The following is a 56436-nucleotide window of genomic DNA, read 5'->3' on the forward strand; positions in this document are numbered from 1 at the left end:
TTTATAGCTGACGTCAAGACGTAGGTGGGTGAATTGCTATCAACTTCTACAGTGACCGAGTTGCTAAATAAGTAGTTCTGGAACATTTTTATAACCGCCTTCTGTAACGCCAAGAACTACAATTTGTGGATATAAATTCGTCTCGTCTCGGATTTTCCCAAACCTGGGCTGGTATAGGCGATGACAACCCTATTCTGTTCCAACTTTTTTTTCTTCGCTGGATCGGGTTATATACCATCTTGAGACACTATATGACCAATGTACTTCACCTTTTCCTGAAAAAAATCTTTGATCATAAACTGAGTCAACTATCTCGAAGTTTCTTCATAGGTATCGAAAGAAGTTAACCCAGTCATCAAGTTCGATGAACACATGTTCAGGTGCAAGTCTCAAGGATTTCATCAATAGAACTTCAATAAGTGGCTGGACTGTTGACAAGTTCAAATGGCAGTCTGTTGAATACATAGGGGTCCTACGGTGACCATTGTTCGTTGTTTATGGGTTTCTTCTAGCTCTACCTGATGATATCACTCTTCGTGTCTACAGTCCAGGACTGTGTAAAATTTATTTCCTCCGCTTCACGGCAATGTGTATGCATCTTTATAGGTGTTTTTGTTTAATTGTTGATAATCTATGCACATTCTCAGTTTTCCGTCCTTCTTGTGGCATAAAACAACATTGAAAGATAATGGTGAGTAAGAGCGCCGAAAAATCACAACAGCCAACAACTTTTGAAGATGGCACGTACTTCATTGATCATGGTTGGATATATACTGCGATGTCAATGATTGAAAGGTCTTTCGTCGATGAGATCAATGCTGTGATGAATTGCTGTACTATAGCCAATATCTATATCGCTCTTGCTGAAAACATCTCTGAACTGTCAGTCGATCTTATCTTTTTCTTGCTGTAATTTGCATCTGGTAAGTCCGTTGGCAGGGTAACTTAATGTGTAGGATAATCATCTAATCCAGTATCTATCTATATATCGACTTCTGAAACTGGCTGTATCTCGCATAAGATGGCATTCGGTGAAATAGTTACTGTTCTGATGGTGACGTTGCTTTTTTGAACTGGAATATTGCTGTTGCTTCTGTTACTGTAGGTCAACAATGTAGGAGTCAGTTGGAATAGGTGCTTTCTCGGTTGGTTGTAGCATGGCCCATGCTGTATCGTATGATAACTCGTGATCTGTGTAACCATGGACAATGACATCTCTGTTTGGAAGAATCTTGATGGTTTTGCCATCAGCTGATTTCACAAGGCCCAATCTGTTTGACCTTTTCTGTGATTCATTCTCTCTCAATAAAAAACGTTGAAAGGTTAGGTACAAGTTTGTGGGTAGGTTGGCATCTTAAAGATACATTAAACCAAAAACGTAACTTGACATCTTCCATAAATTCTTTTAAGATGTTAGGTCCAAGCAGTAATGGGTCATATACTGTTAACTCAATACTTTAGCTGTGATGTATCGTAAGAAGGGAATGTTTTGTCCATCAGCACATTCTATCTTAAGAATCTGGTCGATTCGCTGAATAATCTGATCAAGATATCTGTAAAAAAAGTTCCAGTGGACCTAATTTCACAGGTAATTTGTTCTGGGAGAACTTTTTACACAGACAATTTCTATATAATTTGTTCCATCTATATGAAATAAGTTCCACACTTTACCTGGTGAAATAAGTTCTAGGTTGGTGAAATTTGTTCCTTACCTAGTGAAATAAGTTCCATGTTTGTGAGATTTGTTCCTTACCTGGTGAAATAAGTTCTGGATTTGTGAGATTTGTTCCTCACCTGGTGAAATAAGTTCCTTGTCTATGAAATATGTTCCACTGGTTTAACAAGTTATCTTGTATACTGTCTAGATCAGGAAATTTTTCAAGAGCTAAGAAAAAGCTAGAAAAAAGCAATGTGAAAAAGCAACACATGCTATGTACGATATTATTCGAAAAGGTAGAATACATAATCTGTCAATTGAATGCCAACTTGATCTATTTGATAAAATTGTTAAACCAATACTTCTGTATGGGTGCGAAGTTTGGGGTTTTGGAAATAATTCAATAATCGAGAGGGTTCATATTAAATTTTGTAAAATATTACTTCGAGTAAAAAAGTCTACTCCTGATTTTATGATTTATGGTGAATTGGGAAGATATCCATTTGATATTTCAATTAAGTTACGAATGATAAATTATTGGTTCAAGTTGGTATCCGGAAAACCTGACAAATTGCCTTTTATTTTGTATAACTTAGCAAATGCCAAATATGGTACAAATATTTTATGGTTAAAACAAGTCAAGTCAATTTTAGACACGTGTGGCTTGTCATATGTATGGGACAATATCTTTTTTGTAAATAAAACATGGCTACATGTAACCATCAAACAGAATTTAATAGATCAATTCAAACAAAAATGGCTAGCAAAGCCTACAGGAATCACCAAAAGCATTAAATTATCGTTTATTTAAAGATACTTTGGAGTTTGAAAAATATTTTAATATTTTGGATGATAGGCAAATATCCTTATTTTTTAAATTTCGAACTTTGAACATGAAATTTCCAATAGAAACTGGAAGATGGCCAAAAATAGAAAGAGAAAACAGAAAATGTGTATTATGTAATTCAGATGCCATTGGTGATGAATACCATTACATTTTTAATTGTTCAGCTTTTGATAACTGTAGAAAACAATGTATAGCATTTTACTATAGAAATAGTCCAAATACATTGAAGTTTTATGACTTAATGAATTCAAAAAAATGTTCAGAACTGAACGAACTATGTAAACTTATTAAGGAGATCAATAACAAATTGAATTTTCCTGGGTGAACAATTGTGAATGCCTCTATCTACTTTCGTACATTATTTATTTATGTAATTTTGAAATATGTATAATTATCTCTATACCTTTGTAATTTGGTTTGTGAGAATAAAGATATATATACATGTATACTGAGCACTTGTCATCAGTCAGTTTAAAGTCATTATAAAAAAACATGTATTTAGTCTGTATTATATTGATAATGTAATAAATAAAAAGTGTAAACATCCAATTTGGATCATGTGGAGTTCAGTAAAAGTTAAATAACATACTCAATTAATAATACTAAAAATTTGTAAGGGTTCCGCGGAACCCAGTGTCTCGCCTACTTTTGCTGTAAATCGCAGACTCAACAAAAATGAGGAAAAAACTCAATAAAAATATTCCTTTTGATACAATCTTCTGATTGTAAGAAGCTTCTGTCCAAGTTTGGTTAAAATTCAGGATAGTTTATGAATCTAATAAATGTTTTAATAACAACTGCAGACTGTACATGTATGTATGGTTCACCCTGCCACATTTTTGCGCCTTTCCCAAGTCAGGAGCCTCTGGTCTTTGTTAGTCTTGTATTATTTTAATTTTAGTTTCTTGTGTACTATTTGGAAATTAGTATGGCGTTCATTATCACTGGACTATATATTTGTTTAGGGGCCAGCTAAAGGACACCTCTGGGTGCGGGAATTTCTCAATACATTGAAGACCTGTTGATGACCTTCCACTGTTGTTTTTTTTCTATGGTCGGGTTGTTGTCTCTTTGATACATTCCCCATTTCCATTCTCAATTTTATTAACTGGAAGAAAATCTATTTATTATTTAACAAAATTTACTTCTGGATACTATTTTATGATCATTATTAAGCTTCTGTCCAAGTTTGGTACAAACCCAGGATAGTTTAAGAAAGTTATTAAAATTTTAAAAACTTTAACCACAGAGTGAATGAAATGTTTCCCCGCAGAAAAACTATGTCCATTTAAAAGTAAAATATGGAAAAAATGGATTTATTTTTTTACAAAATTTACTTCTGGATACTATCTTATGATCATAAACAATCTTCTGTCCAAGTTTGGTAAAAACCCAGGATAGTTTAAGTAAGTTATTAAAATTTTAAAAACTTTAACCACAGAGTGAATGTAATGTTTCCCCGCAGAAAAACTAAGTCCATTTAAAAGTAAAATATGGAAAAAAAATGGATTTATTTTTTTACAAAATTTACTTCTGGATACTATCTTATGATCATAAACAAGCTTCTGTCCAAGTTTGGTACAAACCCAGGATAGTTTAAGAAAGTTATTAAAATTCTAAAAACTTTAACCACAGAGTGAATGTGTTGTTTCCCCGCAGAAAAACTAAGTCCATTTATAAGTTAAATTTGGAAAAAATGGAATTGTATTTTTACAAAATTTACTTCTGGATACTATCTTATGATCATAAAGAAGCTTCTGTCCAAGTTTGGTAGAAATCCAGTATGGTTTAAGAAAGTTATTAAAATTTCAAAAAACTTTAACCACAGAGTGAATATTTGTTGACGCCGCCGACGACGCCGACGACGACGGAATGTAGGATCGCTTAGTCTCGCTTTTTCGACTAAAGTCGAAGGCTCGACAAAAATGACAATTATGAACCAGGAAAGAGTAGAATAAAAAATAATAATAAAAGTCATTCCCCAAAAAAGGTATCATAGTTAAAGATGAACATTTGTACTTTTTAAAAAAGGATAAAGTGACTGATCAATTATTTTTAAAGACAAAGAAACAAAAGACACACTCTTTAAAAACTGCAATGACCATAGCTAAGTACATGTATGATAAGAACACCCATAACGGATCAACAGGAAACAAGGAGGTCGAAAGGATAAAACATAGATACAAATTATGATACATTATCATCGCTTTTATTTCTTATCTCCATCCTATAGTCATGCATTCAATTTCAAATGTACCCCATGCAAGCACAGTACTTATTTTCTGTGAAATAGGTCCGAGCAGAACATTCTCATTGATTTCTATAAAATACCTTTGTTCAAAACTAATATCACAGGAACTTATTTCACCTTTTCTTTTGAATTTTAATATTGGAACAAAACTCATGGTGCTGTAATTTTTGTTCTGGAACTTATTTCACACTTGTTTAAAAAATTAGTTCCGGAACAAATTTTATAGTGCTGGAACATATTTTCTTTGAAATAAGTTCTGGTGGAACATATTTCATATGAAATTTGTTCCGGCGGAACAAATGTCACGCCGGAACAAATATTTTGTTACACGTACACTTAGAATCATACTCAAAACAGTGTGGTCCTGGCCATTGATTGACGACCTAAATTATCCCATTGACTGGGACAGATTAGGTGAACGTTTGTTGGTAACAATCACTGCTCACTATGTACTTGTTAAAGACACTGAATCTGTGGGGTCACCAAAGGTTCTCAACACCTAAAAAAAAGCAATTCGAAAAACGAATCCGGAATAATACGATGTGTTGATTTATATCAATAATATAAATCAAAACATAAAGGTTATTCCTGAATAATTTTTCGAATTATTTTATACTAAAGGCGTTAAGAACCATTGGTGACCCCACAGTTTAAATTCTATAATAAGTTAGAAGTGAGCAATGGTCGTTACAGACAAACGTTCACCTAAGTCTGTCCCAGTCAATGGGATAATTTAGGTCGTCAATCAATGGCCATGACCACACTGTTTTGAATATGATTCTATTTCAACTAAGTGTGTTATGTACGATTATTGGCGTCACAAATAATTTGTTCTTGCAGAACATCTGATTTATCAAGATAATGTTTAAAAATTGTTATATGATGATGACTGATGTACCCATATTTTGACTATTTTATTAATTGTGACTGTTTATTTAACGCATCATGTAAATATAACGGAATTTGATGAGACTGTTATTAAAGTGAGAGGGTTAGCGCTATAGAACCAGGTTTATTTCACCATTTTCTACATTTGAAAATGCCTGTACCGAGTCAGGAATATGACAGTTCTTGTCTATTCGTTTTTGATGCGTTTTGTTATTTGATTTTGCCATGTGATTATGGACTTTCCGAATTGATTTTCCTCTGAGTTCAGTATTTTTGTGATTTTACTTTTTAGGATGCGCTCTCTATTTAATAGATTTCAACATATGGTCATGGTGACAGTAAAGAGATGAATACCAATGAGACAACTGTCCATAAAGACCACCTTTATCTGATTTGATTTCAAAGTTGAAATGTCATTTGTAACCCCCCACGATCATACACCTGGAAGAAAATCTTAAAGAGTCAACTAACATGACGACATGAAGGACTACTCTTGATGATCATGCATCACAGGAATTTCTTTTGGATTGACTGAGTTATCCCTCGTTGAACATATTCTCTCCCTTGCACTACAACACAAGAAAAGTTTTATTCGACAATCCTCGGTAGAATTCGCTACTCTCCTTCTAGATGAGGGTACGGAACCGGCCGAGTTAAGACGAATTGAAAAGTTTATATTATCACATGTTACCTTTTACAATTCAAAACAATTTAAATTTCATTTCAGTTATACGCTGTGAACAAATATAAGATTAAGGTAGTTCGAATAATTTTATGTACTACCAATAGAGTATTAATGTTATAATTTACACTTTGAATAAAGGAGATGACTCACAGTGTTCACTAGGAAAAATGAAATAATGTGACGTGAAAATGGCTGGTCATTTTTTTTAAGTAAATGTGATAAACAATTTGATCCAATATCGAGAGATTGAAGAAAGCTATCCAAAGTTAAAAATAAAGAGTCAAATGTAAAAAATATTTAAAATTTCTCAAACTTTCAAAATTTAAAAATGATTGCTCAATTTCCACAGGTATATATTTCATACATAAACAAACAAATCAATATTTACCAAAAAATAGCAAGTACTTGAAAGTAATGCGATTAAGGTATAAAGGGGATAATTTGGAAAAGACAACTTTTGGGTTTCTGTTTAGTTATCGATATCTACCGATAGTGCTATACATTGCCTTCGACGATGGGTTATATTGGGCAATGGCTATAGTTATATTGAAGTTCGAGTTCAATATTTTTTCACGGAAAAAATAAACCATTTTCCCAGAGAGTTCTTAAAATAATAATAACATATTTATAAAGTGCATATGCTATTATAATGATAAACAAGTCTAAATTGAAAACTACGTTCAAATCTATGATTGCGTTGAATATAGAAACAGCAATTTTTATACGTGTGCATGTAAAACAAATTTCGTTGTAGAAGGATCTAAATAGAATACAGCACAAACAACATTTTCCAAAAGACCAAAAAAAAAGTGAAAAATTATATTTAAACAAAACGCATTTTTAAACAGTTTTATATAGATTTAATATATGTTCAGTTTTTCTGCTATAGCAATCTAAGGAAATACTACTTTACAAAAGATATGCCTACTTGAGATACTGATATGGATAGTATTCATTGAAATATGCAAGTTAAAACAATGATATTAATTAAAGTAACATGCACTCAATAGATTCATAATAATAAGGCTATAACTAAGCTAAGGTAAGAAGTATTTAATCCTGATAATTTATTTTGAAAACTAAAAGTTGGTTTGAAGGTTTGTCTTTGAGTGATAATTTCTATATTAGAAAACCTCGAAAACCCCTATTAATGAACCACAGCAAATAATTCTGAATCGTTAATTACTATCGACATCTTGGTAATTTTTTGTTAACATCATTTGTGAGGTTGAATCAAGAGATATTCAACCTTAGAAGACACCGGTAGTTTTTGCAGCTGAAAGTTATGGAACGCCACGACTGCCTTATGTTAATAATCAGCATTATACGCAGTGTTCACAGCATTATATGAAGTGATCACAGCATTATATGTAGTGCTCACAACATTATATGAAGTGATCACAGCATTATAAGCAGTGCTCACAGCATTATATGCAGTGTTCACAACATTATATGAAGTGCTCACAACATTATATTAAGTGCTCACAACATTATATTAAGTGCTCACAACATTATATTAAGTGCTCACAACATTATATTAAGTGTTCACAACATTATACGTTTTTTGTTGTATGATGAGATTGATGTATGATGAGATTTATGAATGATGAGATCATTCGGTAAACTTCGTTTTTTAGCGGAAATTACCGAATCCATAATTGGTAAATTACGGTAATGCCCAGCAAACAAATTTAAAAAGTTATTAAAATGATGTTATCATAAGGTAGCATGCAATATTTAAAACTGATTGAAATAAGTAAGGAAAAGATGAAACTGAGAGGTGAATGATTGAAGTAATTCTGTTCGTCGTAAGAAATACGAATGGCAAAATGTAAGTTAAATAATAAAAAGTTTATTTAATGAAATATCGTAGGAAAATTTGTATGATATATTCTCGAGTTCATTTCCTACTGAAGAAATTTAGCAAGGTGCCACTTTATAGTCCGTACTCAGTTTTAAAAAGCTTAATTACCTTTTAAATAAAACAGTCAGCTTTCTATAACACATAGGTGCCATATTACGCTAGCTTATATATGTCATGATAGAGTCATTTTTGGCATCGATTTTCAGAATTTTGGCATTTTTACATGAATAAGTATCTAACAGATATGGAAAATGCAGTTTAAAGCATTTCACTGTAGGTGTTAAACATAACTTTACATCAATTATTCCATTTTGTTACAAGCTTTTTAGCACGGCAATACTAAGATTGTCTTCTAAATATGATCAGCAGTCTTATATAGAAATATAAACTTTCATAGAAAAATTTACCCTTTCAAGACCCTGTTTAACATTTTCCGCATTTAAAGTTATCATCTCTTATGAAAATTGAGTTTGTGGGGATGAATAAAACATTTACTACGTTTGTTCGTCAGTTTGCACGGTACATACATGTATATAATATTATATAAAAGTGGGATGCTTGCCAATGAAACAACTTTCCACAAGAGACAAAATGACATCACAGAAATTTTAAACAGCTAAACGGCCACAGTACGACCTTCAACAATGAGGAAAGCCCATACCGGATAGTCAGCTATAGAAGGCCCCGAAATGATAAACGAAAAATATTCCTAATTTATGTACAAACAAACGATCGAAAAACTAACATGTATATACATGATGATGTAACACATTAATTAACAAACGACAACCACTGAAATAAAGGCTCCTCCTGACTTGGGACGGCCACATATATGCAAAATGTGGCGGGTTTTAACATGTTAGCGGGATGTTGGTATCCTCCCTCTAACCTGGGACAGTGGCGTAACAGAACAACATAAGAACGAACTATGAAAATCAGTTGTAAAAGGCTTGTTAGTTTTCTCGTTTGAATTGTTTTACATGGTCGTATCGGGGCCTTTTATAGCTGACTATATGCGGTATGGGCTTTGCTCATTGTTGAAGGCCGTACAGTGACCTATAGTTGTTAATGTTTGTGTCATTTTGGTATTTTGTGGATAGTTGTCTCATTGGCAATCATACCACATCTTCTTTTTTATATTAACTCATTAGATGGGTACAAATATAAATACATATGATCTAACAAGAAAATAGAGTGAACGTGCATGTGGGCGGATACTTGTATATCCCAACAATAACAAGACACTATAAGTACTGATCTGAGAGTATATATAACTAATATAGTACCATGCTGTTGATTAAAAATAACATCACTCCAGACCCTTTTGTTTTCCACATAATTAATATTGCCAATAATTAAGAAGTTCCGGGTCGAATCGATACCAATAATATATGCACCTGTTAACTATTACATTATCTGTACGTTCCGCATCTGACAGGAGTACCACGAAACGCTGTATTTAAGATTTTGCTATATACACGGGTCGTAATCACAGGGTTGAAACTACTACTTAATTCAATCATTGTCACATTGTTCCCGATTTCTAAGATGATAATACGAATAATAAAAATCTGGACTTAAAATAAGGCGTATAGGTACAGCATGTACAGTTTTCAATTTGTTAGACATAAAACAGCGAATCAAAGATTCAATTTTATTCATAACTCATAAAGGACAAAACTGTTGATTAAAAAATACTCCTTTCCAGAGACTTTTGTTTTCCAAACAAAATCAATAATACCAATATTAAATTGACAAGTTCCAGGTCGACGGGTTCAAACAGAAAGATGTTAAAAGCAGAGAAAACTTCATCTTATAATCGGCATGACTTTATCAGATGACAATACCAATACTAAAATAAGGCTTACGCATAGTTATATTCTTTAATTCAGTCACAGACCCGCGATATCACGGATGTGTTCTAGTAAATATATATACATACTAAGTTGTGAATATGGTGAAACTAATCCTCAAAATAAGTTTAAAATACCCTGGTGTAGAATAAACTTGGGTTAAATTGATCATACTTCTTAATTTACTTATTTCAATCCGTTTTAAATATTGTATACTGCCTTAATGATCACATATATAATTTTGTTTGCTGGGCATTAATTTACCGTAATTTACCAATTATGGATTCGGTAATTTCCGCTAAAAAACGAAGTTTACCGAATGATCTCATCATTCATAAATCTCATCATACATCAATCTCATCATACAACAAAAAACGTATAATGTTGTGAACACTTAATATAATGTTGTGAGCACTTAATATAATGTTGTGAGCACTTAATATAATGTTGTGAGCACTTCATATAATGTTGTGAACACTGCATATAATGCTGTGAGCACTGCATATAATGCTGTGATCACTTCATATAATGTTGTGAGCACTACATATAATGCTGTGATCACTTCATATAATGCTGTGAACACTGCGTATAATGCTGATTATTAACATAAGGCAGTCGTGGCGTTCCATAGAAAGTGGTTTGAAAGTCACGCATAGTTTAGCTTTATTTCAATATGTATAAAACTAAAATATATATATAAAAAAAAAATGAAAACGTAAATATGCACCACACGCGTGGTACCACATCACGTAATTCAGAAGCGATTAATTGAGAAACATAGACTAAAATTTAAAGTTCCGTCCACATGGTTAAAATATACACGTGCATGTAAATATATACAGGTGCAAATTTGCTTATGTATATATAAATGCAAATATGCAATGCATTCTTTCGGTGTTTATATATTTGCGTATGATATACATTGGTCTAAAAAGAATTAGTACTTTTTTCTCAAGATTAAACTTGATAGTCGAGTAATGTGATTTCGGATTATTCAATATAAATGGAAACTTCCTACTCAATGGGGGGATAGCCTTTTACATAGGTGCAGGAATATGCTTTAATATCTGGATAATAGACTTTTTGACGATGGAAGCGCTTTTCAATAAGATGGATATTCATAGTTAGGGAATAAATATACATGAATCATTAAAAAATTACCATAATTGAAACTTACATGTTTTCTTGCAAATATACGTTTTGCTAGTTTTTATTAAACTTTCAAACTTTGAGTGAGAGGAGTGTTTGTTTTCAATTAAAGGACATTCAATTCTTAAAAGTATAAATGACTTTTTGAATTTTCCCCGGAGATCAGTATTTTTGTGATTTTACTTTTTACTAGAATGGCTGCATTGTCTGTATACTGGTAGTTAAATAAATGAAATCGAACTGTTTAGTGCACAACCTCTGTCTTTCCCCTAGAATTCAGTTAAGTTTGTCATGAAAAAGGGCCAAATGTGACATTACATTAAACGATTCCAAAGTGAAAATAAGCGAGTGCCCGGTTCAATAACACCCAAACTTCGTAAAATATTTAGGAAGACTAAAATCAACAACCACTGGATTAAAGACCTACACTTCTGTCTTAGGACAGGCTTGAAGTCAGGCGAGGTAAATGTTCCAGGAGCGCGCAACCCTCTCCTAAACCGTGGACAGAAAAAAGGATTAGACTCATAAGACTGGCGTTGTGTAAATATTTCCTTGCACTCGCAATACAGATTGTGGAGTTATTAACTCTAATAACGTTCTCTGCTTTTAAATTCAGCCTATTTATAGTAACTTTGACTTTTACTTCATACACTTGGTACTAAGGGACATTTCCTAAATCCCTTATTATACCCCCGCTTTAAAAAAATGGGGGGTATACTGTTTTACCTCTGTCTGTCCTTCCGTCAGTCAGTCTGTCAGTCCCATGAATATTTTTCGTCGCATTTTTCTCAGGAACTACAATACAAGGATTTCTGAAATTTGGTTTCAGGGTTTATCTAAGTCAGATATACCGTGTGATGCGTTTTCAGATTGATCACTTGACAACTTCCTGTTTACCGAACACTTGTATGATTTTACACATGATAGCCAAGTTGAAAATTTTCGTCACATTTTTCTCAGGAACTACAATACAAGGATTTCTGAAATTTGGTTTCAGGATTTATATAAGTCAGTAATGTGTGATGCGTTTTCAGATTCATCACTCGATAACTTCCTGTTTACCGAACACTTGCATATTTTACACTATTAATATTATCTACGGCGGCGGGGGTATCATCAGTGAGCAGTAGCTCGCAGTTTCACTTGTTTTTGTTGTTTTCTGTCAATTTCAAGTATACATTTTTCGCGTTTTTCTGTACCATATGAACATAAAAATATTAGAATTAACTTGTATTTGTTATTTACTATCAATCACAAGTTTACAAGCTACAGCGAACGCACGGTCACTGAAGTATAAGTGACCGCTGTGGATTGTAAATTATGAATTATACCTTTTTGAATGAATAAGGTTGCACTCAGATTTATTTTAGTAAACCCAAATTTGAAGTACGATCTGACAGTTGTTTATAGACGGACAGATGGACCGAAAAACGAAAGGTTTAACTACATTACACCAACATTATCATTGATTGGAGTTTTAAAAATGTGGTACTTTTATTTATAATGTGTTCAAATGGACTTGTTACATACAACTTATACATTTGTAAGTCCAATTATACTGCTGCAACACGATTTTGGTGATGCAAAATTGCACTATTTGTAAAATTATTTACATACGTTCGCATTTGCGTTCACAAGCACGATTTACATCTAGGATAGGGGTTTTCTTAACACAAGTGTAAAAATGCATAGGCTTACATGCGAACATGTGTGCATGTGAACGGGGCCTAAGAGTTTTAGCATTTTTGACCCCATCTTTCTGTCTCAAGATTATAGTATAATATACATATCAAGAGCGAGAATGATTTTGAATGATTTTGAAGACTATAAGTCAACAGATAGATGTATTTGAAGGAAATTAAATTGGACTTTTAATGCCGTTAATACTCTGCCGTCTGATTTATTGCACACCTTTAATAATGCTAAATTCAACATGATACAAATTACCTTCTTTGGGGGTTGATGTGCCTTATCAGTAAAAGCACGACATTAGAACGACAAAAAAGAAACTTATATATTTACTGCTACAGATTTGCAACAAATTACACATGACTTTGATATTTAAATTCTGATAACCCTGCTTAATATTTACTTATCTACACATGTATTACCATTTAGAATTTCTCTATTCTAAATATATCTAACAATTTGACAGTTCTTACAAATCGTTGATTGGCAAATTGACGTGATTTCCGATATTGATTGATTTATGATCTCAACAAGTCGGTGTTTATTTTCCCTTTTGTTGATTTAAACTTTTCCTAATTCTTAAAACATAAGAATGTCTGATTCGCAAGGCGGATTTAATTGAAATGTTTTATTTTTTTATGCATTAATAATATGTCATAAAATTATATCAAAGTGTACACATTGACTCAAAACAAACGAACAAATGTCACAAAATAAGTTCCTTGTTTCTCTGTGTGAAGTACATTAAGTGTAGGAAGGTAATCACAGACTTTACTTTGAAAACCCCATGTTTATAAAACTTAAAGGATTGAGGATGACGCAATTGTAATGACCCAAGCAGACTGTGAAAGTCAAATCGGAATAATTTCTATATAAAAAAAAGTAATAAAAAAGAATGAGTATCATCTTTTGGATTTTGTTGTACGTCACTACAGATGACACATTTTTGTTGATTTATCATTTTCATATAAATCCTAAGCATAGTTAGATAGATCTCGGTATACCGTTTGAATTTAAACATTTATTTTCGTTGAATTATTCAGCGTCTTATTTACATCTTTTTGTTATATATATATATATATATATATCTTACCCTGATAATGTAACATTAAAATCAATAATTATGTATTCTGGTTATCTTACTTTTTGCCTGGATGCCGGGATGTATAGAATTTTGTCTAACGATTTAATTTGTTTTAAAAAGTTTAAAGCAAGACGGTAAGCGTTGATTTTGTTGGGTCAACCCTTTTACAAGCCTATGAACCTACCTAAAGAAGCCTTCAATACTCATAATTACATTCCTTCGATTTGATCATGAAAAATCGATTTTTATCATTTATTTTGTTAACTAACTTGTGCAATTTTTTTTTGTGATAGCACGTGTTATCGTGAATGTTTAACTTGAATCATTGGAATATGAAGGTGAGTTTTAGTATGACGCACAATCATTGCTATCCAACCAAAATAACGAATTCTTCTGAAACATCCATGCATGTAATCTCATTATTACAAATTGAATCTTATTCCTTTTCTTTTATCATCTTTTACTTGAATAATTCAGTCAAATCTTCATATAGTTTTTTTTATCAATGACCAATTTGTATAATATTTTAAAATACGCATGTGCACTTGGGGTTGAAGTCATAAAACTTTGTTCAGTGGTCAGGGCACAAAAATTATGCTCGAAACATTTTGATTGGTTTGTTTTGGAGTATGAGAACAAAAAAACTGACTCGAAAATTTTATGAAAACAGATATTTATTACTGCATTTAATGTTTTGTTTTCATTGATACTGAGATTACCACAACGTTTTAACTACTTTTGTTTTCAATGCAAACTGATTTTCAGTCAGAAGTATATAAAAAGACATTGAAACTTATTTCGTTTTGTAATATATGTATGCTAAAAAGAAAGGATTCACGATAAAAACTACAGCAAGAGACGTAAAGCTTTCATAGTTTGAATTGTATGTTACCTTCAATATATATGCAAATATTATGTAAACTAATATTTCAAGATTTCAAACGAAAATTAAAGATACGCCACATTGAAAAAATGTGGGGGAAAATGATCGGAAACCGCACGACTTCAAAAAACAATTTCAATTTTTAAAGAATGCAGTTATTGCACAATTTGTTTTAATGGTCACGTATACACTATTGGTTTTTGCCAAGGCAAATAATATAGCAACCGCAAAGTATAAATCGAAGAAAGTCAAACGATACCCCAAAGCGACAGACATTGTGAAAGTTGAGAGTAAGGATAAAAACAGCTTAGAGTCTGAAATATATTCAATGTTATTTGCATTACTACACAAGTTTTTATATTTGCATGCATGGGAGTGGCAAAAAAAACCATAGGGACATTCAAACTGATTAGTCGAAAGATAAATAGACAACGCAACAGTAAAAACAAAACAACAAATAAATAGACAAAATAAATTTAAAAAAAATAATTAACACACAACATAGAAGACTAAAAATTTGTCTCTTTTAGAAATTTCGAGACCCCTGTATAGTTGCTGTTGACATGTCCTACTTTTCCTATACTTTAATTTCTAGATTTGTAATGTACTAAAAACCCCAAATAAAAATGTACTCTCGGAATGACGAAAATAGTTCAGAAAGCCTTATTTATTATTTTGCATTGGAAGCAGAAATGTTTAACAAAAGAATGTTTAACAATCTACCGGAGTACTGAAAATGGACGTATACAAACATCGTCAATAATTTTGTCTATAGTTTGCACTTGCTGGCACTCTTATTAGTTATTGCGTAATTAACTTTGTTAAGTACAAATAGTGAATACCAAACAGCTAAAAAATCTTGATATTAAGCAAATACGATTGTAACTGCTTGATAACGTGTTATTTTCAATGAATATAACAATGTTCAAAACGTAAAATATCACATGACAAAATAACAATTAAAGTATCATATTGAACAGGACTCTGTTTTATGCACCTTTTTTCGTTTTAGGAGTTGTTGTGTGCTCTTCGCCGCCCGATCTGAGAAGTCAGAACTTATTCATTTGATTTTTTACAGTTTGTACTTGTGCGGTACTGTAACATCACTGTCTCAGGAGGAGCGCTCACAGAAACTTTTTATGTAACTGTCCAAAGCAGCATGATATTCATTGGTTGCCGTTGGATGCTTTCTGCAATAGTTATTTCGTTCACCGTTTTATTGAATATCAGGCTGTTGAATTTGTTTTTTGGGATAATATTTTCTGTTGATCTTATTAGGGTCGGTATCGCTTGCTACACGGTAAGGGTTTTGTTAATATTGTCGTACGGTAACATAAATTTACTTTCATCCACGGCATTCGTTTTCTGCCGGATTGTTGTCCCGTTGAATTTCATACCACATCTCTTTACATTTTCACATTAAACCAATATAATGAATAATCAATATTCTATTCACAACATAAAGCATCTCAATATTTCTTGTGACCTTAAAACAATGTGTTGTTGGAAGCGTGACAGTACTTGTTTGTTGGTTGATTAACGTCCAGTGGCATGTATTTCATGCACGTTCAGGACGAGAATAAATAATAAACAGCTGACAAATTGGGACACATACACAGCTGTTTATTATTTGTTCTCGTCCTCACTGTTGTTTGTTTTGCTAAATAAACAAGAACTTATTATTGCACATCTGATATGAAATTAAATTATAAGGAATGCTGTCATATTTTTTCTGTCTATTTGACATAACATAAAAAATGTTGTAAAAGTGTTCACCTCATTTTTTATGTTATGTCGAATAGTCAGAACAAATATGACAGTCTTTCCTTATAATTTAATTCTAAATCCCATTTCAAACCGGAGTAAATCAACGAAAAAAAACACCCGTTGATCACGTTACTGTCACACGTAAAAATTATGTCTACGAGCTGATAGACGAAACACTTTCAGCCAATCACATGACGCGTTACATTTAAAATTAAATAACAAAAGAAAAACAAAAACAAAATTTCTTTGAAAAATATTAGATAAATGCATGCACTTAATGGATTTGATTTAATTTAGAGGCTTCTGTCATAAACTTTGTCTCAAATAAATTTGTTTAAAAAAAGAAAGTGTACACTTGTTAAGATATGCATCCTTCAAAAAATCCGAATGTCATTTAAAGTGTTCAATTACGGTGTTCCAATACAAATTTGAGAAAAAACATGTATTATCTGCTTTATATTAAACAATCGTTTTATTAAATATGTCGTGTCATTCAATATTTAAGTATGACTTTGTCCATCCCTATTATGTTCATGTTGTTGGTTTGTACTTTTACAAACTCGTCTTATACACTCTTATCTCTGTAAATAATCATTATAATATCCTTATACATATTTGCGTCACCAAATCACAAAATAATCATTTATGAAAGTATGCTGGCATCTCAAATATTTGTAATAATTTTTTGAGAATTTTTGTAAAATTGAAGATTTGATCTTTATGTTCGAATGTAGCCAATTATAATATTTTGAATTAGCTGATATCATCATATTAAAAGAAACAATGACATTTAACATTTTATTTACAATTTGTTAGGATTATTGTCATCGATTTCGTTAGGCTCTTTAGTATAGTTTTATCGGTCCAAGTAACAAAATGACGTAGTTTTCAAAATTGTAACGTTTAATCATTTCAGGGTTGTCAGTGCATATTAAATTATGAAAGAATATTGTAGTAAATTTAGATAACAAACTACGTATTTAGTACTGATTTCCGCAATTTGTATTTTCTGTTTAGAGAAAAGTTTGAATGCACTAATATATTATGCGTGCACTAAAATTTGTATAAATCTCACAAAAGTGCCACATATTCTCCTTTTCTGACCTTTAAAAGATGTTATGAATATATATAAAGTATATATAAAGGTCATTACACTTTTTGGTATTGAACTGCTTGGCAATGGTATAATATATTGTAGATGTGTTAGATGAGTTTGACTTCCAAAGCATATTTTGTAATTGTAGTAAACTAGTGTCCATTTCATGTTGTAAAACATTTCATATTTGACAAAGAAAAAAAAAAAAGGATTTCAAATCTCCGATCGTGAACTTTCCATTTCTTTGCAACAACGTCTGCATATAGTTCATATTTCCTTTCGTGTTCGCGTGGTACACACATAAAAATATAGATCTCAGATTTACAGCTTCTTCCTTTTGTATTGTAATTACTATATTTAAAGTTGAAAAATTTGAAATTATGTTTAAGCATGCAAGATGTTTTGAAAGTTAGAAAAAATCCATGGATCTTTATTCTTTGATATTTTCTACAAGGTCAGTTATGATACTATTATAGGACACGTTTTTATCTATTCCAATTAAACACGTCATTAGAGTATATATTATATCGTAATCTACATTCTTAAACACGTGATTAGAGTATATATCGCATCGTAATCTATAACTTTTTTCATCGAGTTCAATCATTATACGGTTGTCGTTAAGCAATGAAGGTTAGACGTAATTTATGTGACTTATGTTTCTATACAGCAAAGGGTTAAAATGTTAGAAAAAGTGCCAATCAGTTGTTAAAAGTGCAACATTTGGCAAACTTAATGCTTACAATTTCCGACGGTAAATGATAAGAAGAATGATGTATGTCGCCACTCAGATCACTATTTGATTCGGGTATCATAGATAACTCTGCACATAAATTACACATTTCAATAGCGGGTATAATCCAGGTAGTCAACTCTACTTAATTAAACATTAATTTAACAAATAAAACAAACATAAACAGTGCCGTGTGGAACCGAATCTGAGGTAAAATATTTGAAAATATAACAGCTCGTGGCCAAAATATAATTAGTTTAAAATGAACGTAAAGATAAATTAAAACATCAGAAAAGAAGTTATACATTGAAGAAGTCAAATATGTGATTCCAAAACTATTTCTCCAGAGAAATATATTCGCATAGATGGTTAATAATATGAAGCAATTAAGCCAATTTGTGTTACGGAAAATTAATCAATTATTATAACATTACACTTTTTCGGTATAATTTAGAGTTGCATTTCTTGTGATTTTGTCTTTTTGACGTTCGTCAGTGTAGCTTCATTAAATCAGGGTAGTTTTACCCCGCCATTCCACGGTGATTTTGATTATTTACCATGCAAAGGATTTGGTATTCAATATAAATCTTTATTAGTCTCTATCAAATTTTCACAACAGCTGAGACTTATACGGGTTGATATAATGACATATGCTTATTGTAAAAAACCTAGCTCATGCTAAAATAAAAAAGAAGCGAAAGTTACCAAAGGAACATCCAAACCCATAAAACGAAAATAATCTGACATAGCCAAAGCTGAAAATGAAAATGAAAAAGACAAACAAACAAACAACAGTACACAAAACACAACATAAGACTAAAGACTGGGCTACACGAACCCCACTAAATACTAGGGGAAATCTCAGGTGCTCCGGAGAGGCAAGCCGATCCAGTTCCACATGAAATGTTTTCACCCTGGTTTCCTTGGTTATTGGGAGCTGTCCTTGACGTTTAATATATGTGTAGTTTTCAAAATTGTATCTCCAAAATGCAATTTAAAGTAAAAATATATATATACATACAAGAAAAAAAAACCACCTTTGTGTCACTTTATACGTATATTTAGTTCTGACTTTGCGAGTTTTGAATTGTTGAGAAAGGGAAAAATTAGCTTGACTTTACATCTTCTTTAAACTCATGGCAACCAGATCACAGGACGGACGTCAACAATGAACAAAAGCCATAATGTTTTTTTTTATTTATTATATAAGGTTCTGAAGATAGTAAAATTACAAACATTTCAACAGATAAAAAATACGGCATACTTTGTTCGTTCTCGCAACACTCAAGTATCATTCAGTACAACTCCAACAGATTCAGTGTACAGACTGCGAAAACATGACATACGTGTACGTAATGTCAAAATGTAATTAAATCGATAGGATGCAGGAACATACGTACTAATAACTGGAGAGCTGAACTTTTAATTATGTATTCAACCGTTAACCCCCCTCCCACACACACACCCAAAAAATAAAATAACAATGGTAGTACTGATAAAGACAATATTATTTTTTTTTTATTATTATTGCTTATATTTTTTTTAGAAAGTATAATTTTCTCTAAAGGAGCAATTAGCTTTAAAATATGATAAGTTTCCCTTGTAATGCAGAAATATCAAAATTAAGGAAAATAAGCCAACCATTCAAAAAATTAACGACTGGTGTAATTTGTTTTTAAAAGTGAAAGACAAAGAATTATTTATGTTATTCTACACCAACACACTACCCCATGTAGGGACTGATATCATAAATTATCTTCCCTAAATTTGTACCAACTGTATAAAAGTCGTCATACCCGTGATATCACAAATCCTTAGCCATGTAATTACAAATTTGTGTATTGTTAAAGATTAAGGCGGAAGGATGAAAAGATTTAACAGTCATTTCATATCAGGCAAATTATTTGTCAAATAAATGTAAGTTAAGAGACACAATGCTTCACTATTTATGGGAGACTTTTAGATAAAAAGGCGTGATTTTCTAAATAGATCTTGGGCTTAGATTTAAAGTAAACTTATAGTAAATAGAACTGACAACTGATAATGTAGGTAAACTGTTTATGTTGTTTATGTACATTTCACATAAATTATGATAAACGATGCATCCGGATTCATTTGTTGAAAAGAAAAACTTACGACCATTGGAAAAATACTTTCATAATATGTCTTAATTTTAGTAACCATTCCACGCGTATTGTAATAAATAAATGTGTGATTCTCGTCCAATCAGAACCATAGACCCCTTGAATGGAATCTGTCCTATCTGAAATTCATTTAATCTCGTATATATAAAAACCTTTGGAATTAGATTTCAAAAGAAAATTCACATAAATCATTTCGAGTGAAAATATTTCAGATGTGCAATACTATGCATAATACATTTAAAGAGATTGTTTTAATTACAGGATTATTTTATTTTTATTATATATTTCCTGTTTCAGGTTTGTTTGAATACTGTTTTTTCTCTCTCGTAATTGCATATTTTTGTTTTGGCAATGCATATTTTAAAGATTTGGGCTGATTAATTACACAAAGTAAATGATCTTTTAAATTGCTATTTTTTATTTATTACATAAGCTGTCAATGAAATGCTCATTTCTTTTCAAATATCATTGTACTTGAAATTTTGAAATGTAAAAAAAAATGCAATGCAATTTCCAACACATGTACGAATTCGTCGTAAGGTATTTTTGTCTATTTCAGTTGTGAAACAAAGTTTTTTAAAGCTTAAACTAATTTAACTAATTTGCCAGAAGTTAATTAACCAAACTATCATTGCATACTTTTAACTTAAATAATACCAAACAAATCAAATCAATGTATTTACATGAAAGTTAGACAATGTATATAGTTATATAAATAGTTCAAACATATATATATATATAAATAGCACTGTAATATTATTACATGCATTTATTCTGTTTTTTATAGGATTTTGCGGCTCAGACCCTTCTGGAATTAAAGTAACTAATAAGAGTGCAAAGAGTATTCACGTAGCATGGGACACAACGAAAATTAACTGTGGCTATACAATAACTGGATACACAGTCTATTTCAACTCATTATCTCCATTCAAGACTTATAAAAAGAAAACCGTGAGCGGAGCTACAACGGACAATGTTGAAATATTTCCTATTATTCCGGGGTTTAGTTACACCATATCTGTAAAAGCTTTAACAGTCAATGGAGCAGTATCCAATCCAACATTTATAAATTACACACATCCACATACAAGTAAGTTTACAATTGTATGTAACTGTTTTGTATAGTTTAATGAAGTTGAGATCACAAAAGTATGTCAATGCATTCAGCAGAACACACCTCATATCATACACGTATTCTTATGAAAGTTTTTGATTATCAAAAGTATTAGATTCACAGTGTTTCGTATGTTTTTTTTTATAATTAGGAGTACACTTTCTTATTTCTATGTCGGCTAATGAGTACGATAGTAGTGTCCAAATAAGCTTAAACATATTTTTTTTATCTGCCATTGTAGATCGCTGCACATTTTGGAATTTTCCCGCCAGTAAATCACATTACATTTTTGATGAACGTTCCTTTAACTACTTAAATGTTCACTGTCAGAATCAACAGCTACGATCAAATATCTGTTAGCGACACCAAAGTCCAAAACACAAAACTTAATTAGAAGTAGCAACATTTACCGGCCAAGAATATTCTTATCCAAATGTGCATTTAACTATATACATTGGTTATTGGACATTTAAGATAACAACGAAACTAAATAATTGTTATATTAAACACTAGTAATGTCATCAATTTCACTTGTTACAGAACCATCAGCTGCTCCAAGTAATATCCATGCATCAACCAAAGGTATAACTTCATTGACAATATCATGGGATGCTGTAGATATATTCCACAAGAATGGAGATGTCAAAGGATACAAGTACGAATAAATTACTTCTGCTAGTATTTTATAAAAATATAAAAAAAGAAGATGTGGTATGATTTCCAATGAGACAACTGTCCACACGAGACCAAATGACATTGACATTAACAACTACAGGTCACAGAAAAACAAATATATCACACATAAACAAACAACAACCACTGAATTACAGGCTCCTGACTTGGGACAGGCACATATATAAATAATGTGGCTGGCTTAGACAATAAAAATGTATACTAATAATAAAATTTGAAGCCTTGTGTAGCGATTTTTTTGTAATCTTTTCGTATTATATTGAACTGGTACATGTTATTTGGTGGCCATTATACATGTAGCTTGTTATTTATTGACCATGGCATTCTCACATATGAAGCACAGAACACCTAGATTACAATTGTGTATATCATCATCATCATCATCAACAGTTAAAGGTGCATTGTCTATAATCCATCCGAGAATGTCAGTGGAAAATATGAAAGCTAGGGATATCCTAATGCATAAGTCGAAGATAAAGACTGAAGTAACAATGGAAACAAATGAACAAAGACAAACAAACAAACAAGAGTTCACACGAAACATAGAAAAGCACAAAGCAATCAAAACAAGAGTGATTTCAGGGGTTCGGAAAGGGTTAGAAGATCATACTCCACATGTGATATCCATCATGTTACTCTGAAAAAAATACGTCGATAACCGTCATCAAGTGATAAAACGTGTATTCTTTTATTTGTCTTTATCAATATTACTTTTACTGTTAAGTCAGTTTTTGAGATATTCATTTGACGTGACTCTGTGCTTATGTAAAACATCTTACTTTGAACGACACAATTATTTCATTCGTTAATATTACTTTTACGACATCCTATGAATGACAAAACTATTTTATTCAATAATACTACTTTTTCTGTTAAATCTGTTTTTTTTATGAAATACATTTGACTTGAAACTGTACTTATGTATCCCGTCATACTTTAAACCACACAATTATTTTATTTATTATTACTTTTACTGTTAAGTCAGTGTTTTGTTAATCTACTTTATGTGACTCTGCATTTATGTATGCCGTCATACTTTGAACGACAAAATTATTTTATATCTACCTGTGCAAATTTCAAACGCGCAATTTTACACCAGTATTGAACACCTTCCATCCTTTACGGGTAGACTTTACATAGATAAATAAAGTCGTATAAGATAAGCAAAATGGGTATGTTAAATTTGATGTATGCCTTTTTGTGCTTCTTCGTTCCATTTGTTGTTTTTATAGTGATATTAAAATGATAACACAATATTGACTGCTGTACCCCTATTTTTGACATTTTTACTCTTTGATTAGTTTGTTTTGTTCATGCATCGTTGACCATGTAATGGAATTTGATGCGACTGTCATACAAATGAGAGGTTTAGCTAGCTATAAAACCAGGTTCAATCCATCATTTTCTACATTAGAAAATGCCTGTACCAAGTCAGGAATATGACAGTCAGTGTTATCCATTCGTTTGATGTGTTTGGACTTTTGATTTTGCCTTTTGATTTTGGACTTTCCTTTTTGAATTTTCCTCGGAGTTCAGTATTTTTGTGTTTTTACTTTTTTGATAATTGACTCTTTTCTTACCTTAAGAAATTACCAAAATCTAAAACATCGGTCAGGTGTATTTCCGACCTTGTAACTTGATCGAATGTGAAATATGATAAAATCATATGTAAAACAAGAAGGTTACTGCTTTAAACAACAATGACATGAAAAAACTAAAAGTGCAATGAAAAACACTTAAAAGCTAATTTAAAAGTAAGAGCAAGGGACCCAACCACCGTTTCAAAATGAAACCAGGGGAAAGTTCGTGCGCGTCGATAAAGTAAGCAGATCCTGCTCTATATGTTGCAACTCGTGTATCCCTTGCTAATGGAAATACGCATTCAGTGATAATTCGACGAAGCTGCCCTTCAATAACATTTTATCTCTTTATCTATTTTAGGGTGTATTACAGGGGACCTGGTCTTGCAGGAACTAAATCAGCTAATGTGATTGGAGAATCTAATAGGCAATTTACTGTTAGTGGACTTCGACCAAATGCAACCTATCAATTTATTCTGCAAGTAGTCAACGATGTTGGACCGGGGAATTACAGCGGCTTTATACCTATTACAACACTCCCACTACGTAAGTGTTTATTAATGCGAAATATATCACTGTAGATCATAAATTGTACTAGTACTACTTATCATGAGAAGTTCCAACGAAAGATAAAAACCTCGAACAAAGTTATGATGTTTCTGGTTGATGATGCTTTTGTTGTGTAGTAGTATTGACAATTTAGAAATAATTATAGGGAATTAACCCGTGTCGGATTCCTTACTTTATATTTGTTTTCTACTGTTATGAATCTCAGCTAATAGATCATTTCGATAAGAAACTTTCCAAACACCACTTTATAGATATTTATCCAATATATTCTTTAAAATTGATCCAAATAAAAATACTACATGGATTGATAGCTCTTTTTAAAGAAGAAGAACAAATAATCTAATTCTAACGGAGAACGGAATAACGTAAATTTAATTTAATTTATAAGGATCATAGAATTGCTTTACATAAATGGTTCTTTTTGCTTCGCAGCATGGGGCACAGCTAATAGGTGATGCGAAGCTATAAGTTTCATACAATATACATGCCATGAAATTTTCACGTTGACTTATTGACTTGCGATGTTGGTAAGATTCGATTGGCTAGACCGAAATATATAATTGGGAACATGGACAGGAATTATAGATAATAGATACGGACAAAAGTACAATATGGTAATTCAATAGCCAATCCGATACCCGATCAATGTATAATTTGGTTTCTTCTGGTTTAGCTTGCTTATATAATGTACAGTTAAGTTCATATCGATAAATAAAAGAAAGGACAGCATTATTATATTCGAAGCACTAAGAAGCTTTTTAGAAAGCCTAAACTTATTTTGTATCACATTACTTGTTTGATTTTTTTGATAGTGATAAAATCATTTTTAGAATAAACGTACATATTAATTTTGGGGCCCTTTATAGCTTGTTGTTCGGTGTCAGCAAAGGCTCCGTGTTATTTGGATGGAGAGTTGTCTCATTGGCACTCACACCACATCTTCCTATATCTATATATGTATATTATATGTATTACAGTAGTTTGAACACATTGAATTTGACTCAATCATGTTTACTGTCACTATATTGCCTGGATCAGTACTTATAGATATAGGAAGATGTGGTGTGAGTGCCAATGAGACAACTCTCCATCCAAATAACAATTTAAAAAGTAAACCATTATAGGTTAAAGTACGGCCTTTAACACGGAGCCTTGGCCCACACCGAACAACAATCGATAAAGGGCACCAAAATTACTAGTGTAAAACCATTCAAACGGGAAAACCAACGGTCTAATCTATATAAACAAAACGAGAAACAAGAAACACGTATATATTACATAAACAAACGACAACTACTGTACATCAGATTCCTGACTTAGGACAGGTGCAAACATTTGCAGTGGGATTAAACGTTTTAATGGATCCAAACCTTCTCCCTTTTTCTGAAACAATAGCATAACATCACAACATAGAAAAAAATACGATGAAATATCAATTGGCAGACTAAACTCCATCAAAAAACGTATGATTAAACGTATGCATGTTAAATGAGAAAAATAATGTTACATAATTATATCGAAAAAAAACCCAATCTTGTTTGCAGTCGCTTCTTGAAAGTACCCAGAGTCTAGATTTTTAAATAATTTGTGCTTGTGTTCATTTGTTTTGTTTTTTTACAGTGCAACTAATACCCAGTATTAAAATAAATTTATTGAAAAATGTGCATTTTGAAAATTGAAAAAAAAACCACTTGAGAAATCAATCATATTGATAACTTTTTATTCAAATCTATTTTACTATGTGTGATACCATAGAATCGTTTCTCCATCCAAATCCAGTCGCTTTCTAATATCTAATATCTCCATAAATCTGCTCAATTCCTATATTTATATCATAGATTTATGAGCCGCCTGAAAGGAAATGATAGTTACGATAGTCAGTGGGACTATGACAAGATACATAATGTCTTTTTGTAAATGGATGATTTAAGGACTTAATGTCTCAGTCAGCACGACACAAATATAAATTCTTAGCAATATATTTTCTGATTTCACTAAAGTAGGTATCATCATTATTACAAATTAAATTACAAAAATCAATTTCTAAACATTTAATGAAATTGGAACTTTGATTTGATTTAATGGAGATTGTAGTTGATACTTTATTTATCCAGGATATATTTTGTACATTGATTTTGTGTGACATTTGAAGGATTCTTTTCAATCTCCTATGATTAATGTTAAGTCAATCAACCCTTTAAAAGCTTTCAGTTAACACATACTGTTTAAATAGTCTCAGTGTTAAAACGCTTGTAAATGTTAGTTCTAGACGAGAATCGTTTGTATAATTTACAAATTTTGACTTTTAAAAAATAAAAAAAAGCACCTGCTTTGTTGAAAAAACCCACTTCCAATATTTTGAGATTTAATCATGCATTTTACCCACGAACACCCATGCAATGTCTTAATAGGGTACTTTATTGCATATTAAAAAATCCCTTTTTTGTAGCAGATAGTTATTGAGTTCTCTTGCTTATAATGTTTCTTTAAACTTTAAATCATGTTATTTGTATTGTTATTGGTATATTTTTCTGCAGTGTAAGGCTTTTTTTTTATAAAGTTATTTTTTTAGTCAATAATTGAATCCTTTTATCTATAATGTTTTCATTGTGTGTCATAAAATGATTAAATTCCTAAAAGTGTGTTCTCCAAAGTACAAACTTATCTTAAAATTAGCTATGATAACAATACAGTGATTTATTTACAATGGCAGTGGGAAAAAGCTTACATTTGTCAGTAAATGACATCGCTGAATATGCGGAATGGGTCTTGCTAATTTTCGAAAGCCGTATGGTGACCTATAGTTGCTAATTTCTGTGTCATTTCAATTTGGTCCCTTGTGGAGATTTGTCTCATTGGTAATGATACCAGATCTTCCTTTTTTCATGATTAACAAAATTATAGATGCATCAGTTTTGTAATAACCACGACAACAACACAGCTATAAACTTCTACTACCGCCATCCCAACAACAATTACAACGATTCCTACAACTTGTGAAGATTTGTCTCATTGGCAATGCTACCGTATCTTCCTATTTTTATAATTAACAAAATTAAAGATGCATGTAATCATCACGACTTTTTCTCAAATTTACTGTCTGTTTTCCCTCGGTATACTCTATTACCCTTTTATGTTATTTCAGCTACAACAACAACTACTACTACAACACCCATGCCCACCACGACCACTGTCACCACAACGACAACTACGACGCAACCAACAACTACTACTACCACACCAACAACCACGACAACACAGCAAACAACCACGACAACACAACTAACAACCACGACAACACAGCCAACAACCACGACAACACAGAAACCAACCAAACCAACTACTCCCACTACAACTACACAAACAACAACAAGAACCACTAAAGTTATAACACCAACGAAACAACAATCAAAGTTATCTACATCAACAACACAAGTCACGGCTTTGGAAGGTAACGTTGTATTCTAACTTCTTTTAGAGTTGTATTTCTGTTCGTTTCCTCTTTTGACGTTTTTTCAGATATTCGGAATCCTCTAGTTTCCTCCATGTTGTGCCAGTAACAGTTTTGACTGCCAACGCCTACTTTTCTTTACATTACAGTATTGTCCCCTAGCAAGCTATAATTAATGATATATGTTAAATGTATGAAAAATCTAATGAAAATCATTCCCCGACAAATAAAGTTAAGGAAAGGATTAAAATTGACATTAAGTTTTTTGTATCTAGGGATTTAATATCATCATTTTCAATTGTTGGTAAAAGAACAACTTGAATCCTAGGTTTTGACCAACTTTGATGTCTAAAAATAGCACAACATCTTCGGATTTTGACAATATATCCAAAATGTACTGATTTTGAAGCTACAAATGTTTTCTTTAGAAGATATTTAAAAAAAAAAAAATCAATTGAAGAGCCAAAGTATTGCCGTTTTGGAATTTTGTGATAACGTTGAAGTTCAAGGCCATATTTGTCCTAAAGTTCTGAACATACCATTCTTGAGATGTTTTTTTCATTCGACTGCCACCTAAGAAACATCTGTTCAATATCTATTTCGGAGTCACAAGTTTAATTGACCAGCATCACATAAACTGGCACATGTTAATTGAACAAACATAGGTTTCGAAATCGCTGGTGTTGTAGAGTGAACACAACTGTTGACCGTCACAAACAATGGTGCATTAAGACACATAAAAGTTTCGAAAGTATTTGTTTTAACCTAGATAAATTGTATAGTCCAAATATTAAAGGTTAATACCCAAATATCTCTTGATATGTTATATAAATAAGTCATGTAGAGTTTAATCAGACTTACTTTTAACTGTTATCTCAACATTTTGGTAATTATATTTGGCCATAGTTTTGTCCGTTTATCCCCTATTGCTCCCTGTTTATTTTTATTTTATTTGCTATAAAAGAGAGACAAGAAATGCCAAAGTTAAATGAAAACTCATAATTCGAAATAATCTGACAACACCATGGCAAAATAGGAATAAGACCAAACGACAAACATTAGTATACAAAACACAACATTGAAAACTAAACTTTAAAGTTGTAAAATAGGAAGGAGAAATTTGAGTTGATTACTACCTAACTATATATAAAAGTACTCTCTGATTTGAAAGCTAAATAAAATACAATTTTGTTCCATTGAACCTGTCGAAGATGCTGTAACTAGACAATTTCGTTAAATATAAATATGTCCTAACTTTTGTGATCTAAGTTGGCAAAAAATCCCAAATTCACAATTTATTTAAGCGCTATATCGAAATATATAGCCTATACGAAACTTGTTATTCGTTGAATACCGGTACTTATTTTCGTGGTTCACCTGTACCCACGAAAGCAACGAAATTGGTATCCAACGAATAATAATGAATCTACAGTACTCAAAGTCTCTTGACGGGCTTTGATTGATAAGATTTATAAGAAGATTTTCGCCCATTTCATGTTCAATTTATTGAATGCTCATGTATAATTTGTCTTCTCTAACAACCATACATTATGTAGCTGTTATCGATGAACATCAAAGATACCGATTGATAATGTAAAAACTCCTATGCTCGACCTTGGTGTAAGGTTTGAACTTTCCAGTTAATCGCTGTCGATATTTTAATAGAATAATCAATAAAAACGCTGTTCATTGGATATTATTGTTATGTTTCACGTCAAACTAGTCACAATTATATCCATCCCGTCCAACATGTCAATCAGAAAGATCACAATTAACGCCTACACAATACAATTATATTATATTTTTATTTATATTTGTTTGAAAATTATGGAAGGTCATGTAATTTCACCGAGAAACTTTCTCTTGGACAGGAATGCTAGGTCACTTTCATAAGCAACATTAATTAACAATACTGATTGCAATTAATCGTATTCTTAATTTTAAGTGTTTTATAGTTAAAGCATATTTATTTTCATGAATATTCATGTTAATATTGCGCCGCCACCGTAGTATAATCTGCATTTGGGTATGCATACTATCCTGTATGCATGCCGTGGTTTTTGTCAAAACGAATATTAGTTCTTTTTGCACTTTGCGAAGACGCTTTTTTATTTGTGCACTTTTGGGCTTAAAGCTTTAATGATATCATTTGCCATATGTAGGAAGGATATTTTCTTAACAAAATTGTCCAAATTGAGTTCAATTTTCTCTCCAATTAACCTTCTGTCGACTAACATTAGTCGCAAATTTATATGCCTTTGAACATGACAAATATTTTAAACACTGGCATGCTATAGCGTTGTTTTCTTTACATTGATATATTATCATCTCATTTTTCTGTGGATTCTGTTAAGACTCGAAATACAGTGCAAGTGATTGACATTATTTACCACTAATAAGACGTTCGTTGACATTTGTCAATGATTAAACAATGTGCTATAAACTAGACTTTTGAGACGAATCAGTTGATAATTGTATTACTGTCCAGTCTTGTCCAATAATGACAAAGTTCTTTAGATACAACTATAGCACAATCAGATATGAGGAATATTGGTAATTTTTCTGTTAATATCAGACTGGATAATAAAGGTATTGTTTCACAATGGAGACACGAATTGTAAATAGTAATGTTCTAATTCTTGGATACCTTTACATCATATGGGCGTATTTAATGTGCTCAAAGCCGTAATTATTTCTTAATGGAATACGATATATGGATGTGGTGATTTTGGTACTATTAAATAGTGTGCGTATTGTAGTATAATACAATTATCTCTAATGCAAACTTCTCTGAATGGGAACGTCATACATGGAATTATCTGATAAAGAATGTATAGAAATGATTGAATATGATAAAAATGAAGAAACAACAGGCAAGTTGTCATAGAAATCTGATAAACTTATTTTTATTTTACTGAAACGGTTATTTTAAGATACGGAATAATTCGCCGAAATCACAAAAACTTTTTAAGATTAAATTTGATCATAAGACAAACTGTTGCTTCAATTTCAACGCACACACTGCTTTTTGGGGTATAACATTTTTTTGATTTTTTGTAGCATTGTTTTTTTATATGTTTATTCATTTGTAAAATGTACTAAATAAAGTTTTTAACAATAGATGAATATGACCAATAGGTTGATTGACGGATGGTTAACGTGCAGATATAAAAATATGACATGAATGTTATGGTTTTATGGGGTTGACTGTCCTTCTGGTAACTTTCGTCCTTCTTTTATAGACGGTAATATAAGGCATGTATATATCTTACACTTAAACAACACACTGAATCATATTTTGTGTGTGCAAGCCAGACGGAAACTGTTTACCGGGAGGTATATCACCCTACCAGAGCGTCTTGTGGTTGGTCGAATAGCCACAAATACCAATTTCGAAAGACGTCGCGTACGGTGTTGGTGATAATACGGGTTTTGCAAATCCAGTTCGCCTTTATTGCATTTGTTAGAAGTTTCGGAATTGATAACTATATAAATGTATATATCAAAATGTGCGTAATTAAAAGTAGAAATGGAATATGCCTTAAAATCAATACTTTTATTCATTTTGTTACTCGAATGATCCCTAATAACACTGATTCTGAGCGTGTAGACAAGTAACACCGCGATGTATGATTGAGCTGCACGAAATAAAAAAAAAGTACGACGTTATTTATTCAATACATGAAAAATAACGTCAAAATAACGTTAACAAAACTAACACCAACACCGTACGCGACGTCAAAGTATTTTGTTTTGACCCAGACAGGGATGGAACCAAGGACCTCTGCACTTAATGAGAACAAAGAAAAACATTGACGATGATTTTTTTATTTATTTTTAAAAATAGTAACTAGCCACTGCCTGGTTGTTCGTTATTTCCACGCAATTGTTTCTTTGTTTACTAACTCGGCCATATGTTAAAGTTTAAAACTAGGATAAATGACGTCGATAACATAAAATTTCATTTTTGTCGACGTCAAACTATGAAATTCTGGGTAGACATGCATTTTCATTAGTTTGAAAACGTCTGCCTTTTGTATTTCAGCTTTTTTTTAAAAATTTGCAATGATCTTGAATGCCCACGTTCGGTGTTTGACCCTCCAACAACCACCACACACATGGAAGACCGATTCTAATATTTATACTAGTGTACTAGTTCGAATTGTTGGATTAAAAAGTGTCCATGTCTTCTTGAAAAAGTAAAATGTCCTAATTTTGTTGGTATAACTGGTCCTATTTGATTCATATTTCTTATTTTAATGTCATTGAATATTTTTTAGAACCTGAGAAGGATACCAATAACATATTGTTGATGGTAGGGATAGCGGCAGGTGCCCTTATATTCTTGGCTGTTCTGATACCCCTCGTCGTATTTATGTGTCGTAACTGCTGCTTGAAAGGAGCTGTATCTCCGGACCAAGAGGAGGAAGAGGTCAAAAATAAGATAAAAAAGAAGGTAAAATACACTTAAGTGATCTCGATATAAGATAAAAAAAAAGAAGGTAATATATTCTTAGTTCTTGTTTGATTTGTTTTACTTTTAGGGGCCTTGTTTTTGCTCCTTATATAAGACCGTACGATGACCTCTATTTGCTAATTTTTACGTCATTTAGTCACCGATGGAGAGTAGTTATACCACGTCTTCTTATTTGAGATAATATATAATAAGGGTCATATAGTATAGACGTTCTCTACAACAGAAACTTAACCTTTATAGTTAATGGGCAATCTATCCCGATTCATTTGTATTTTAAATGTGTTGTTTACTGCTTTCCCATTTACTGGTTTGCAAACCATATTAGTCGAACAAAACAAAACAGATTGACCTCAACAGCCACATTTACCAAATATCAGTTGGAGAAAATCAAAATAAGGTACATCCCATTTCTTGTCAGTTTTTATTTCACAACTGAGGAAGTCAAATTTCAAAGATAATTACACCAAATTGAATAAATATGATATATACATGAAAATACGATTTAGAAGGAAATGACTTGCAGGCAGAAATAGGTAATTGACAGAGCTAATAAAAGTCGAGATATATCGGTTGACGAGAAGATTGAATTTGTCACAAGGGAAATGTTTTATTTCTGATGCAAGAAAGTATTCATTTTGTTCCATGAAAAGGGGTTTCTGGCAAATTAAAGGTTGTTTTCAACATTCAAGCTTTCAATTTTCTTAAATAAGGAAAGCAAATTAAACTTTAGTCCTAACCTTTAGCCTGGTACTGTCGTTATCAGAAAATCATTGATATAATACAAGACTTTAGATTTTTAATCCGTCAAGTATAATGATAGTAATTTAAATTGAATAATAATCCAGGGAAAAAAAACTTTCAAGCTCCTGTCCTCTAGCATTGTTTTGTTTTCCAAGTAATTATTCCATCAGACAAGTCTAATGGGAAGATACATCGTAAAGGAGAAAGACTGATTATAAATCGACTATTTTTGAAATTGTAATTAGATTGTTTTTCTTAAAGAATAAAAACGAGAGACATGTTATGTTACGTTATTTACACTGTATCTTTTGAGTTCTAAATCTGTAGTATATTAATTATAAACACATCGATTTGAATTAAAATATTAACATTTTCTGTTTTAGTACATCTCTGCACGTCAAATGAACTTGCTTAATTCTATAAATCACAGAAAGTAATTGTAATAGGAAATTATAAATTTTATCATGTCACGAACAAATTGTTACATATTCTGTGAACACACGGAAGTCGCCTTACATAGTTCTATTTAAATTCAAATTCAATTTTCTTCCGAATTATAATACTTTTTTCACACTAAAACGGTAAATTACTTATTTAAGTTATTGGGATCTATCACTATATAATGGTTGCTTGATCTATTGCATGTAATATAAAATACTACAAAGTTCTGATAACTTCTAACATGTCACATAAAAGAGGGAAGAAAGATATCAGAGGGACAGCCAAACTTATAAATCAAAAATAAACCGACAACGTCATGGCTAAAAATGAAAAAGACAAACAGATAAACAATAGTACAAATGACACAACATAGAAAACTAAAGAATAAGCAACACGAATCCCACCAAAAACTGGTGGTGATCTCAGGTGCTCCAGAAGGGTAAGCAGATCTTACTCCACATGAAGCAACCGTCGTGTTGCTCATGTTATACCAATAGCGGTAAATAGCCTGATTCGGTAGGTCACAATCATAAAATGTAAGGGATGGTATATACTAGTACGACGTAAGAAACTATTGCATAACGGTCAACCAACTCGTGGTGGCGTCCGTAAAATCTACGAAGGGATGATTTCGACTTCACCATTTGGAACTCTTGGTTAGATAACTTCCTTGTGAGCAGCAAGCCTCTATCAAGAAAATCATGATAAGAAATACAAGCACGGGAATACCGTATCAATTTGGAGATATATACCCCGTATGTAAAGTTCTACAAAGTCTTTAATAATGACTCATCACATGCAATATAAAGTACTTCAGAGTCATGATACTCTTAACATGTTATATAAAGTTCTACAAAGTCGTGATGACTTCTATATGTCATTGTGTATATATTCATAATTCAAATGGCGTTTTGAAAATTATTGCATAAAGCTCGAGATTACGTTACGTAAACGCGCCACTATTTGTGCTGTCTGTCATTGATGGACTATGTTCGTTATTGTTCAGCAGCTGGCTAGCCATTAAAACCAAGCTCAACGCACCATTTTGTTCTAAAATGTCCTATGAGAAGTCAGGAATATGGTAGTCGTTATCACAAAGTTTGTTTCTATGTATTTATGCTAGGGGTTGTTGTTGTTGTTTGTTTCTATGTATTTATGCTAGGGGTTGTTGTTGTTGTTGTTTGTTTTTTATGTATTTATGCTAGGGGTTGTTGTTGTTGTTTGTTTCTATGTATTTATGCTACGAGTTGTTGTTGTTGCACAGTTTATTTCTATGTATTTATGCTAGGGGTTGTTGTTGTTGTTCGTTTCTATGTAATTATTCTAGGAGTTGTTGTTGTTGTACAGTTTTCCGTTTCTATGTATTTATGCTAGGGGTTGTTGTTGTTTGTTTTTTATGTATTTATGCTAGGGGTTGTTGTTGTTGTTGTTTGTTTCTATGTATTTATGCTAGGAGTTGTTGTTGTTGCACAGTTTGTTTCTATGTATTTATGCTAGGAGTTGTTGTTGTTGCACAGTTCGTTTCTATGTATTTATGCTAGGGGTTGTTGTTGTTGTTGTTTGTTTCTATGTATTTATGCTAGGGGTTGTTGTTGTTGTTGTTTGTTTCTATGTATTTATGCTAGGGGTTGTTGTTGTTGTTGTTTGTTTCTATGTATTTATGCTAGGGGTTGTTGTTGTTGCACAGTTTGTTTCTATGTATTTATGCTAAGGATTGTTGTTGTTGTTTGTTTCTATGTATTTATGCTAGGAGTTGTTGTTGTTGTTGCACAGTTTTCCTTCTTAGTTGATGTGTTTCCCTAAGTTTTAGTTTGAAACCCGGATTTTCTCCCAATGGATTAATAACTTTTGAACACCAGTATACTATTGTTGCCTTTATTTATCTACCATATCCTTATTTCATTAATATTGTATATATATAGATATAAAATTTTAAGGATCAGAACATTTATGCTTCAGAGCCTAACATTAACAATGAAGTATTGATATTCTATAGATTGAACAAAATTTATTTGGCTTAATGTATTGTTATGCCGATAACTAATGCATCTCACGTCAACAACTCTTGTTTAACTGATCACAACATACAGAGAATATATTATATCACAAAAGCATCGTATTAAAACCTAATGTTAAAGCTTTTATAATATCATAGTGTAGATGCAATGGCTCGTAAATATTCTAATTTATTTTCTAAAGTAACGACTTTCATTTGATTTTATTTTGTATCACCCCTTTTCGTTATCAAGGAGAAATGTCAGATATTTATGGGATTTATAATTGTATTATTCAAAATTCAAAATACACTTTAAGGGAGTACATTAAAAATCATCTGTCAATGAAAAGATTATAGGTGTACGCTGCGTCAAACATAGAAATATTGATTTGCAAAGAACACTTATTGCCTGAACAATTGCAATTGATTTGCATTAAAAAAAAATGCAGAAAGTATGACTATCTTTTAAAAAAGTCACGAAACCATCATTAATTTTTTCTACAACTGTTTTGAATTTCGAACTAAGTCAAAGCCATAACAGCAGCTGAAAAGATGTTACGATACTGTGTGTTAGGTTTAAGACACATCAGCTAAAGATGTTACGATACTGTCTGTAAGGTTTAAGACACAGCAGCTGAAAAGATGTTACGATACTGTATGTAAGGTTTACGACACAGCAGCTGAAAAGATGTTACGATACTGTCTGTTAGGTTTAAGACACAGCAGCTGAAAAGATGTTACGATACTGTCTGTTAGGTTTAAGACACAGCAGCTGAAAAGATGTTACGATACTGTCTGTTAGGTTTAAGACACAGCAGCTGAAAAGATGTTACGATACTGTCTGTTAGGTTTAAGACACAGCAGCTGTCAAGATGTTACGATACTGTATGTTAGGTTTAAGACACAGCAGCTGAAAAGATGTAACGATACTGTCTGTAAGGTTTAAGACACAGCAGCTGAAAAGATGTTACGATACTGTCTGTTAGGTTTAAGACACAGCAGCTGTCAAGATGTTACGATTCTGTCTGTTAGATTTAAGACACAGCAGCTGAAAAGATGTTACGATACTGTCTGTAAGGTTTAAGACACAGCAGCTGAAAAGATGTTACGATACTGTCTGTAAGGTTTTAGACACAGCAGCTGAAAAGATGTTACGATACTGTCTGTTAGGTTTAAGACACAGCAGCTGAAAAGATGTTACGATACTGTCTGTAAGGTTTAAGACACAGCAGCTGAAAAGATGTTACGATACTGTCTGTAAGGTTTTAGACACAGCAGCTGAAAAGATGTTACGATACTGTATGTTAGGTTTTAGACACAGCAGCTGAAAAGATGTTACGATACTGTCTGTAAGGTTTAAGACACAGCAGCTGAAAAGATGTTACGATACTGTCTGTTAGGTTTTAGACACAGCAGCTGAAAAGATGTTACGATACTGTATGTTAGGTTTAAGACACAGCAGCTGAAAAGATGTTACGATACTGTCTGTTAGGTTTTAGACACAGCAGCTGAAAAGATGTTACGATACTGTATGTTAGGTTTAAGACACAGCATCTGAAAAGATGTTACGATACTGTCTGTTAGGTTTAAAAACAGCAGCTGAAAAGATGTTACGATACTGTCTGTTAGGTTTAAGACACAGCAGCTGAAAAGATGTTACGATACTGTCTGTTAGGTTTAAGAATCCATTTTGTTTTGATGGAACGATTGATAATAAGATAAAATATAAAAAAAATGCAAAAAGAATTTGAAACGGAAAGTTTGTTAGCAATGTGCAAAATTTAAGAGATCAGACACATCAAACAACAACCGTTATATTCATGAATCTTAGTTGTTTTCACATTCGGCAGAATCGTTTTGATCGCCTGACTTACTCACACATATGTTCTTTTGGTATTGTGACATATTCGGCTCGTCATCTTCGCCATTAATTGATCATGATTAGTAGTGCAGCGTTAGCTGATATACATAAATAAGTCAGTGATTTATCTAAATAACACTTTATATTGATTATTTTGTTACAGGAAGCTTTTAGACCGCTGGATGAGAATGAAAATAAAACTGTCACAAAATATGACAGAAGGATGTCGACTGACACGTTGTTATCCATTGATAACTATGATATAGATGAAGTAAATGACACGAGGAAAGTGAAATCTAGACATCGCAGACTATCAAAGAGAGCCTTGTCATATACAGACGATAAGATAGCTGAAGATGCAAAACAAGTACAAAATAATGTACAAGTAGACAAAGTTCCGATAATGAGAGTTGAATCTATTCAAGAAGTCAAAGAACCAGACCACCATGATGACAAGGTCTTTATTGATGACAATGAAATACGACAGGCTAAAAGCGATGGAGAGGCAAATAGCCTGACAGACAAACCACAAGTGACAAGTAACATTTATGTTCTTAATGCAAACATTCAAACAAAAATATTCACGTCAAAGAAAAGTAGAATATCGCCTAATTTTGAAAAAGACTTTTCGTTCATGCACGATGCAATTAAAGATGAAAGCTCATTACATGATCCAAACGTGAGGAGCGCTACAGCTTTCAATGTGATAAAAAAGCCTGCACAAACAACACCAAGAGTGGTATTATTTGAACCATGGTAGTAAAGTGTGTATCAAATAATTGTGCGACAGATTTTCGCTAGTATTCTAGTTCCTTCAAGTAAATACGATATGATCCACGAAATGCATTGTATGAACTAAGTATTCCATGAAAGGCAAAAACGACAATGCGCGTATTTCAACGTATATCTCCAACAGAGAAACATTGTCAGAATCATATACTAGTTTAAGGCTTTTAAGAGGTATGTGGATGCCATGAAAACTATTAAAAAAGACAATATGATGAAGCTCTTTATGAAATTCATGTTGAAAAGATATCATGAATGTGATTTTAAATAATTTAGATTTTCTTATTTTACACATATTCGTATTAGCCATCAAAACGTTATTCGACGTTTACATATATGCCTCATTCGATACAATAGTCTAAGTAAGGGTATCATGCTTTTAATCTGAACTGAACACATTAAACTGATGAAATTTATGAAATATGAGCAGGCAATTTGACAAAAAAAGAAAGGTAACAAAAATATCCAAATCCGATGAAAAATTCTTAACAGGAAGTTTCTTTTGATTTCCAGAAAAAATGGCTATATTCCGATGTTAATGTTAATATGCATATATTGTATCCTAATATCTTGCAGCACACACACACGTGATTGGACAGTTATTAATGATGACAACTCTGAGTTCTACAAATTGAATGTAATCTTTAAGTATATTCATCTTTTGAAATGAACTCAACTATATCGATATTTCTTTGACTTCCTCATCTTCTTAAAACCATCTTTTCCATAAGTTAGAAGCTTAATACAAGATCAAGGACAAGCTGAATATACATTCGAAGTGTTTTGAATAGGTTAACGAATGTGTATATTGAAATTAACCTACCGTCCCATGATCTGCATTTGGTTGGTTAAAATAGTTGCACTTCAAAGTATTATAAAAATAGCTCACATTTTCCGGAATACTTTAGCGGTATTTTCTAAGAGAATGGAGAAAAGTTTAAACACATCAATGCAAGTAGCCTATATAAAATTTGGCTATACGATTAGATAAAGCAATTATCTTCAGCGGCCAATTGGTCTTAGTATTTTATGTACAGTGATCACTTGCCCATCAGCACTGAGGGTGTGCGTTCGATCACCACTCATTACAAGCTGCCCTGGACTCGGATTTAATTTTCAAAGGTTGGACGGTTTTCGTGTCGGAGATAAGTATTCAAACCGAATGAAATAATTTTCTACACTAATAAAAACTGGCAATCATTTCGAAATTATAACTTTTTGGCGTTCATCATCAATCAATCAATCAATATAGTAGGTACGTATCTTCTGTTCATATTTGTGTAATGTGTACATCCGAATTACTTTTAAGTTACCCATTTGTGTTTTGTATTTTGGATTCCTGATAACTAGTCTCTTTAATCATTTTATTAACACCCAGATAGTTTGCAGTGGGTTACCCATCTTATGTATATAATGTTTCCATCATTTATATTCATTCTATAATAATGAACCAACATTTCCTGTTTATTTGTTTATTTACATTGTCATATCCATGAAATGAATTCATAAGTCAACATTGCAATTATTTGTAAATCATCTCATCTAAGTTTATACATATGTTTCGCCATCAGGCCTAACGTCATTTATATTCATTTCATCACCATGAACCATCATTGCTTGTCTATTTATTTATTTATTTGTTGACATTGTCATCACCATATAGCATATTGATAATTCAACATTGTTATTATTTGTCATTTATTTTATCATATCGAGTTAATAATGTTTCTGTTGTTGTTTTACTTATAAAATAAAAATAAATGAATTTAGATGTTTTGCCCTCATAGGATTGATTGGTAGACATATGGTGAAATGTCCTATTTCAGTACATAACTTTTCGATCCTATAGACACAACTCTGAAAAAGGTAGAAGATACCAAGGAAATAATTTTATTAATCTCATAAGTGTAGATAAATGGACAATGCCTTGTCAATTCCAACTACACATATACACAACAATGAACAAACAAACAAACAAAAAAACAAACAAACGAACAAATGCTAGACAAGACAAACCAGTTCATAATTCCTATATAGAAAAAAAAACACTAAAGACTGTGTAACTTGAACCATGTTTTCAACTTCTTAAGATGTTTACCTCTTTTCCCTCGAAAAAATATTCAATCAGTTTTTGCATTCTATTGAAATGACATGTCTTAAAGTAAAAAACACCACAACTAAATTGTTTACTTTTTTTTCAATTTTTAAACTAAATGTATGAAAGAGAAGGCGAAAGATACCAAAGGAATATTCAAACTTCGTCTACGTGCTCTCATGTAAGTACTAACTAGATGATAAAGTTTTCTCCAATTAGTCAAATTTTAGGAAAATTGGAGAGGATTGTGGTTCAAGAACGTTTAAAACAAAACTCTACAAACACTGCTTACTAGGACTTAATGAAATCCTTACACTTCTTATTAAAGTTAAAAGACGAATATATTAGTTCAAATTATTCTTCTGTTTCTTTTATATTTTCATATTTTGATTACCGAGGAAGATTTCTAAAAGGGGTCTCAAATCAAATCGTTGAATGGTCAGTCGACTAATGCAATCATCTCTGAAATGATTTCAGTCATTCCTTACTAGTAAACGTTTATATTTTTGCCATGTAATTAGCAGTTTGTTTTCCACTTATGAGTTTGAATTTCTCTTTTGTATTCTTCGCCTCTCTATTACCTTACTAAAGAACTATCCTGATACTTTTTATCATTTCAATAGAAGACCCTATCAATAATAAATATTATGTATTCAATATTGCATTCGAGCTGAAAAACAGCTACAAATAGCTTTCGACACGAACATATATTGGTATTTTTATTTACATTAAGAGTTATATGGATCGTTTAGTATCACCTCAATTTGTAAATCAAGTTGTGCAAGAATCACATATCCTGAAGGTAGGTTTGCCGACTTCACCATGAGGAAGTAAATAGTTATCAAAGGTACCAGGATTATAATTCAGTACGCCAGATGCGCGTATCGTATACATAAGACTCATCAGTGACGCTCAAATCAAAATATTTATAAAGCCAAACAAGTACAAAGTTGAAGACATTGAAGATCCAAAATTCAGAAAGATTGTGCCAAATACGACTAAGGCTATCTATGCCTGGGATAAGAAAATTATTAGTGTTTCGAAAAATTCAAAGTTTTGTAAACAGGAAAATAATAAAAATAACCACATAATTGATAATCATGTCAACACCGAAGTGTTGACTACTGGGCTAGTGATACCCTCGGCGACGAAACGTCCATCAGTAGTGGTAAGTTATAATATGTTATGGCGTTACTCTCAAGCAGTAAATATAAAAGTTAGAAGATGAGGTAGTAATGCCAAAAGACAATACTCTACAGGAGACAAAAATACAGAGATATTAAAAAAAAAAATGAAAATTCATGCCGCATAGTCAGCTATATAAAAGCATTTAAAAATGATACTGGAGCAGGATCTAATTACCCTTCTATAGTATCTGAGATCGCCCTTAGTTTTTGATAGGGTTTGTGTTGCACAGTCTTTTATCTTCTGTGTAGTGTTTTGTGTAATGCTGTTTGTTTGTCTCTTTATAGCCATATCATTGTAAGTTTATTTTTATCTGGGTTTAAGTGATATCTTTCATCTCGTTTAATCATTAAGAATAACTGACACATGATTAGTTAAGCTGATTAAGTGTCTGCAAACAAGACTAAAAATAAAAAAAAGATAAAGTGAAAGATCTGATTTTTGCTCCTCGAATTAGACTTATAACATTGTTTGTACTTACATATGGAACACGGTGGTTGTCGTTAGTGGTGAAACATCTGCTTACCATGCCATGTCAATACACGAAAACATCCCCATTGTTTTAGCGGAGTTCGTGTTTCGCAGTCTTTATTTGTTTAAATTGTGTTTCTTCTGTTAAATTGTTGTGTGTCTTGTTGTCTATTGTAATTTTAACCAGGACATTATTAGTCCCTTTGGCATCTTTCACCTCTCCCTTTTTTGTTCATTTAAATAAACCTAAGAACAGCAATGATGACGAGGAGCTTATGAAAATTAATAAGTAGACAAACACACATATTTACAACTTGGTCTGCGGGAGTGTGAACACTAGTTTATCAATTTTGCAAACTTATCAAAAGTAAATTTAAGAACGATAGATCATAAATAGTATCAGCACTTCCTTAGTAGAGACTGAGATGATGAAATCCTCGGTCAATAAAATTCTAAATAAAGAACATTCACAGGCAAACATTTGAACGTCGAAAATGTATTAATACACAATTTTAATGGACTGTCGATTTGCATTGAATTGTTTGCAATCTTCATTTGATGAACGACGATACTATATCTCATCAGCAATGCTGTCATTTCACTTTTCTATCAACTTACAAAAATGTATAACTACACAATTTTAATGTAATGTATTGTCGATATGCATTGAATTGTTTGCCATCTTCTTTCTTTCATTCCGTTATAGGTTGATCTTTTAATTCACAAATGTAAAAGTAAGTAGTTCATTTATACTGACAGGGCATTTTAAAACACAATCAATATGACGAGCGACGGTACTATATCACATCAGCAATGATGTCTTGTAACTTTTGTATCAACTAACAAGCGATGTGTTTACGCAGTTTTTATATATCAGTATAATCCTCTGATCTGTTATTTTAAAGATTTTTATTCTCGATTGTTGTTTTTTTTACTGAGTATGAATTTTGACGGAAGGTGATACAGACTCCGTTTTGAATACATGTACCGTACTTTACCTATTATGGCTGACTTTTACAAATTTTGACTTGGATGGAGAGTTGTCTCATTTTGATTTACGAGATTTTATCAACAGAAATTTGCTTTCGCCTTAATTTGTAATGAAGGAAACGTAACACACTAAATGTAGTATGAATGAATGAAACAGTTGACGATTTTAATAAGATACAGGTAAAGATAGTACAAGCTTTAGCAATTATTGTCTACTGAAACATGTTATTAAGGCGACACCATCCGAAATAGAGAAATGTTGATGTACGAGAAGAACCCTGCTACTCTTAACGAAAGATGCAATATGTATCGTATTTAGACGGAATTACTAGTAAAAGAACGGTAACTCAAATTTTGTTGCTGCATTTTAAAATTCTGTATTTATTCACTTTATGACAAAATGATCTAAATCACTTTTGAATAAATATCTACAATTTAATATCCCGGACATGCGCAAGGTTTTATTGATGATGTAGTATGATATTGAATGGTCGTTTTGTAAATGCGTTACTGTTTATGATATCCTGTAGTGCCTGTCGTTGATGGAAGATGTTCGTTGTTGTTTTGCAGTTCGCATGTTGTGTCGAATATTTCTTTATAGGTTATTTGTTTTTCCATTTCTCTGTGCTGAGTAGCCTTGCTTTTGTTTGTGCTGTATTACTATGACGTATATATTATCATTTTAGATATATTGTTTAACATTGTCATATAAGCGGGAGGTTTGCCTAGCCATAAATAGGTTCAACCCACCATTTTTCTTCAAATTGCCTGTACAAAGTCAAAAATATAGCGGATGTTATTAGATAGTTCACTGCTATGCACTTTTGTTCCTATGTTTTCCTCTTTTAGTTATTCATTTCCATCGGTTTTATTTTGTGACCCGGACATGTTTGTTTCTCAATTATATATGAGTGTTGAACACCGGTATACTACTGTTGACTTTAATTGACATGGATGATGAATTCCTCTAACATAAAGAAATTGGAAAAGAGAATAGAATGGTGACGCACAGTAAGGCGGAAACCATTTTACGGTAAATAAAAATTCTTTTTTATTCTGTTTTCAAATGAAGGAATCGCTGCTAAGCAGCAACGCTATGCATCACAAAGATGTATCATTTAAAATTTTACTTTATTTCAAAATCAGTCTGTTCCTAGTGTCTACTCCAGTAACTACAAAACCGTGTTACCTAAAATATGGAATTGAGAATGGAAATGGGGAATGTGTCAAAGAGACAACAACCCGACCAAATAAAAAAACAACAGCAGAAGGTCACCAACTATTATAGACTACATAAAAGCATTGCAAGACCTTGCTAAAAAAAATATTTTTTTTCCAAGTTTCATTTATCTACAATACATCTGGTCATATAGTCACTGTTACACGGGCTTCAAAGTTATTGTGAATCTGCCTATTCTAATAGGGGGTTGCTGCTCACAAGAAAGCTATTAAACCAAGAGGTCCTAATGGTGAAGTTGAAATAATCCCTTCGTAAATTTTACGGACGCCATCACGAGTTGGTTGACCGTTTTGGAACAACCGTTTCACAAATGATATCGGATATGTTCCTTACGTCGTAACTTCAATCTCCTTCCCTTTCATGAATTTGACCTACCGAATAAGACTATTTACCGGATTTGTAATCACATAAGCAACACGACGGGTGCCGCATGTGGAGAAGGATCTGCTTACCCTAGTTTTTGGTGGGGTTCGTGTTGTTTATTCTTTAGTTTTCTATGTTGTGTCATGTGAACTATTGTTTTTCTGTTTGTCTTTTTCATTTTTAGCCATGGCGTTGTCAGTTTGTTTTGGATTTATGAGTTTGACTGTCCCTTTGGTATCTTTCGTCCCTCTTTTACACCAGTGTTCTAACCATAATTTAACATTTAAATATCCAAAGGTGATATTGTTTTGTCCTAAATGTAGAGAACCACAACAATTTAGCTTTTTTAGAATTATGAATGCCGTTTAGGACTACAAGAAAGGTTGAACTACAAACTGTTAGTTTCTACATAAAACAATTCCCCTACCAAGTAAGGAATATGACACTTATTGTTTTATGTTCATTTGATGTATTTGAACTTTTGATATTTTGCCATGTGACTACAGACTTTCCGTTATAAATTTCCAACGAGTTCGGTATTTTTTTTTAATTTACTTTTTAGAATAGGTGAAATCAAATAGGTCTTTGTAATCAAAGTTCAAAACTTGTGAAAATATTCAACTGTCGTTCGTTAACAACGATAAAGAAGTTGTGAAGAATGCCTATCCACACAATACATTTGATGTTGCAGACAAAACTTCATTACTATTGTTTGAACAATATATTGAGTGACACAATAGAACAATTATCGGATGATTAAACTTTACACAACTTCGTACGAACAACAATTTATTGGCGGCTCATCTGCATTTTCTTCAAAAGAATTGTATGCATAAAAAGCAGAATTACAATAACTGTGTTATTTTGTTAACTCACGGATTAGCATTAACAATATGTGGATTCTTAATATAAAGAAGTTCATCTACAATAAAAACAACAGTAGTTTACCGCTGTTCATATTGATAAATCGATTGAGAGACAATACGGGTTACAAACTAAAACGAGGGAAATACATCACCTATTTAAGGAAAACAACGAAACAACAGTATCAAAACGAGAGTGTTACACACACAGAAACGGACTATAAGATATCAACTGCAATTTACATATGTGAATGCAACGAGTATCTCCAATAAAATTCCCGTGAGATGCACCTCACACGAGCTTGTACATGAAGTTCACTTAAATTTGAACTTCTCATGATTTGAAGTAAGTTTTACATGAGATGCACGCGAAACCCACATGAACTGATTTCACGTGAGTTTCAAGTATAAGCTCGGTTCATGTGAAAAAATATTCACTTGAAATTAATGAGAGCGATTTTTCTGTGAACGATAAATATGTATTGCGTAGGGATAAAATTAAGCAGCATCCTACACAAAAGAATATATACCAACTTTATCTTTCATACTTAATATATATTCCATGCCATATTCAAGAGCTTGCACCTTTTTCTGATCAGTATAAGTAAATATCCTGCACAAATATTGCAGGATGGTCTTGAGATGGTCTTAATCTGACTCGAATACCTTCTTGTTTCCATCACGCGTAAAAGTAACTACTATATCAAAGTGTTACCAATACATTTAGAACGTAGCATATATCAGTCAAATGAAGTCATTATTTTAGAAACCAACATTTATCTATACATTTTAAAGTCATATTTGAAGAAAACAATTATTGTTATTGGCTCATTCGTATGATTCTTTGTTTTGCATTTTAAGTCATTTAACATTACAAAGTGTTAAGTGCGTATCAGGTTAGGAAACATGATGTTGAAAGTATGACAACCCGAAATCCCTATCAAATTTACATTCTTTTTAGTTCAAAATATATAATAATAAACGAATAAAGCATTATTTTCCAATTGCTTTCCAGTTTTTTAAATTTATAATTTGGTAAAAATCCAACGAAAAGAAGTTAGTTACGTAATTTGCTATCATTCTAACTACAAATCATCTAGAGATTTTTCCAATAACCAGATCACTCTGAAACAAAAGACCTACCATTTCGAAATAGGATGTTTATGTTGGTGGATTATTTCTGCAAAGTTTTTTTCATTCTAAATTGCCTAATTCTTACATATATAAAAAAATAAGATAACCAAAATGACAGAGAAATTAACAACTACATGTATACACTATTACTGAAGTCTTTGATTTGAACATCAGTTGCCTCTCTTTGTACAATACTTTAAAAACGCGGGAAAATCTTGGAAAAAGATTTGTCTAATCCACAAAAGCGGTGTTTCAAGGCAACATCAGGTTTATAAATACTGAATGAAAATTTGTGAATAAATTTAATTAAAGCGTAATGTGTCCAGCACAGGATTACCGTGAAATTGAAACAAATGTATAAAACTAAATTATCAACGCATTTGTTTTCTGTTATTTCGACACAACGTAACAAAGCATTACAATTTTGTTAAAAGTCATAGATTTTACTTCATGCATCCTTCATATTAAAGTGCCGACCGTGCGAGGGCTGTATAGCCAGTCAAGGTCTTTGATAACTTCCATTTGTTGTTGTATTAAAGTATTGAAAATGAGACTGTATTCATTTACTTCTTGATATACATTTCAAATCATACAGGTTCTCACTAGAATACTTATTTTAGCATGTCCCATTTATGAGCATTATGCTCATTGGTCTGTGCGTTCGTTGTCCGTTCGTTCGTTCGTTCGTTCGTTCGTTCGTTCGTTCGTCCGTTCGTTTGTAAGTCTGTTCGTACCGTTTCAGATTACAGTATTTGGTCGAGGTAGTTTTTGATGAAAAATGAAAAAAAAGTCCAATCAACTTGAAACGTAGTACACATGTTTCTTATGACATAATCTTTCTAGTTTAATTGCAAAATTGGAGTAGTTATCCCATTTTCACGGTCCATTGAACATAGAAAATGATAGTGGGGATGGGCATCCGTTTACTATCGACTCATTTTGGTTTTATATAATAAATGAATATTGACTACATTAAAATGAAATGCTGTTTTTCCTTTATTTGAAATGTAAACTTATTAACGGCTCTAAATTTGATTAAGGCATTTTATGAAGTAGGGACAGTATAAGTCATAATTGACTAAAATGTTTTTTAAATTAAAAATTTCTATAAGATAAAGGTTTGTAAACGTTATACTTTCCCTAACATTAAGGCAAACTGTGTTTCTAAATTTAAAAATTCATAACGCTTTGAAAAAGTAAAGTTTCTGAGTTTCTGAATTTAAAAAAACCACCTTAGAATTATAAATATAAAAGGAATCAATACGTTATCAAAATATTGGTGAGATGGAATACATTTTTTATTCACTTGGTAGGCTGCAACCATATCTTAATTAGAGTCTTAAGATAATAAAGAGACATGAAAACTTGTCACCACACTTAGTCTATTAGTTTATTATTAGTGAATCTGAGATCATCTATATAGCTAAGAGTAATATTAAGGATAATGACATTTTATTCCTCATAAGAAGCGCCTTATGAAGTTCCCCTCTTATGAACAAAGAAATATGTAGGCAACAATAGGAGCACTTGTGGTACCATGGAGAAGCTGATTGATTCTTGAAAAACTCATCCTCAAAACGTTACAATTATGTTGTATTTTTATGTGAATGAAATTGATTTTTTTTCTCGAAGTATAATTTATTCCTCCATTAGACAGAATATTTGTATTTGTGTTGGTGATTTTGTTTATAAATCAAAAACAAGACCAATTTTTCCAATTTTTCTTCTTTTTTGAACAGGGAAGACAGGTAAAATAGTTTAAAACCATTGCGAATGAAAGAGTTCTAAATTGTTTGTACTTGGAAGAAACCAGCAATATAACGTTGTTGCTTTTAAGGACAATTATGTAACTTATGTATCCTATTCACCGAACGATGTTCCAGTAGGGCATCATGAACAATGTCAGTGGAATAGCATCAAATTGTAAAAAAGTTCCAATTATATAATCATGAAAAGTCAGGTTGAATACCATTGCCTGATAAATAGGTGTAGTATGATACCATTGAATATATAAACTCAAAGTGGCATAACATTGAATGGTAAATAGGTCAAGAAGGATATCATAAAAAGTAAAGTGAAATAGCATTAAGTCAAGTTAAGCATTAAATTTTTCTCATGATAAAAAGTCAAAAAGAATAGCAAGGAAGGCATTCAAAACGAATTATGTTAAATATTTTGACCTATAAAAATCATGTATAGTATCGTATCAGCGAATAACAAGATAGATAGTAGGGGTATAAATAGAATCATAAACATAAATGGACAGCAAATATAATGATTGATTTTAATTTGAACATTAACGAAGCTTAACAAGGTCGATAACATCGTGATGAAATGTAAAGTAAAACTCACATACTTGTAGAAGTTGGTCTATGAACAAAGCTTTATTTAATTTTGATTTATAGCCTTAATGTTTTGTTAAATTAAACCAAAAAAAACTTAATGGACTTTAAAACTTATTAATTGAAAAACTAACTATCAATACCGTGAAAAAAAGAAAAGACGATCCAAATTTAAACAACAAGTAAACCAAAAAAAAACGTGAAAAACTTAAAAGATATATAATGATGAACACGAACACCCAAAAACCGGTCTTTATATCATATGCACCGGATGAATAAGCAGCTCCTGCTTCACATAGAACACACGTCATGTGATTCATATAAGAATAGAGCGATCATAAGTCGGAAGGATACGATGAACACAGATTTTTCTCACCAAATCGATAGACACAATGGTTCCTTATTTATACAAATTATCAAATTAGGACTTTTTTCATTTATTTGGTTTATTTGTCATTCTTATTAATGTTCCCTCCCCCTCCATCAATAAAGAAGGAAAAGTATGCGTCTCATCTTTATGTCTTGAGATGGCCTGTGTTGCGTGCAACTGTCCATTAGTCGGAAAAATTTCATCAACGAAATGGTCTAGAAAATGAAATGCATTGTTATAGATTCCACGCAGGTGATAGTGCACTTTAAAAGAAATTGGATCAAAATTTAATTTCATGGATCAGAAAAGATCGATGTTAATATCAAAATCGCTTGAACCATTATAAGGCAGTGTTTATTACAACTCTTCCCTTTTAAAACCTATTTCACTGATCAATTGGCTTCCAGACCTCTTTATCAGAAATCTCAAATTACGTTAATGTAATCACTATCGAAACCAATTGTTTGTTTCCCTTTGTAAAATGTCATTGGATTTTTTCAGGAGAATTGGCATATATTGGTATATTTGTTGGAAATTCAAGTTTGACACACGAAAGTCGTATACGTAGACAGCTGTAATTGTCTAAATGTATTTCGTGGTCATTGATTCTGATATACTCGATCAGTGTGATAGAATACTTTACATTCGATAAAAGTATATACGTATATGGAGTTAAATACTTTCAAAAACAATAGCTCTTTATTATAAAGAAACATCAAAACAATACCAAGTTTCAATTAACAAAATGTGCATAAAAATATGTATAAAATATTAACCTTGTCAAAATGCAAATAGATTTGTAAAACCATTATATATATATTAGATCTTAAATTGTTTAAGATACACTCTTTTTCTATGTTTACTAAACTGAAATAATATTAAACAAATTAACGACCAGCAAGTTACATTCATATACTTAGTACATATTATCCTTTTGCACTTTAACATTACGAAATATGCTCGTCTTTCTGTGAAATATCATCTGCTTTTCTACGGTTGAAATGTCAGGAAACAATGGAAGAAACACGACATCCTTTCCATGAAGTAAGTTTATAACTTACTTACAAAGTGACTTGTATTTTTTATACACCTTCAATATTTCAATAAAGGCAACAGTAGTATACTGCTGTTCGACATTCATAAATCGATTGAGAAAAAAACCAAATCCGAAGTTACAAACTGAAACTGAGGGAAACACATCAAATATAAGAGGAAAACAATCGAATATAAGAGGAAAATACCAAAAACAACAGAAACACTAAAGTGAAACAAAAACAAAACGACAAAGTTAATGTCAAATGTTAATATTCATAAGTTTCTAGTTTAATGCAATTATAATTACATTTGTATTCCTCGTGAACAGTCATTTCTAGTGTTTCTACCCGGATTAATACGTTTTACTTCCTATAGTATTGAGCTGTGTTGAGTGTTTATATCTAAACCCATAAGATAATAATATTTCATTTTAGTCTGTAACTTAGGTCACATGTTCTTGGAAATATTCACAAAAATAATAAATGTTGACATGAACTTAGTCGAATTATACATATTTCAAGGTTTTGAAGTCGTAAAGAAAGTAAAACTCAAAAAGTTCCAAACTCAAAAACAAATTCAAAACGGAAATTCCTATTAAATGGCAAAGACACTACACGAATGAAAAACAACCGACATAACTAAAAACGTATCTTTTACTCTACAGCAAGCAGAAATATCAGTATGTAGCTTACACAAAAACCTACTTTTTAATCTGAAATCATTATTTGTTGATACAGATTACCGACTTTCGTTATTTATTCTTGTCATGTCGATGTCATTAAGTTAGATAAAGTTGAAGCATTATTTTTAAACATAGAACTGGTATGAGAGCTTTTATACTTGGATATTGCAGTAATTTCAAAACTGTTGGATACGGAAAATAACTATAATAAAATCTTTAAATCTTCATTCTAGTGTCAGACGAAATTCGTGTTAACAGCTTTAACAAGAATTAATTGTAACAAAAATGTAATTACCTAATCATTGGACGGTGACAGATAATATTTGTGCCACGTATTACGATTTAATTTCATTTCCATGAATAAATTCCACCAATTTGCTAATAGAAAGTGTTATTTGGTACGTTGGAAAATGATGTAACCAAATAAAATGTCAATTCATGCGATTTTAAATATGATATTACTTTCAGTTAGGATGAACATTTATTTAAACGCTCATGTCTAAAACATGAGCGTATTCAATTTTTAATTCGTGTACATTATTTTTTTCAGTGCATTTTAATTTGAAATAAAGGCAATACTAGTTAACGGATGTGCAATTGGAGTTTCAGCCTGTTAATATTTAATCAAAAAGCATTGACCATAATAGAATTTCAATAACACCCACGATGGTCACATGATCTGAAGGTCACATGATGTTTTAACTGCAAATGATTTACAATTCTGCTGTAAGATCGAACTTACAATATATACCTGCATTTTCGGCTCTCTCTTGGCAATATTTAAAGTATGTTCTTGAGAAACGATGATAGTCCGTCGAAGGGGCACGAGACATGGTTGACCTGAGTTAAGAGAGAGCAATACATATTGCACGTAAAAGACACCCCTGTAGATTTTTCAAAAAAGAGCAGGTTAATGCTGTTTCAAGGCAGCACCCGCACCTGTAAAGTGGAAAGCGATTGATAAACGTTGTAATAACGTGTGTCCCAATCCACTATAAATAAACTATGTTTAAACTAATAAGACTTCTGGCTTTCATTTCAGCGAAATTCATGATAAATTGTAAATAGTAAATATTTCTGAAGTATCTAAATTAAGAGCCTTGAGATATAATATCTCAGACATTATCATTTGGATTGACATCTTTATTCTCACATGAATAATAATTGAAATGAGATGAGAACTGTCATAGGTTTGAAGTTAAAGTCCTGCAACACTTTTATTCAAATTATCTTTAACCACAATGGTATTCATATGGAAATAAATGCAATTATATGATTGGATTAATTTTGGAATTAAGCGCATATTAAAATTTTGTTATAGAAAAGGGGATAAAATGTTTTGATGCATTCTGCTGACGAAACGAGCGTCTGGTGTATAGAATTTTAATCCTGCTATCTATGATAAGTTACTTCAATTTAGGACAGAGAGTTCCCATGTGCATTAGACAAAACCCGAAGAAAAGAAATATTGCTGATGTTGATAGCATCAGACCCTACTTCTAGAAATTGAAAGTTAATAGATGTGTAATTTTGATTTTAATTCCACGTAAAGGAAGTAACTAAAGATATAACAAAATTGGGATGTAGAGCAAAATAAAGAAAATGAAATAGAACGAAAAAGTTAAGTGTACTGTGCAGCAAACAGAGGTATACGTTTAGGAAAACAAAACCCATTTAATTAACTGTGGGTATATTGGTTTAACAAATCAAGAAAAAAAAAAAAAAATTAATATAAAATCGACTGAGAATTATATATGCCAGTGATACCACGATGAAGTATAGAAGAGGAGCGAAAGACACCAGAGGGAAAATTAAAATCATAGACGAAAAATAAACTGACAATGCAATGATTAACGGCCAAGAGAAGAGAATCACAGGTAGCTTCTACGGAATAAAAAATCTGTAGAATAATGAATCACAGGTAGCTTCTACGATTTTTTTTTAAACGAGCTGTGAATTCGTATTGAATCAATCTCATTTTAGTTTCACCTGCAGAAGTCATAACGATTCCTATTTTGATGATATCGCTTCTAAATATACTTTTATTGACATATAAAACCATTCGGTTTTTCCTTCTTGATAATATTTATGTTCGTCTTATAGTATGCCCTCACTTGATTGGCATTCTTATAGCATTTTATGAATTACTGTTTAATGTCTAAATTTTGAACACTTAAATAGATATTTGGAACCATATCGGTTTATTCTATGTATATGCATAACATCACTCTTATAATACTATAAGTTATAAGTGTTCCTAGTCCCCTAATAGTTATCAAAGGTACCAGAATTATAATGTATGACGCCAGACGCGCGTTTCGTCTACATAAGACTCATCAGTGACGCTCAAATAAAAGTATTTATAAAGCCAAACAAGTAAAAAGTTGAAGATAAAATTGAGAATGGAAATGGGGAATGTGTCAAAGAGACAACAACCCGACCATATTAAAAATAACAGCAGAAGGTCACCACTCATGTAGAGCATTGGTGATCCAAAATTCCAAAAAGTTGTGCCAAATATGGCTAAGGTATTCTATGCCTGGGATAAGAAAATCCTTAGTTTTTCGAAAAATTGATATCTATCTTTTCGAGGTAATTTTCATACCTATACATGTTCAATATTCCGCATTGTTGTCTTTTTTCAATTATCGTTTTCTTCAAAGAGGTGTTCCACTGTGCTTTTAATGAAGTTTGCATTTTTCGAAAGCCTTGACCACCGCATTTATACACTAGTGTTTCAGATTAATATAATATCATAATTATCAAATTCATATTGCTCAGTTAAGTTTTCCATGTTCTGGTCTATTCAATTGGTTGTTTTTGGTGGGTTTTCTTTTTTTCTCGAGGAATTGTCAGTTCATTTTCGTTGTATGAGTTTGATAATCCAGTTAGTGTCATTCGCTTCTCCTTTCCTTAACAGATATTATTTCTTTCGTCGTTCGGTTTAAGACTAAAACTTAATAAAACTATTGTTTTGAATAAAAAAAATAGTCATCAGAACATTTTTTAAGATAATTCTTTCCATATCTTTTTTTCAAGGCAGGAACATTAGGAGAAGCAATGAGAAAGGCTCTGGCCTTTCTGTCCCAGCTAACGAATTTGTATGAATCAATCAATACAATATCTCAATCTCACAATGTAAATCAGGATGAATTAGACGTGCATGCACTTCGGACGCATGCAATTTATAACACGTAGTTTTCATTTTTCAGTTTAACTGATTAGTAAACCTTCTACGTATACAACACGTAGAAATATAAGGCGATATAATTGCCAATGAGACAACTATCCGTTAAAGTTCAAATAAAATGGATAAACGCAATTGAAAAATTTGTTATGAGAAGACAAAAATAACAATGACTTTAAAAAAAAAACACCTGACAATGCCATGGCTAAAATCGAAATCGAAAAAAACGACATTTAAAAAAGCAGTAAGAAAGAAAATCACTATATTAAACTAAAGATTGAGTAACAAGAACCAAACACTTAATACCAGTGGTGATCTCATGTGCTCATGTGCCCGAAAAAGGGTAGGCAGATATTAATCCTTTTGTTTAACACCTGTCGTCTTGTTTATAAAAGTACCGGGTGGACTGTCTAATTCATGACGATACATTCAGGGAAATAGGAACGATATTGTGGTTATAAAAATTGGGACATGTCCGTAATCATATGTGAGACCGATATTTCCTTACGTGCAATCGACTCGTGTTGTGTTCATGATATTTTCGATGGGATGACTTAATTTCACTGCTTTGAACTCACGGTGCAATAGATTCATTTGGAGCAGAAATTCTGATAGGTAATGAAAGCCTTATAATGTCGCAAAATAATCGGATGTACATACTCCATGTACCGGCGTTCCCGAAGAGTTGTCAATGTAGAAAGGAAAGTTCACAGGTGTCAAAAGTTGTCAAAAAATGAGGTAAAAAGGTCTCCTAATAACCTCTTTGATATAAAAAATGTGTAGGATAACCAATGTTATTAAGTGTTGTTTCAACAAAACATAAGATATTAACCCCATAAAACCCAATACAGAATAAAAGGTGTATGTGTACCCTATTGTTACAGTTATACAAATGTTTTGAAACACATTTTCGTATAAACCATTTTTGCTAAATTAACCATATCATAAACATATGGAGTTCTAAAGAAATATTTTGGAAACTTGAGCTTACATGGGTACTAAATCTTTTACACAGGATTAATCAGGAGGGAATTTGATTGGTTAACTCCCAGTTATGTTTATTTTCTTATATGCACTATAAATGTTATGTGAAAATATTCCTATAGTACTGGAAATGATAACACTTAACTCATGCCAAGTATTTCTTTATTTGATGCAAAGATAAATTCTGCACAATGTTTTTGAAAAATGCAAATTTAACAAAGACTAATTTGGGAAAATCATTGTGTGTATTACGCCGTCTAAAAGGGGCCTAAACTGACTTGTGTAAAACCATTTAAACTGGGAAACCAACGGTCTATTATATATAAAAACGAGAAACACCTATGAACCACACCAACAACTACTGCTTTCATTTCCTATTACATCGAATGCTATACTTCCTTTTATATTATATACATTAATGTTAATGTTTAATACATACAAACACGACCATATGTCACAAGTTTATTGTTGAAAATTTTCAATACTGACGAGATAAATTACATGAAACAATTTTATATTATTGATAGAAGCACGATGTTTTTATGATAAGATATAGGATAAGATTTATATTCTGCAAAGTCAGGTTTGAAAGACATATAAAACACAAGCTCCCAGGAGCCTTTATATCGACGATAAAACATAAAAATCAACATTTAATGGAAAGGTAATAACAGAAAACATTTAAATCCGCAAATGATCTTTTCTAAAGTTATTGCAACATTATTTTTATAAGAATAAGTAGTTTAATGAATTAACTCACTTTTGTACTTAGAAGTGCTATATAGATATAGGAAGATGTGGTATGAGTGCCAATGAGACAAATCTCCATCCAAATAACAATTAAAAAAGTAAACCATTATAGGTTAAAGTACAGCCTTCAACACGGAGCCTTGGCTCACACCGAACAACAAGCTATAAAGGGTCCCACAATTACTAGTGTAAAACCATTCAAACGGGAAAACCAACGGTCTAATCTATATACACAAAACGAGAAACGAGAAACATATATTTATTGTAATTTGATTTTCTAGAACAAAACCACTAGCTTTACAACGTATTTTTGTTTAACATCATACAACAATCGAGCTTCACAGACTACCCTGCTTTGAACGGTGACGGGAGGAGTCAATGTGATTCCCTCATTTTAGTTCGTTTTTTTTAATTTTTTTTGTCCTATTTAAGCCATAGTTTTGAA

At 31.9% G+C, this 56436-nt stretch overlaps 1 protein-coding gene across 1 annotated transcript; it reads left to right on the plus strand.

Annotated features, from left to right (window-relative positions):
• The first annotated feature begins 688 nt into the window (after positions 1-688).
• LOC134716889 (mucin-2-like) lies at positions 689-40008 on the plus strand. Its single transcript, XM_063579904.1, has 7 exons — positions 689-761; positions 21378-21680; positions 22245-22359; positions 24339-24523; positions 27693-27998; positions 32279-32454; positions 37678-40008. The coding sequence occupies exons 1-7, from the start codon at positions 689-691 to the stop codon at positions 38272-38274; spliced, it is 1755 nt and encodes a 584-aa protein (XP_063435974.1). The 3' UTR covers positions 38275-40008.
• The last annotated feature ends 16428 nt before the right edge of the window (positions 40009-56436 follow it).

The sequence above is a fragment of the Mytilus trossulus genome, chromosome 4, assembly GCF_036588685.1.
Source record: "Mytilus trossulus isolate FHL-02 chromosome 4, PNRI_Mtr1.1.1.hap1, whole genome shotgun sequence".
Taxonomy (NCBI): domain Eukaryota; kingdom Metazoa; phylum Mollusca; class Bivalvia; order Mytilida; family Mytilidae; genus Mytilus; species Mytilus trossulus.

Coding starts and splice junctions, on each gene's coding strand:
- LOC134716889 (XM_063579904.1), top strand. CDS start 689: ATGGTGAGTAAGAGCGCCGAAAAATCACAACAGCCAACAACTTTTGAA. Junction 762..21,377: donor CACGTACTTCATTGATCATG/GTTGGATATATA, acceptor TGTTTTTTATAG/GATTTTGCGGCTCAGACCCT. Junction 32,455..37,677: donor AAAATAAGATAAAAAAGAAG/GTAAAATACACT, acceptor ATTTTGTTACAG/GAAGCTTTTAGACCGCTGGA.